At 46.4% G+C, this 72089-nt stretch overlaps 1 protein-coding gene across 1 annotated transcript; it reads left to right on the plus strand.

The window, feature by feature from the left end:
- Positions 1 to 30070: 30070 nt before the first annotated feature.
- On the plus strand, positions 30071 to 59076 carry LOC137546553 (serine/arginine-rich splicing factor 6-like). The gene is made up of 6 exons (XM_068269160.1): positions 30071 to 30323; positions 38041 to 38186; positions 46480 to 46592; positions 46752 to 46954; positions 57339 to 57374; positions 57458 to 59076. The coding sequence occupies exons 1-6, from the start codon at positions 30202 to 30204 to the stop codon at positions 58266 to 58268; spliced, it is 1431 nt and encodes a 476-aa protein (XP_068125261.1). The 5' UTR covers positions 30071 to 30201; the 3' UTR covers positions 58269 to 59076.
- The last annotated feature ends 13013 nt before the right edge of the window (positions 59077 to 72089 follow it).

Consider the following 72089-nt stretch of genomic DNA (forward strand, 5'->3'; position numbering starts at 1 on the left):
TGTTACATTATAAATTAACTCATTACCTCCCACACTCCCCATTTTTTTTTATTTTTTATTTTTTTGTAAAAAAAAGAAAAAAAAATTACAATAAAAAAAAATGCATAAATAGTTACCTTAGGGACTGAACTCTTTAAGTATTTATGTCAAGAGGGTATAACACTGTTACTTTATAAACTATGGGCTTGTAATTAGGGATGGACGCAAAACCGGAAAAAAATGCACCTTTATTTCCAAATAAAATATTGGCTCCAAACATTGTGATAAGGACATAATTTAAACGGTTTAACCACTTGCCGACCGCACGCTTATACCGTGCGTCGGCAAAGTGGCAGCTGCAGGACCAGCGACGCAGTACTGCGTCGCCAGCTGCAGGCTGATTAATCAGGAAGCAGCCGCTCGTGCGAGCGGCTGCTTCCTGTCAAATCACGGCGGGGGGCTCCGTGAATAGCCTGCGGGCCGCCGATGGCGGCTCGCAAGCTAAATGTAAACACAAGCGGAAATAATCCGCTTTGTTTACATTTGTACGGCGCTGCTGCGCAGCAGCGCCGTAAGGCAGATCGGCGATCCCCGGCCAATCAGCGGCCGGGGATCGCCGCCATGTGACAGAAGACAGCCTGTCACTGGCTGCACAGGACGGATAGCGTCCTGTGCAGCCCAGATCTCCCGGGGGAGCAGGTAGGAGAGGGAGGGGGGAGAATGTCGCCGCGGGGGGGGGCTTTGAGGTGCCCCCCCCGCAAAATGCCTGCAAGTAGGAGCGATCAGACCCCCCCTGCACATCATCCCCATAGGGGGGAAAAAAGGGGGGCGATCTGATCGCTCTGTGTGGCCGCGGATCTGTGCTGGGGGCTGCAGAGCCCACCCAGCACAGATCCAAACAAACAGCGCTGGTCCTTAAGGGGGGGTAAAGGGTGGGTCCTCAAGTGGTTAATAAGAGGGATAAATGGGCAAATAAATTTCATGGATTTTAACCACTTAAGACCACAGTCTTTTCGCCCCTTAAGGACCAGAGCCTTTTTCTCCATTCAGACCACTGCACCTTTCACGGTTTATTGCTCGGTCATACAACCTACCACCTAAAGGAATTTTACCTCCTTTTCTTGTCACTAATACAGCTTTCTTTTGCTGCTATTTGATTGCTGCTGCGAGTTTTAGTTTTTATTATATTCATCAAAAAAGACATGAATTTTGGCAAAAAAATGACTTTTTTAACTTGCTGTGCTGACATTTTTCAAATAAAGTAAAATTTCCTATACATTTGAGCGCGAAAGTTATTCTGCTACATGTCTTTGATAAAAAAAAAAAACATTCAGTGTATATTTATTGGATTGGGTAAAAGTTATAGCGTTTACAAACTATGGTGCCAAAAGTGAATTTTCCCATTTTCAAGCATCTCTGACTTTTCTGCGCACCTGTCAGGTTTTATGAGGGGCTAGAATTCCAGGATAGTACAAATACCCCCCAAATGACCCCATTTTGGAAAGAAGACATCCCAAAGTATTCAGTGAGAGGCATGGTGAGTTCATAGAAGATTTTATTTTTTGTCACAAGTTAGCGGAAAATGACACTTTCTGACAAAAAAAAGAAAAAAAAAAAGTTTCCATTTCTTCTAACTTGCGACAAAAAAAAAATGAAATCTGCCACGGACTCACTATGCTCCTCTCTGAATACCTTGAAGTGTCTACTTTCCAAAATGGGGTCATTTGTGGGGTGTGTTCACTGTCCTGGCATTTTGGGGGGTGCCTAATTGTAAGCACCCCTGCAAAAAAGTGCCACACATATGGTATTGCCGTACTCAGGAGAAGTAGTATAATGTGTTTTGGGGTGTTTTTTACACATACCCATGCTGGGTGGCAGAAATATCTCCGTAAATGACAATTGTTTTATTTTTTTTACACACAATTGTCTATTTATAGAGATATTTCTCCCACTCAGCATGGGTATGTGGAAAAATACACCCCAAAACACATTATACTACTTCTCCTGAGTACGGCGATACCACATGTGTGGCACGTTTTTGCACCCTAACTGCGCTAAGGGGCCCAAAGTTCAATGAGTACGTTTAGGATTTCACAGGTCATTTTGAGAAATTTCGTTTCAAGACTACTCCTCACGGTTTAGGGCCCCTAAAATGCCAGGACAGTATAGGAACCCCACAAATTACCCCATTTTAGAAAGAATACACCCCAAGGTATTCCGTTAGGAGGATGGTGAGTTCATAGAAGATTTTTTTTTTTTTGTCACAAGTTAGCGGAAATTGATTTTAATTGTTGTTTTTCACAAAGTGTCATTTTCCGCTAACTTGTGACAAAAAATAAAATCTTCTATGAACTCACCATACTCTTAACGGAATACCTTGGGGTGTCTTCTTTCTAAAATGGGGTCATTTGTGGGGTTCCTATACTGCCCTGGCATTTTAGGGGCCCTAAACCGTGAGGAGTAGTCTTGAAACCAAATGTCGCAAAATGACCTGTGAAATCCTAAAGGTACTCATTGGACTTTGGGCCTCTTAGCGCACTTAGGGTGCAAAAAAGTGCCACACATGTGGTACCGCCGTACTCAGGAGAAGTAGTATAATGTGTTTTGGGGTGTATTTTTACACATACCCATGCTGGGTGGGAGAAATATCTCTGTAAATGACAATTGTTTGATTTTTTTTATACACAATTGTCCATTTACAGAGAGATTTCTCCCACCCAGCATGGGTATGTGTAAAAATACACCCCAAAACACAATATACTACTTCTTCTGAGTACGGCGATACCACATGTGTGACACTTTTTTGCAACCTAGGTGCGCTAAGGGGCCTAACGTCCTATTCACAGGTCATTTTGAGGCATTTGGATTCTAGACTACTGCTCACGGTTTAGGGCCCCTAAAATGCCAGGGCAGTATAGGAACCCCACAAGTGACCCCATTTTAGAAAGAAGACACCCCAAGGTATTCTGTTAGGAGTATGGTGAGTTCATAGAAGATTTTTTTTTTGTCACAAGTTAGCGGAAAATGACACTTTGTGAAAAAAAAACCAATACATATCAATTTCCGCTAACTTGTGACAAAAAATAAAATCTTCTATGAACTCATCATACACCTAACAGAATACCTTGGGGTGTCTTCTTTCTAAAATGGGGTCACTTGTGGGGTTCCTATACTGCCCTGGCATTTTAGGGGCCCTAAACCGTGAGGAGTAGTCTTGAACCCAAATGTCTCAAAATGACCTGTGAAATCCTAAAGGTACTCATTGGACTTTGGGCCCCTTAGCACAGTTAGGCTGCAAAAAAGTGCCACACATGTGGTACCGCCATACTCAGGAGAAGTATTATAATGTGTTTTGTGGTGTATTTTTACATATAACCATGCTGGGTGGGAGAAATCTCTCTGTAAATGGACAATTGTGTGTAAAAAAAACACACAATTGTCCATTTACAGAGAGATTTCTCCCACCCAGCATGGGTATGTGTAAAAATACACCACAAAACACATTATACTACTTCTCCTGAGTATGGCGATACCACATGTGTGACACTTTTTTGCAGCCTAGGTGTGCTAAGGGGCCCAACGTCCTATTCACAGGTCATTTTGAGGCATTTGTTTTCTAGACTACTCCTCACGGTTTAGGGCCCCTAAAATGCCAGGGCAGTATAGGAACCCCACAAGTGACCCCATTTTAGAAAGAAGACACCCCAAGGTATTCCGTTAGGGGTATGGTGAGTTCATAGAAGATTTTATTTTTTGTCACGAGTTAGTGAAAAATTACACTTTGTGAAAAAAACAATAAAAATCCAATTTCCGCTAACTTTTGACAAAAAATAAAATCTTCTATGAACTCATCATACACCTAACAGAATACCTTGGGGTGTCTTCTTTCTAAAATGGGGTCACTTGTGGGGTTCCTATACTGCCCTGGCATTTTACGGGCCCAAAACTGTGAGTAGTCTGGAAACCAAATTTCTCAAAATGACTGTTCAGGGGTATAAGCATCTGCAAATTTTGATGACAGGTGGTCTATGAGGGGGCAAATTTTGTGGAACCGGTCATAAGCAGGGTGGCCTCTTAGATGACAGGATGTTTTGGGCCTGATCTGATGGATAGGAGTGCTAGGGGGGTGACAGGAGGTGATTGATGGGTGTCTCAGGGGGCGGTTAGAGGGGAAAATAGATGCAATCAATGCACTGGGGAGGTGATCGGAAGGGGGTCTGAGGGGGATCTGAGGGTTTGGCCGAGTGATCAGGAGCCCACACAGGGCAAATTAGGGCCTGATCTGATGGGTAGGTGTGCTAGGGGGTGACAGGAGGTGATTGATGGGTGTCTCAAGGTGTGATTAGAGGGGGGAAATAGATGCAAGCAATGCACTAGTGAGGTGATCAGGGCTGGGGTCTGAGGACGTTCTGAGGTGTGGGCGGGTGATTGGGTGCCCGCAAGGGGCAGATTAGGGTCTAATCTGATGGGTAACCGTGACAGGTGGTGATAGGGGGTGATTGATGGGTAATTAGTGGGTGTTTAGAGGAGAGAAGAGATGTAAACAGTGCACTTGGGAGGTGATCTGATGTCAGATCTGCGGGCGATCTATTGATGTGGGTGGGTGATCAGATTGCCCGCAAGGGGCAGGTTAGGGGCTGATTGATGGGTGGCAGTGACAGGGGGTGATTGATGGGTGGCAGTGACAGGGGGTGATTGATAGGTGATTGACAGGTGATCAGTGGGTTATTACAGGGAATAACAGATGTAAATATTGCACTGGCGAATTGATAAGGGGGGGTCTGAGGGCAATCTGAGCGTGTGGGCGGGTGATTGGGTGCCCGCAAGGGGCAGATTAGGGTCTAATCTGATGGGTAACAGTGACAGGTGGTGATAGGGGGTGATTGATGGGTAATTAGTGGGTGTTTAGAGGAGAGAAGAGATGTAAACACTGCACTTGGGAGGTGATCTGATGTCGGATCTGCGGGCGATCTATTGGTGTGGGTGGGTGATCAGATTGCCCGCAAGGGGCAGGTTAGGGGCTGATTGATGGGTGGCAGTGACAGGGGGTGATTGATGGGTGGCAGTGACAGGGGGTGATTGATAGGTGATTGACAGGTGATCAGTGGGTTATTACAGGGAATAACAGATGTAAATATTGCACTGGCGAATTGATAAGGGGGGGTCTGAGGGCAATCTGAGCGTGTGGGCGGGTGATTGGGTGCCCGCAAGGGGCAGATTAGGGTCTAATCTGATGGGTAACAGTGACAGGTGGTGATAGGGGGTGATTGATGGGTAATTAGTGGGTGTTTAGAGGAGAGAAGAGATGTATACACTGCACTTGGGAGGTGATCTGATGTCGGATCTGCGGGCGATCTATTGGTGTGGGTGGGTGATCAGATTGCCCGCAAGGGGCAGGTTAGGGGCTAATTGATGGGTGGCAGTGACAGGGGGTGATTGATGGGTGGCAGTGACAGGGGGTGATTGATAGGTGATTGACAGGTGATCAGTGGGTTATTACAGGGAATAACAGATGTAAATATTGCACTGGCGAATTGATAAGGGGGGGGTCTGAGGGCAATCTGAGCGTGTGGGCGGGTGATTGGGTGCCCGCAAGGGGTAGATTAGGGTCTAATCTGATGGGTAACAGTGACAGGTGGTGATAGGGGGTGATTGATGGGTGATTGATGGGTAATTAGTGGGTGTTTAGAGGAGAGAAGAGATGTAAACACTGCACTTGGGAGGTGATCTGATGTTAGATCTGCAGGCGATCTATTGGTGTGGGTGGGTGATCAGATTGCCCGCAAGGGGCAGGTTAGGGGCTGATTGATGAGTAGCAGTGACAGGGGGTGATTGACGGGTGATTGACGGGTGATTGACAGGTGATTGACAGGTGAGCAGGGGGGATAGATGCATACAGTACACGGGAGGGGGGGGGGTCGGGGGGGGGGTCTGGGGAGAATCTGAGGGGTGGGGGGGTGATCAGGAGGGGGCAGTGGGCAGGGGGGGGATAAAAAAAAATAGCGTTGACAGATAGTGACAGGGAGTGATTGATGGGTGATTAGGGGGGTGACTGGGTGCAAACAGTGGTCTGGGGGGTGGGCAGGGGGGGGGTCTGAGGGGTGCTGTGGGCGATCAGGGGGAAGGGGGGGAAATCAGTGTGCTTGGGTGCAGACTAGGGTGGCTGCAGCCTGCCCTGGTGGTCCCTCGGACACTGGGACCACCAGGGCAGGAGGCAGCCAGTATAATAGGCTTTGTATACATTACAAAGCCTATTATACATATGTGCAGCGGCGATCTGGGTGCTAGTAACCCGCCGGCGCTTCCGAACGGCCGGCGGGTTACTACGAGCGGTGGGCGGAGCGAGTCCCCGGCGGCTGATCGCGTCACGAATGACGTGATCGCCGCATAGCCACTCCCGCAGCCGCCCCCGCCGATGGGCGTATTGCGGTCGTTTGGGCCCGGACTTTGCCGCCACCCATCGGCTGGGGGCGGTCCTCAAGTGGTTAATTACAGTAGCATGCATTATTTAAAAACTACAATGGCCGAAAACTAAAAAATAATGATTTTTTTCCCCACATTTTTTCCTATTTTCCCATTAAAACACATTTAGAAAAAAATAATTCTTGGCATAATGTCCCACCTAAAGAAAGCCTAATTGGTGGCGAAAAAAACAAGATATAGTTCATTTCATTGCGATAAGTAATGGTAAAGTTATAGATGAATGAATGGAAGGAGCGCTGAAAGGTGAAAATTGCTCTGGTGCTCAAGGGGTAAAACCCCTCAGTGGTGAAGTGGTTAAAGCGCAAACGCCCAGAAATTGGAAAGAAAGCTCATCGCGCATGTGAGAACACTCACATTGGATTACATTACACATGCACTTTTAAAGGGAAGGTTCAGGGTGAGGGGAAAAAAAATCAAAATCAAAATCCACTTTCCTGGGGCTTCCTCCAGCCCGTGGCAGGCAGGATGTGCCCTCGACGCCGCTCCTCAGGCTCCCGGTGGTCTCCGGTGGCCGACCCAACCTGGCCAGGCCGGCGGCCAGGTCAGGCTTCTGCGCTCCAATCTGCCTTTCACGCGGGCGCGATGACGTCATCGGACGTCCTCCGGGCTGTACTGCGCAGGCTCAGTAGTTCTTGAAACGCAGATTGGAGCGCAGAAGAAGCCTGAACTGGCCGTCGGCCTGGCCAGGTCAGGTCGGCCATCGAAGATCACCGGGAGCCTGCGGAGCGGCGCCGAGGGCACATCCTGCCTGCCACGGGCTGGAGGAAGCCCCAGGTAAGTGGATTTTGATTTTGATTTTTTCTTTCCTCACCCTATAACTTCCCTTTAAAGCGCTTATTAAAACAGCGCTTTTTAAAAAGCTCAAAGAGCTCATAGTGTGAACAACCCCTCAAACTTATGATAGGTGTGATTTACAAAGGTTCACTGTTTACACTACCTTTACCAAGGTCTGTATGCTGGAAACCCAACATTTCTGTATAGGATTACAAAAAGTACCCACGTTCAACCTAAATTATTGCAAATACTTTCTGTTTTCCTTCGAAGTGCTTGACACTTCTCTTCAGCTAGTGAATTATCTCTTGCCACTAGATGGCACCAGTGTCCTTGTTTATTTTCACATCGTGGTAATAATTTGGGCCTGTGCACTTGCAGTTTTCATATGCAATTTTATATTTGTTTCACACGCTTTGCAATACATTTGAGACATGTTTTATGTGTGTTTTTTCCATGTTTTGTATACATGTTACTAGCGGAAAGTTCTTCCCATTTTTTAATGTTACAAAACGAATACAGCGAAGCAGGCAAAATAGGCACGAGGCATGCCTGGTAGTCTGGTTGCCGCTATATACTGTGTAATTAGCAGATAGCAGTGCCCAGCGAGTAATTTTGGCACCACAGTCTGTCTATAGTATAAGCAAATTTCAAATGAGCGGAGTCGGAGGGAAAATAGGTGCTCAGCTACTATAGTGTGTCTGTGTGTGTAATTTAAGAGCTGAGGGATTGTAATTACCATCAAATCGCTCAGCTAAAATATGCCAAGCAGGTAATTTAGGCACTGGTAATAGGATATTGGTATTTGTTATGGTAACTAGAATCAGGGCTGTTTCTTGGGCAGGGTGGCTGCCCTGGGTGCAGACAGGCAAGTAGAAGAAGGGGGGCGTAGGCAGAAAGACATAACCGGTAGGGAGCTGGTGATGCATGGTGCAGCCAAAAGAAAGCAGAAAATTGCATACTTACCTAATAGTAATTTTCCTTTCCTGATGCATCCATGTCAGCACATTGGGTAGTGGCCCCGCCCCCCTACCCCACAGGACCAGTAGATATTTAAGTAGAATTGAAGGAGGTGCTCGCTGTCTTTTGTATGTATTAACCTCTTGAGGACTGCTGTGTTAAACCCCCTAAAGACCAGGCACATTTTCATTAAATTGGCCACTGCAGCTTTAAGGCCAAGCTGCAGGACCGCAAAACACAGCACACAAGCGATTCCTCCCCCCTTTTCTCCCCACTAACAGAGCTCTTCCTGTTGGTGGGGTCTGATGCCCCCCCCCCCCCCCCCCAGTGTTTGTTTGTTTGTTTATTTGTGTTTGTTTATTTTATTTTATTTAAATAAAAAGTGTGTTTTTTTCCCCCCTGTTGTATACCCCCCTCCCTCCCTCCCCCCGCCAGCCAATCCTTGTGATCGGCTGTCATAGGCTTCAGCCTATGACAGCCGATCACCTCTGTGGCTCAGGAGGGGAAAGCCGTGTCACACTGCTGTCCCCAGTACAGTGCTGCTGCTGATCGCAGCGCTGTACGGGTAATTAGATGTCAGTTACGCCGTCTAACAGTCTCCTGAGCGGCAATAGCCGCTCGGAGACTGAAGAGGGGGCGGAGCTCCGTCCTCCGAGAATGAGATGCGCGCGCAGCGTGCACGCGATCTCATTCAAAACAGAGCCCCAGGACTTTACGCCAATCGGCGTTAGGCGGTCCTGGGGCTGCCGCCGCAGCCACGCCCATCGGCGTGACGCGGTCGGCAAATGGTTAAGACTCACCGAATAATGGGTGGGATCCATGTGCTGACATGGATGCATGAGGAAAGGAAAATTACCGTAAGGTAAGTATACAATTTTCCACTTTCCTTATGCCTCCATGTCAACACATTGGGATCTAACTATTATTAATAAGGGAGGGGGTAAGCCAGTTTGCTGAAGAAAAATACATTTATTTTACATTTGAAACAGAAGAGGAGATAATAGCTCTCCCAAACTCAACAGAAGTCGTAGATGACACATCCACGTTGTAATGTGAAATAAAAGTCGAAATTCGAAATTCTGTTCAATTGAGTCTGGAATCGAGGTCCCAGATAGACTAAGTCTTGAGTAGGCTGAAGTTGACTCTTTGCTCGATTGATAATCCACCCAAATTTTGTCAAGGTTTGTAAGAGGATTGATCTGTGTTGAAGAAGACGTGATTGGTTGGAAGCAATTAGAAGATCGTCTAGGTAGTGGTATAGGCATAGTCCTTGCGATCTGAGGAGAGCTACCACCGCCACTAATACTTTCGTGAACGTTCTTACAGAAATGTGAACGTTCTTGGGGCAGTTGATATGCCGAAAGGAAGACATCGAAATTGGAAGTGATGATCACCTATAGTAAACCTTAGAAAACGTTGCATACAGTGGCTTGCAAAAGTATTCGGCCCCCTTGAAGTTTTCCACATTTTGTCATATTACTGCCACAAACATGAATCAATTTTATTGGAATTCAACGTGACAGACCAATACAAAGTGGAGTACACGTGAGAAGTGGAACGAAAATCATACATGATTCCAAACATTTTTAACAAATCAATAACTGCAAAGTGGGGTGTGCATAATTATTCAACCCCCCTGAGTCAATACTTTGTAGAACCACCTTTTGCTGCAATTACAGCTGCCAGTCTTTTAGGGTATGTCTCTACCAGCTTGGCACATCTAGAGACTGAAATCCTTGCCCATTCTTCTTTGCAAAACAGCTCCAGCTCAGTCAAATTAGATGGACAGCGTTTGTGAACAGCAGCTTTCAGATCTTGCCACAGATTCTCGATTGGGTTTAGATCTGGACTTTGACTGGGCCATTCTAAAACATGGATATGTTTTGTTTTAAACCATTCCATTGTTGCCCTGGCTTTATGTTTAGGGTCATTGTCCTGCTGGAAGGTGAACCTCCGCCCCAGTCTCAAGTCTTTTGCAGACTCCAAGAGGTTTTCTTCCAAGATTACCCTGTATTTGGCTCCATACATCTTCCCATCAACTCTGACCAGCTTCCCTGTCCCTGCTGAAGAAAAGCACTCCCAGAGCATGATGCTGCCACCACCATATTTGACAGTGGGGATGGTGTGTTCAGAGTGATGTGCAGTTAGTTTTTTGCCACACATAGCGTTTTGCATTTTGGCCAAAAATGTCCATTTTGGTCTCATCTGACCAGAGCACCTTCTTCCACGTTTGCCGTGTCCCCCACATGGCTTGTGGCAAACTGAAAACGGGACTTCTTATGCTTTTCTGTTAACAATGGCTTTCTTCTTGCCACTCTTCCATAAAGGCCAACTTTGTGCAGTGCACGACTAATAGTTGTCCTATGGACAGATTACACCACCTGCGCTGTAGATATCTGCAGCTCGTCCAGAGTCACCATTGGCCTCTTGACTGCATTTCTGATCAGCGCTCTCCTTGTTCGGCCTGTGAGTTTAGGTGGATGGCCTTGTCTTAGTAGGTTTACAGCTGTGCAATACTCCTTCCATTTCTGAATGATCGCTTGAACAGTGCTCCGTGGGATGTTCAAGGCTTTGGAAATTTTTTTGTAGCCTAAGCCTGCTTTAAATTTCTCAAAAACTTTATCCCTGACCTGTCTGGTGTGTTCTTTGGACTTCATGGTGTTGTTGCTCCCAATATTCTCTTAGACAACCTCTGAGGTCGTCACAGAGCAGCTGTATTTGTACTGACATTAGATTACACACAGGTGCACTCCATTTAGTCATTAGCACTCATCAGACAATGTCTATGGGCAACTGACTGCACTCAGACCAAAGGGGGCTGATTAATTACGCACACCCTACTTTGCAGTTATTGATTCGTAAAAAGTGTTTGAAATAATGTATAATTTTCGTTCCACTTCTCACGTGTACACCACTTTGTATTGGTCTTTCACGTGGCATTCCAATAAAATTGAATCATGTTTGTGGCAGTAATGTGACAAAATGTGGAAAACTTCAAGGTGGCCAAATACTTTTGCAAGCCACTGTATCTTCTCGAATTGGAATATGCAGATAGGCATCTTCCAGATCAACCGAAAGCATTCAGTCTCCTTTGTTGACTGCCAGAGAGATTGTCTGAAGAGATTCCATTTTGAAACTTTCCAGATGAATGTGCTGATTTAAACTTTTCAGGTCCAACACCGGATGTAGCTTGCCTGATTTTTTCTTTACTAAGAATAGAGGGGAGTAGAACCCTTGACCTTGCTGTTCTATAGGTATCGGAGATATTGCTTGTTTCATTATCAATTCTTCCATGTACAAGTACAAGACGTTCCTCTTTTCTTGTGATACCGTCTTTATGACCCAGAGTGAGTTGATCTCAGCTTCCCAGATATTGCTGAATATTTTTAATCTGGCACCTACAGGGACCCCTTAGACATTTGTACCATCAAAAAGACTTTTTCTGATTTCTTGAAGACTATGTTGACTTCTGTTTTGTACCCTTGTTGAGTGAGGATTGGGTAGTCTGCCAGTTTCTCTTCATATTTTTACCCGGTCTATATGATAAGGCATTCCTGTATCTCAGCTGATTTTGAGAAGAAGTAAACTGAACTTGTCTCAGGGATCGTTTATCCTGAGGGATAAGGCCCGACTTGCCTCCACTAACCTTCTTAATAGCAGCATCCATTTTTTCTCCGAAGAAGTTCTTCCCATCAAAGGGTATCTTACACCATGCCAGACGTGAGTTGGTGTCAGCTGACCATGACTTAAGCCAAAGGGCGCGTTTTGCAGTAACGGAGTAAAGCATTGCCCGGGATGCGTTTCTTACTATGTCAAAAGAGGCTTCTCCTATAAAATCGCCTAATATCTTCAGATCTTCTAAGGAAGAAATTATAGAATCCTTATCTGCATTTGAATTTAATGCGGTCTCGATATTGTCCGTCCAGGCTCGAATAGCCTTTCCCACTGAAACTAAAGCCACTGCTGGTTTACAAACTCCCCCAGCTGCAATGTAGACTTTTCTTAGGTCCAAATCCGCCTTACGTTGTAGAACGATTTTGATTCTAATTCATTTAGCGGATACAATTTCTGTAGTCTATTGGAGAGAGGTGGCTTCTTTTCCAATTTCTGCCACTCTTCTTTCATGACTTCCTCAATTTCAGTCATAAACGGAAAAGTTTCTCTAGATGTTGATGTTTGTAATATAGTTTATTCTGCTTTACAGCTTTATCTTGAATGGTCTGTTCATCTCCTGAATCCCATTCAATTACTTCCTTCACGGATTTAACATAGGGTTGTACCAATGAGAAGTCGAATCCGGTGATAACCTTCTCCATTGGAGAATCTTCACTTGTAGGACCCTCCGGCTAAGCAGCCAGATCTAAGCTTTTCGAAGGGAGTTTGGCAATATATCAGTTCATTGACTCCTGGACCGCTTACTTAATAAGTCCCGTTACATCCAGGGAGGATTGTTCTGATGCAGTTGCCATTTCCGAAAAGCATCTTGCACAAACCAGTTTTTCTTCCATACACTGTTCCCTGCACGCCCAACATCCCTGCTGCTGCGGTCTTTGTGGGGATCGTTCTCGTCTTGGAGATCTACTGTTTCGTCTGGAAGACTGATGTCTGTCCGAACTCCGCCGGGCTCCTGGAATGGTGCTTTCGTGAAGAGCGGTGATGAGGAGATCTCTTCCTTGAAGATCTCTTCTTCTTAGCCTTCACTCGTCTTCTTGGGCTGAAAATACTGTATATACCGTATATACTCGCATATAAGCCGACCCGCATGAAAGCCGACCCCCCAACTTTTACCTGAAAAACCAGGGGAAAATGATTGACCCCCATATAAGCCGGGGTAGGAAATGCTGGATTGGTGCAGGCCGCGTGATCCCCCCAGTGTGTCCCAGTATAGCTAGTATAGTGCCCAGTATGGGTAAGTAGTGCCTCAGTATAGCTAGTATAGTGCCCAGTTTAGCTAGTATAGTGCCCAGTATAGCTAATAAAGAAAGTGCCCAGTATAGCTAGTATAGTGCCCAGTATAGCCAGTATAGTGCCCAGTATAGCCAGTATAGTGCCCAGTATAGGTAGGTAGTGTCCAGTATAGCTAGTATAGTGCCCAGTATAGCTAGTATAGTGCCCAGTATAGCCAGTATAGTGCCCAGTATAGGTAGGTAGTGTCCAGTATAGCTAGTATAGTGCCCATTATAGCTAGTAAAGTGCCCAGTATTGGTAGGTAGTGCCGCAGTATAGCTAGTATAGTGCCCAATATAGCTAGTATAGTGCCCAGTATAGCTAGTAAAGTGCCCAGTATTGGTAGGTAGTTCCCCAGTATAGCTAGTATAGTTCCCAGTATAGCTAGTATAGTGCCCAGTATTGGTAGGTAGTGCCCCAGTATAGCTAGTATAGTTCCCAGTATAGCTAGTATAGTGCCCAGTATAGGTAGGTAGTGGCCAGTATAGTGCCCAGTATAGGTAGGTAGTGGCCAGTATAGTGCCCAGTATAGGTAGGAAGTGGCCAATGTAGCGCTCCCCCCGCGGCCCCGCTGCTATTACCTGCTTAGGCAGCGGCTTCCTAATCCGCGCCCGGCGCTGCTGCTGTGACGATGCAGGGGGGCAGGAAAGAGCGCGGCTCCCTGTAGCGGCGATGTGTATCGCCGTTACCAGCAGTGGCGGCCGCGGGGGGGGGGGGGGAGGGGCGCGGACCACCGACCACCAGGAAAGACTCGCATACAAGCCGACCCCCCAACTTTTGACCCCCTTTTTGGGGGTCAAAAATTTGGCTTGTATGCGAGTATATACGGTAGTCACATTGTGACTAACTAAAGTGGTGCACTCCCAAAGCATAATTCACTTACCTGAAACAACACCTACCTATCAACATGATGCTGATCTCTGGCGGGCAAATTAGTGTCCATAAGGGTAGCTGGCAACGTCAGCTGTACAAAAGGATCAGATGTCAGAAGTAGAAAGATAAAGAAAGTGTACATATAAATATATTATAGGAGCATCACCCAGAAGAATAGCCATATTACCTACTTGCAATCAGACTAAAGAATTAGCTTTGAGCTGGCTGGGCGCATCGGGTGCAGGAACAGCAGGACCAGAGGAGCAACCCACGATGTATAGCGGCGACAGACACCGCTCACACTGAATAAATAGTGTGTTTCCGGCCTATGCTGCCGGAGAAACTGGACCATTGTGGAATGCATCATGCCGGAGAATGCATCCAATAGGACGCATCTACGCGTCCAAGAGGACGTGCCCTGCGCTCCGCCCCTATGACGCAAGTGCCAGCCAGCAAGAAGAAAGATATTTCTCCGCCATAGAGATATCGGCAAAGGCAGCAAGCACCTCCCCTCCGACTTCCTTGCGTTCCAGGGATACAGAAAACTCCTGGAACGCACGCTAAGGCGTTGGAGGGAAAGCATAGAAGGAAGAGAAAAGGACACCAGCCCCAGCAGCCGAAAGAGGCTATAAACAAAAGGTGGGGTAGCCATCCAGCCAAATCTGTGATATTTACTCACAATATGTAATGTAGGCAAATACCCCAATGACCCCCAAGATCAGCAGAACGGGGGACCTCCCGCATAAGCCCAATTTATGAACATAACAGGGGACCTTCACACATGGGAGGCAAAATGTGTGGAGACTGCAGGAGACAGTCAGATAGGTGTAAAATAAAATATAACTGCAGCAAACGTAGCCCAGGTCCATATGAGGACAGAGAAAAAACAGCGAGCACCTCCTTCAATTCTACTTAAATATCTACTGGTCCTGTGGGGTAGGGGGGCGGGGCCACTACCCAATGTGCTGACATGGAGGCATAAGGAAAGAAGATTACCAGCGCGATCACCTTCCTTGACTCCTCCTGGGCTGCCTGCCTCAGCACCGCATGCCATCTGATGTCCTATAGTGGTACTGCAGGCTGTCAGTGCGCAGCACCCATGGAGGAATCAGCTTTCCAGGCTCTCTTTACGGACCAATGCACACCAAAAACCTCTAGCAGATCTGCAAAACGCTAGAGGTTTTTGAAGCAGATTTCAGAGCGATTCTAGCGTTTTTGGGAGCGTTTTTGTGTAGCACATTTCAAATATTGTTACAGGAAAGCTGTTACTGAACAGCTTCTGTAACAAAATGCCTGGAAAACCGCTCTGATCTAGCGGTTTTCAGAGCGGTTTTCCACTTTCTTATACTTTAACATTGAGGCAGAAACGCCTCAGAAATCTAAAAAATGTTGCAGCCCCCGACTTTGCGTTTGTAGACAAAAACACCCGCTCTGGTGTGCTCCATCCCATTCACTTTCATCAGCCAAGCGGTTTTCCCCCTGCAAACCTTTTAAAAAAAAACGCTCTAGAATTGCTCTGGTGTGCACCAGCCCTATCTGTGTGTTCCCTTTGCCCTGCTTCCTCCTGGATGAGCGGCTGGTCAGTAGTAACTAGGCAGATCTACTTACGACCCAAGGCTGTGTGACTGTCCCTAAAGAGGAAGGGTTTGCGAGTCCACAGGGGTGGAGGGGGTGCAATTTTTACACCCTCGCCCTGGGTGCAATTTAGCCTTGAAACTACCCTGACTAGAATACAGCTGAGCGCCCGTGGTATCATATTAGCCACTGGGTTAACATTGTAGGTGAGGGAGGTCAGTGTTAGGCATATACAGGGGGAAGGTTAGTGTTAGGAGTAGGCAGGGCCGGCCCGCCCATGAGGCGGGGTGAAACTTTTGCCTCAGGTGGCACTTTTGGGGGGGCGGCACCCGCCCGTCCGTGGGTGTGAGGGGCCGCCCGAGCTGGAGGGGATAGTGGGCAGGAAGGGGGTATTGGGCCTAGCGGCGGGAGGGGGGCTGGACGCCCCTTCCCTCGCCTGGGTCCCCCGTCCTCCGCTCCCCTCCAGCTTTAAAAAGTTGCGTGGCTGGCTGGCTGCAGCTGTAAGAGGCAACGGGCGGGGATCACTCACCTCTTCCTCGTTCCAGCCTGCGCTCCACTGACGTCACTTCCTGCGGCGTAGCAGGAAGTGACGTCAGTGGAGCGCAGCCTGAGGCTAGGCTGGAACGAGGAAGAGGTGAGTGATCCCCGCCCGTTGCCTCTTACAGCTGCAGCCAGCCAGCCAGCCACGCAACTTTTTAAAGCTGGAGGGGAGCGGAGGACGGGGGACCCAGGCGAGGGAGGGGGGGGATCCGACCCCCCTCCCCGCCGCTAGGCCCAATACCCCCTTCCTGCCCGCTATCCCCTCCAGCTCCGGCGGCCCCTCACACCCACGGCTTGGGGGGGGGGGGGGGTTGCTTAAAGCTTGCCTCAGGCGGCAAAAAGTCTAGGGCCGGGCCTGGGAGTAGGTGAAGCATGTTGCGCATTATTGGCCAGCACATGTGCATACAGTCTATGGACTACGCATTGCATCGCACCAGTAACAGACGATGCAACTTTTCTACACGCTACATCATTGCATTGCAATCCTGTCTTTACAGCAGGGGTCTCAAACTCCATTTACCTGGGGGCTGCAGGAAGCAAAGTCAGGATGAGGCTGGGCCGCATAAGGAATTTCACAATCGCGGTGCATAGCCCCCTCTGCCCGCCCCTCTCACTCATCCTTCATAGAGAGGGGTGGGGAGAGGTGGCGAACCGTGTGGCGATTGACGTGAGGAGGGGCAGAGCTGAGGCTGAAAGCTCTGCCCCTTCCAGGAAATGCTTGCCGGATTGCCCCCCGGGCGATTTGGGGGCTCTGCAGCCCTCGTTTAGCGGCGGGGATGCGGCGGATTACTTGGGAGCACTGAAGCGAACTATAAGGAAGCTTTTGCTGGCGAGGGCCACAAAATATTGTATCGAGGGCCGCAAATGGCCCGCGGGCCGCGATTTTGAGACCCCTGCTTTACAGGATGTTCAGAAGATCCACTGAGAGGTATACAGTATATATCAAATTATATATATATATCTCGTACATATTATATAATTTTATATTCATATATATATATATATATATATATATATATATATATATATATATATATATATATATATATATATATATATATATATATATATATATATATATATATAAATAAACAGGGGCATAACAGTAGACCCTGCAAGGGATGCAGCTGCAGGGGGGCTCAGAAGCCCCAGGGGGTGAGAAGTTTATTTTCCCTGTCCTGAGAGACTGACAACTAAGGGCACAGAAAGGGAAAAACTTTTTGTTCTCTGCACAATTGTTCTAATGACTGCATCAGCCACTGATAAGGAACCATACAAAGTTTTACACACAAAGATTTGTAGACAGTCCCTATTCAGTGTGCAGCAGGCTCAGGGCAGTTTCTAGGCTAAATTGCACCCAGGGCGAGGGTGTAAAAATTGCGCCCCCTTCCCCCCACCCCCGTGGACTCAGGAACCCTTACTCTTTAGGCAGGGCCGTTTCTTGCCCCGTTCAGCCGGTTCTGCTGAACGGGGCGCCGATGAGTGACAGATTGGGGGGCGCCAGGCCGTCCCTGTGGCCGCCGCCACTGCTCCCCCTCCCTCCCTCCTGGCGCCTCACTCAGACCTCGATCAGGCGGCGACCAATCGTGCGGGCGCTAGGACCCAGCGCCCGCACTATGCGGAAGTGACATCACTTCCGCATATAGAGCGGTTGCGTCCGGCGCCCGCCGGTACTGGTCGGGTCGCCGCTGATCCTGAGGTCTGCAAGGTAAGGGGGGAGCGGGAGCGGCGGCTGGGGGCTCCCTGTCACTTACTGCTCAAACGGGCTCCCTGTCACTCACTTCCTAAAGGTACTCCCTGTCACTCACTTCCTAAAGGGGCTCCCTGTCACTCACTTCCTAAAGGTACTCCCTGTCACTCACTTCCTAAAGGTACTCCCTGTCACTCACTTCCTAAAGGGGCTCCCTGTCACTCACTTCCTAAAGGTACTCCCTGTCACTCACTTCCTAAAGGTACTCCCTGTCACTCACTTCCTAAAGGGGCTCCCTGTCACTCACTTCCTAAAGGGGCTCCCTGTCACTCACTTCCTAAAGGTACTCCCTGTCACTCACTTCCTAAAGGGGCTCCCTGTCACTCACTTCCTAAAGGTACTCCCTGTCACTCACTTCCTAAAGGGGCTCCCTGTCACTCACTTCCTAAAGGGGCTCCCTGTCACTCACTTCCTAAAGGTACTCCCTGTCACTCACTTCCTAAAGGGGCTCCCTGTCACTCACTTCCTAAAGGTACTCCCTGTCACTCACTTCCTAAAGGGGCTCCCTGTCACTCACTTCCTAAAGGGGCTCCCTGTCACTCACTTCCTAAAGGTACTCCCTGTCACTCACTTCCTAAAGGGGCTCCCTGTCACTCACTTCCTAAAGGGGCTCCCTGTCACTCACTCACTTCCTAAAGGGGCTCCCTGTCACTCACTCACTTCCTAAAGGGGCTCCCTGTCACTCACTCACTTCCTAAAGGGGCTCCCTGTCACTCACTCACTTCCTAAAGGGGCTCCCTGTCACTCACTCACTTCCTAAAGGGGCTCCCTGTCACTCACTCACTTCCTAAAGGGGCTCCCTGTCACTCACTCACTTCCTAAAGGGGCTCCCTGTCACTCACTTCCTAAAGGGGCTCCCTGTCACTCACTTCCTAAAGGGGCTCCCTGTCACTCACTTCCTAAAGGGGCTCCCTGTCACTCACTGCCTAAAGGGGCTCCCTGTCACTCACTGCCTAAAGGGGCTCCCTGTCACTCACTGCCTAAAGGGGCTCCCTGTCACTCACTGCCTAAAGGGGCTCCCTGTCACTCACTGCCTAAAGGGGCTCCCTGTCACTCACTGCCTAAAGGGGCTCCCTGTCACTCACTGCCTAATGGGGGTCCAGGCTGGCTACATGTACTGGGGAAACTGGCTGTTTGTCATTATGTGCATTTACTGGTGAAAAGCTGTCTCTTATTATGTGCATTTACTAGTGAAAAGCAGTCTCTTATTATGTGCATTTACTGGTAAAAAGCAGTCTCTTATTATGTGCATTTACTGGTGAAACGCTGTCTCTTATGTGCATTTAGTGGGGAAATTTTGTCAGTAAAAATAATCTTTTGTCAGTAAATTTTTAGGTATTTGTCAGTAAAAAATAACGTGAAAGGTTGGCAACACTGGCAGGCTGCGCGGCGCAACGGGAAAGATACAGGCAGCCCACCTCACGCTTGGGCTTGGCGGGGGGAGGAGCCGACGACAGCGAGCGAGAGTACGGTGGACGCAGGCAGCCATAAATACGCAGTGTGTGACTGCGTCGCACTCGCAGAGCCTCTCAACCTGAGTCAGTCCAGAGACTAGCAGACTGCCAGGCAGTCAAAGCCAGCCAGGAGCAAGCCCATGGAAGAGGGGTAGGAATGGGGTACCACATGCATGCGTAAAGAGGTGGAAGGTGTGGGTGTGATTAGGCAGGACATGGGTGTGGTTATGTGGTTGGGCGCGGTTAATTTAACCACTCCCATAGGCGCCAGAGAAAATCTTGCTGCCAGGTGCCAGGCACCCCAGGCTCACCCCTGTGTGCAGCAGCAGTGTGCGGCGGAGCCCAGCCCCAGAAGGTGGAGTCTTTTTGGCCAGTTGGACTCGGGCTCCTCGCTGCCACTGCTGCTAGTGGGTGCCTTGGCCCTTGCTGCCGCTGCCCGCTAGCACCTCCATGGTCCCCTGCCCGGACCCCCACCGTTCCTGGCCCGGCGCCTTCTTCCAGTTCCACCTGCCATGAGATGGACCTCATGGTAAGTAGGCAGTAAGGCAGGCAGTCTATGTACAGCACTGCCTCTCTCTTTCTGATGTGGCTGCTGGGGGAGGGGGGCGCTCTTTTTGCCCTGGGCTGGTGGTCAGAACCCACCATGGTGATGGTCTAACAGTGTGACTCCCTGGCTGGGGGTAGGGGGGCACTCTTTTTGCCCTGGGCTGGTGGTCAGAGTCTGACCACCAACCAGCCCAGGGCAAAAAGAGTACCCCCCTTCCCCAGCCAGGGAGTCACAGTCAGACCATGGTGGGCTCTGACCACCAGCCCAGGGCAAAAAGAGCACCCCCCCTACCACCCACAGCCAGGGAGTCAAAGTCAGACCATGGTGGTCTGACGGTCAAACCACCATGGTCTGACTGTGACTCCCTGGCTAGGGGGGGAGAGGGTCACACTTTTTTTCCCTGGACAGGTGGTCAGACCACCATACTGTGACTCCCTGGCTAGGGGGCGGAGGGGGTCACTCTTTTTTTCCCTGGGCAGGTGGTCAGACGCAGAGTAAAAAAATTAAAAATAAAATAAAAATGGTGAGTTGGTTTCAAGAAGCCTTTTGACATGATTTCACTTAGCAGCTTTGATTGGGGGGGGGGGGGGGGGGGGGGGCAATTTTTTGACTCTCGAACTGGGTGAAATTTAGCCTAGAAACTGCCCTGTCTTTAGGAACAGAAACACAGCCACAGGTCACAAGTAGATCTGTCTACTTTCTAGTGACCAGCCGCTCATCCAGGAGGAAGCAGGAAAACACCCACCCCAAGTGCTATGTACTGCAGTGATGCTGGAGAAGTCTGCAGAGCCAGTTCTGCTCCATCACAGATGGACAGAGTGAGTGTAATAAGCTGAGGCTGGGAGCACACTCATCTGTCGGGTTCCTCTATTAATTTTCTGCACACCATATGTGTCTGTATCATGCACGTTTTATGACAGAAGCCAATGTAATTGACAGAGAAAATGTGTGCTGTGCTTCACGGTTGTCTGTTTTTATCTGCATGGGGGAAAACACATTCACGTGTGCACTAGCCAATTGAATAGCATTGTTTTCAGTTTACCTGTGCAGAAATTGGGGTTGGGGGTGGGTTAGGGGGCCCCGTCCAAATTTTTGCAGAGGGGCCCAGTGATTTTTAGTTATGCCCCTGTATATATAACCTTTTTCTGTCTGCTGTACATATTTTAAAGTAAACCTGACATGAGAAGAGTCAAAGGGGTTTTAACTTACCTGGGGCTTCCTCCAGCCCCCTTTAGTCTGTCAGCTCAGCTCCCTCACCGTCCTCCCGGTCAAATCCAATGAGCTGCTGCGGCCCAATTAAAGTCAGCGATCCCACAGGCTACTGCTCATGGGATGTTCTGGGAGCTCGCCTCCTCGCACACGCTTCCATGGACAGGAGCGCTCTGCGCCTGTGCAGTTAGTTAAGACTTGTAACTGTGCAGGCACCGGTAGCGGACTTTTTTCCAGAGCAGAGCAAAGGAGACCGAGGGAGCTGGCAAACTACAGGAGGCATGCGTTGCGTTACCATGTTTTTCCGCAGGATAGCGTAATGGCAATGGGGCCTAGCACACTTACCACGTCACGTTGCGCCTGATCCGCTGCCGAACCACCGCAAAGTCAACAGCGTGTAATATAAGTCAATGGCCAATACATACCTTTTAAAAAGGTTGGCGCCGGCATTGCGGCATGCATGTGCGGAACAACGGGAACACGATGAAGATCCTCAGAAAATCACAGTAATGTACTTCCTGTCCAGCAGGGGGCACATCAATGGGCGAAGGGAGGCGCTATGCATATGACCCTGCTGGCGCATTCTCTTGCAGAGTCATTGGTGATTTTGTGCGTTGTGGTGCGATGCGGCAGGGCATGGCACCACAAACGCACACCTCAAGTGTAAAACCGGCCTAAAGATTTGTCAGGAATCTCATCTACCTGACATGACTTTAAAACATAAACATATTTTAATAGTCCATATAAATATCTTTTAATACTACCAAAAATATGCCCCAGATGTCAGACGGAAAGTTGAAGGCAGATAAAACACACACATTCAGGAACCAGTTTTATAAATGCATTTAATAGGAAATTATTTTATCTTTACAGTTAAAATAATATGAAAGAAAGACTTTTTGCAAAAAGGAAAATAAGTATTGCAGCCCTGTCACTTCCACAGCCAGTTTTCATTACAATTTGCATTTGAAGTCATATGGGGTGTTGTGGAGTTCTATTAAAACAATTTCTGCTGTGAACTTATGGCTTGAATTTATATTTAATAGTCTGTTCTAATGGCAGATGCCTATCTGGGCTGTAATTTGATTTAAAAAGTTTGATTTTGTTAAAAGTGTACTTGAACTGATATCTGACATGATTAATTTAAACATTAGTATATATAGTACAAAGCCGCCTTGCTTGTGTTCACTTTCTCTTTTCCTGTGCAAGTGTTGATAAACCCAGTGCTTTATGTATGGAATGCAGGGCAGTTCTCCTGAAAAGTAAATAGAATCCAAAACGCTTTTATCAGGCTGAACAAACAATGCTGATTAGAAGAGAGTGCTTGAAAGCTCAAATGCTCTTTTTTTTCTCTTTGCTTGTAGCCAAACCTGATTTTATGTTGCACTGACATGGATACTGTGGAACCTTTAGGCCACGTTTACAGTGGTGCATTGTAACGGCCACTTTGCAATGTGTCTTACCACGCTGCAATGCAGCACCTATGCGACGTTCACAGTGCAGTGGGTGTGTTGCGGTACAACAGCTTGCAGTATGGTGATGCGCGTGTTAAAAGTAGCCGTAAAGCATACTTTTCATCAACTGCAAGCAGGGGTGTAACTAAGACCCACCAGGCCCCACTGCAGAAATTTTAAGCAGGCCCTCAGCATGAGGGGAAAGCTATAGCCACACTCGGCGGGGAGGGGGGGTGGTCCCCCTCCCTCACCTCGGGCTCTCCTCTCTGTGCTCCCCTCCAGCTTCAATAACCATATGTGTGCAGCAGCGGGCAGCGGCAGCTACATACCTTCCGTGCGCTCCAGGGTGGATGCTTCTCTCTCTAGCCTCTGACGCGACTTCCTGTATAAACAGGAAGTCACGTCAGACACTAGAGAGAGAAGCGTCCGCACTTACTTTTTTCTTTTTAATTTTGCTTCAGTTTTACTTTAAAGTGCTAAAAATGATTGCCAGTAGTGATCGTAATGTTCCATGTAATACTGTCATTCATTAATTATGAATACCTCTGGCATATACTAGTTAATAAAGCTATGTATGTTTAGCTTTCTACACATTTAGTTTGTGTGACTTTAAGTTCACTCATCTTGTTTAATAAGAATATAAACAGTTGATCAAACATGAACTGATCGCAGTAGCACAGACAGTAGATGAGTAGTATTTAATTTGGGCACCCAGACTTAAGCCTCATACACATGTATGGCTAAAGTCCACGGAGGCAGTCAATAACGACTGCCTCAGCAAGTAGTCAGGCTTGTGTACAGTGGCCCCGACCGTCGTCCTGCAAGCAATCCACCCAGTGGATCAACTTGGCCGAGGTACGGCCAAGTACCCTGTGCGTGATTTTGTGTATGCGCTGGACCATTGTCCCTCTGCCTCTCCCACACAGCAACAGAACAGGTTGTCAACTACACAGCTGACGCCATGTCTGTACAAGGCCCATATCCAGGGGGCCGCAACGATGTTGCCCAGGGGATTGGGTTCCGTCAAAGGTGTGTACGCACCTTTAAATGAGCTGATAATGCTAAATACAGTAAGAATTAACCTGTCTGAAAAACTTTTTCAGGTAGTGATAAGGGGACCAGGTGGAATGAGGATCGGCACAGATAGCACACAAAGGTATATGGAACCAGCATGAATATAACTCTCTGCTTACTTCAGGTAGTTTTGCCTCTGGTTAGTGCTTTAAATATTAATTGTATTGGCATCGGGGATTGGCCACCTGCCAACAGTGCACCACTGCCAGACACCCCTGACACTGCCACACCTCTGCCAGGCACCCACCAAAACTGCAGGGACATTAATATAGCAGAACAAGTAAATGAGTGCATTAGTCCTAAAATTAACTTCTTCCAAGGGATTAATATACATTACCATCACATGATGAAGAAATAGAGGAGCAACATCCAAGGATCAAATTGCCAGCAGTATTTTAATTCCATCACTAGAATAAATACATAATAAAAGCTTTGGGTGAATAAGCAAACAACTCACAAAAGAAAGGCAACATGGGTGAACAGTTCAGAAAGGTCATTTCTCCCACCAGTACTGTGCTGCAATACAATAAAGGGAGACCCAGTAAAAGCATATTTAAATCTCCCACTGGGGCTCCCCATTGGTCCACAACTTGGACCAATGAGAATACTCCCTGAAGAGGATTCCCGTTGGTCAGTTAAAATCAAATGGGGATAAATCTATTTTCTATTGTCATTACACTGGCCATAGGGATTCCTACCTTTCAAGAGGTCCAATCCCAACCCCATGCTAGCCTGCATGGGGAACAAGGAGTCATAAATGGGGGGGCTGAGGTGCTGGAGGGCTTTATTGTTGTTTGTATTTTTTATTTAAAAAAAACTGAGGCAAATAGTATTGCATGGTGCTGAAGACAGACAGCTCTATGAGCAGCATCTCATTCAATGATCAACTAGCATTTCCACAGTACCGCATGTGTTACTTTAACATGTGTGTGCGGGACTACGGTAACCTTGCACAGACATGGGGATCAAGGTGCTGGTAACTCGTGTTTGATGCCCAGGGCATAAAAAAATGTGCATTGCATTCATCTTTATCTCCTGTGATTGTATAGGGCCCACTAACTCTTATTCTACATTGTTTACTTTGTACAGCGCCACAGAATATGTTGGCGCTTTATAAATCAATAATAATAATAATTTTACATGGCTAACTGCCCTCAACTTTTCAGAGTGCTTGAAGTGACACTGAAGCGAAAAAAAAAAACTTGTTATAATGAATTGTATGTGTAGTATGGATAATTAATAGAACATTAGTAGCAAAGAAAAGAGTCTCGTATTTTTATTTTCAGTTTTATAGCTTCTTTTTTATAATATTGCATCAATCTTTAATCTTTGCATTTTACAAATTACACTCTGTATTTTAAATGATGAAACAGAGCAGAGTTAACGACCCTTTGAACTTCCTGGCAGTAAAACCTAAATGAACAAGAAACAGTGAGAGACAGGTCAGAGGCGCAGGCTATGTACCCGACTGCATTGGAAATCCAGGAATGTCACTTTCAGTGGGACGTGGAGGGAGGAGCTGCACACTATAAAGGAAGTAAGGCTGCTGGACAGCATCATTCCAAATATCTTGAGGAAGACATCCGTGGATGTCGAAACATGTCGGTGTATTGATTGAGTGGGGCGCCCCATAGATCAATTGGAATCTTGCTACACAACCTGTATGTATTAATCTGTGGCATAATGGTGCGCGGAGTACTATACGCATCAGAACACAGCGCAGCCAGCTGGAGCGCAGAGGCACAGAAAGTGAAGGCAGCCGGAACGCACGGAAGTGACATCAATGCCCAAGCAGCTAGCCGACGGAGTTCGGTAACACCGCCGCAGGCATCAGCGAGCGGCGTGTGTAAGTGAGGAGACGTTACTGCAGTGTGTGAGCTCTTTCCATGGAAAGCCTAGACTGTGTGGATATACACCCGGAGGTCAAGTGAGTAATCCTGGAATTGATTTTGAGCAGATCCACTGCACGCTATCTACACAACTCAGGAGTTCTTTTGCCATGAATTAGGCTTTAGCTCTGTGAAGGACTGTTTTGTTAATTGCAGCATGTCACTATTGTGCATACGGAGCACTTGAATTGTGGTACCATAGAAGAAAGGACTGTATTCTCCATATCTGCAGTATTCCTCTGTGTACCTTTTTTAAAGGAATTTTTCCTTTCCCCATATATGTATACAACTTTTCTTTTTAAAGGGTCACCAGCAGGCTTGTAGTGAGCATGTGTGTGGGCATCTGAGTGTATGGTTGATTGATATATGCACAAAGCGTTTTCTATTTTAGCTCTATGAGAGCATATACTTTTTTATAATAAAAGAGGAACTTTTTAACATTATATTCTGCGCTCCTTATTGTTTGTTTAAATTAGGTTGAGATACGTGCTTCAGAAAACAGCACTGCTCTCTGACTAAATTTATCGGAGAGCTCAGAGAAGCTCTTTAGTATAGATCACAAGTAAACTCTATTGAAAAAAAGGGCCCGTGGGGAGTACTTACCTCGGGAGGGGGAAGGCTTCCCCCGTGCTTCTCTGTCCCGCGGTGGTCTCGCTGGACCCCTCTGAAGCCACAGCCGACAATCTGTCAGGCTGTGGTGCAAGTTCAGCAGCGCCTGCAATATTTACCTTCCCCGACTCCAGCACAGGTGCAGTAGCAGCTCTCGGATCAGGCAGCAATAGCTGATCCCAGTTATGTCCAGTCTACTGCGCAGGAGACTTGCGCCTGTGCAGTAGAGCGGATCCAACTGGGATCGGCTATTTTCGCCTGATCTCAAGCCAAAAGTCGCTACTGCGTCTGCGCTGGAGCCGGGAAGGTAAATATTTAAATGGCTGCCGTTCAGACTGGCCCAGCGAGACCACCATGGGACAGAGGAGGACAGGAAAGGCCTCAATCGGATCCAGAGGCTTCCCCCTCCCGAAGTAAGTACCCACAGGGGCCCTTTGTTTCGATACAGGTTTTATTTAACTCTTCCTGTACTGGAAACAATATGAGACTCATATCTGTGCTACCAATGTTCTATTTCTTAGCTGTACTGCACATACAAATCATTATATCATAAGTTTATTTTCACTTCAAACTCCCTTTAAGTTGGCAGGTTGCCTGCTAGAAGATGTAATTGAGAATAGTTCTAAGGTTCTAAGCAGGTGGCACACAAGAAGTCAATCTGCTCTACACGAGTGGATCCCCCGATGATGCAAGACTGCAAAACCGGTCGGGAAGGAGACAGGCGGCACCTTTTACTGTCGTACTGGTTGTGGACCAGCATCCATGTGCAAATCTTTGTCGGTAGTTGCCAGGTCTAGGGCCCCAAATGTAAGTTTTATTGGTTTTTATTTCCCCATTTTTTATGGCTTATGCTACGTTTTACAAATAAACGGTTTACACTTAGATTTGCCGTTTGCTTGTTTGTTTTATCTACACTGGATTCCCGGATGCTATACCTGGGCTAAGATAAGGAGTGCTGGACATCTGGAACCCTTGATGATCGTTTCTTGACTCCCTTTACCACTGAATGCAAGACACACAACCTTATAATATGGGTTGTTAGCAGCTGGTAAGCTCCTTGTTGTCCTTTGGGTGATGGTCTACCACATGAATATATGAATTGGAAGATCACTGTGGTGAAGTATAGCTGATTGTGAATTGTAGGACTCAGGGCCGGGCTGAGGCATAGGCTGGAGAGTACCCAGCCTCTGTGTACTGACCCATTAGGGTGCATTCCTCACCTGCCCCTCCCCATCACTCTCTCTCAACTCTCGAGATTTCCTAGCTGCATCTCCAAGCTTCCTCTTCCCAGCACCGTTTAGATCTGTCTGTGGCTACAGCCAGCATCGTCATTGGGTCACATGATGAGAGACACCAGCTGCAGCCATAAAAACCAGACGCTAGGCGGCTCTGAAGAGAAGAAGCTGGAGATGGAATCTGGAGAGATGAATGACACTGCTCAACTCACAGCTGGGGGGGAGGGGGGGGGACATCAGACTGCCTATACAGAGGGGAAATCAGACTACCTATGTGTGAATCTAGCTATCTATACTGGGGGCATATGGCTATCTAAACTGGGCGGCGCACACTTTGAAATCTCAGCCTCTGGTCCAGTAAGACCTTGTCCCGGCCCTGATAGGACTCACCTTATGATCTGCGCTGTTTTCTTATACTATTTCTGTGCGGACTTTTGGACATTGTCTATTCTCAGCAGCAATCAAACGTTTAGTCCCCTTGGCGCTGACATATTATTTGTATTGTAAATACAAAACCTACATTACACATAGTTAAAGAAGATTTGGTTCTAAAAGAATTTAACTATTCACGTCTACTCATGAGGAAGGGTCCACACTTGTAAAAAGAAAAAAAAAAAAAAAAAAAAACTGTGCGCGATTTTAAGCAATCTGAAATTGCACGCAGTTCAGCAAGAGCCAGTTCACACTTGAGCGGATGCAGAATGCAGAAACGGCAAGTGCATCTGAGAGACAGATGCGTTCCGTCCATTTTGCATTCGCATGCAACATTCTCACCCGTCCACTCCTGTGGCAATCACGTCCGCATTGCCACTTACCTGTCCTGCCGCCGGTGTTCACTCCATCTATTCAGCACGAAGGCCAGCAGAAGCATGGGGCTCTCCGTAGGCTGCAGCAGGCTAATTCTCTCTAGCAACAGGGAGAATTTTCATTGGTCCATCATGAACCAATTAGATTTCTCCCTGTTGCTGAGGATTCCCATTGATCTTTTGCAGCCTAATGGAGATCCCTATGTTAATAACGGCCACCGTGCTGTTCAGAAGGGACCGAGCAACGAGACACGTGAGTATTACGTCACAGCAGCAATTGAAACGGGGGACATGGATGCGGCAACTAACCTAGTGAGAAGGGACAGTGTCTGTTCTCATAGGCTTTCATTGGACACATTTTCCCATCCGGTCCAGGAAAGTGTGCCAAGTTGGGACTATGTGTTCTGTCTTGCATTCCATAGCGAACGGATCCGTGTTTTTTAACAACTGGAAGCGGATCCTATTTTTAACATAGGATCAGCATTTAAGCGGACCTAAAAAAAAAAATCCCGAACAGGTAGTTTTTTAAGCAAGTGTGAACTGGCCCTATGCCTGCACCTACTCAGGGAGGAGACCTTGGGAAAACTCCTTAAAGAGAACCTGTAACAAAAAAGGTCCCCTGGGGGTACTCACCTCGGGAGGGGGAAGCCTCAGCGTCCCAATGAGGCTTCCCCCTCCCCAGTAGCTGCAGGCAGTCCAGTGCTGGCTCCCCCGAAGTGTCCCAGAATCCTCCCTCGACAAGCGCTGATAAGCGCTGATTTATTTACCTTTCCTGGCTCCAGCGGGGGTGCTGTTGCGGCTCTCCTCACGGAGATAGGCGAAAATAGCCGATCTCTGTTGGGCTTCCTCTACTGCGCAGGAGACTTGCGCCTGCGCAGTATAGCGGCCCAACAGCGATCGGCTATTTCCGCATATCTCCGAGCAGAGAGCCGATACTGCACCTGCGCTGGAGCCGGGAAGGTAAATATTGACATCCCAGATGTTCGGGAGCTTTATCGCCACCGCTGTGGGACCGAGGAGTACGGGGGAAGCCTCAATAGGATCCAGAGGCTTCCCCCACCCGAGGTGAGTACCCCCCCCCCAGGGGAGGTTTTTTTCTTTACAAGTTTTCTTAACACTGCTACTGCCTATAGAGCATGCCCTAATGGCTGCAGCTCTGGCGCTTTGAGTCCACCAGGAGAAAAGTGTGATACAAATGTTCTGTGTCTTGTTTTAGATGTTCTGTATCTTTATAACTTTAGGCAATGGCCTGCTCAGAAATTGCACATCATAAGCGTTTATTCGCATTTCTGATCAGCTTTCTGCTATTTTCCACACTACGCGTGTGGGTTCGCAATTGCACATCTGTTCACCACATCTGAAAAATTGTGAAAAAACGAGGAAAAGCAAATGTGAAAAAACTCATAATGGCAGAAACATGGAAAAACGATTTTTCCAACGTGTTGCCTGTCTAATGAGTTCTTGTTTGCATTTCCTGAACATTTAAAATTTTGAGTCCCAGCACCATATTGCAAAGCATGTGCGATTCCCAATTGTTGGACATTTATGCTAGGTAAACAACCTACAATTTTCTGGCAGATTTACCTGCCAGATTGATTATTTCCAACATGTCCGATCTGAATTTTTTAATCGATTCTCATAGAAGTAAACGAAAATTGATCGGAAAATGTATCGAAATTCAGATTGGACATGTTGGAAATTATTGATCTGGCAGGTAAATATGGTGTGTACCTAGCACTATGTGTTCTTATGTATTTTGGTTAGATGTCAATGCAGCAATTGTATTGTATCTAGGCATGCAGCTGGTCTTCAGAATCATGGTGCCCATCCGCAATCTCTATCCCACAAACGCTTCCCGGAAATGCAGGACACGTAACTGTGCGTTTCAGCTAGCAGCACTTCCTTTCAGACTATCACTTCCGGTCGGGAGCCCGCGCTTTGCTGGTGGAGCGGAGGTCGGTAGCGTGCGCTGGCGCTGTGTGTGCCGGAGAGCAGACCGCAGATACAGTGTGCCGCTTACACGCTCACTGCTGACGTTCGCAGCACATGTCGCGCTCCAACATGCCGCGGGTGTATGTAGGACGGCTCAGCCATCGGGCCCGGGAGAGGGACGTGGAGCGGTTCTTTAAGGGCTTTGGAAAGATCGTGGAGGTGGATCTCAAGAACGGGTAAGTTACGGGGCGGCAGGCGAGGTGAAGGGAGCGGAGCCATCGTTGCTGCTGCACTGTGTCCTCGGCGTGCACTCGGCGTCTATAGAGAAGGTGGCCCGCATGTGCTTCATATATGTCTGCAATATGCCTGTATGAGGGGAATCCACATGTCCACAGCCCACACAGGAGGAGATCGCACTGGAGAGGGAAACACTCTGTTGCAGATTTCACCCTCCATACGCATTGCTGACCTTTTTTGAGCGATGTTAAAACCCCGATAAGGGGATGTGTGTTATGACCGTGCGCTCCTGTGTGAGCTTATGGACCCCTTTTTGTTACTGGGACGGGCAAGCAAAGAAGCTATCAAGATGTAGGCGTGGCAAACAAAGTAATACCTTGCCTCTAGAGATGCGAAGTTTGGATCTTTTTAATGATCCGGATGATTCGAATCGGATCATTTTGCTACCGAAGCATTCGGGGGTGAAATGATTAGCAGGACAGGAGAAGGGGACACACAGAGAAGGGGAGAAGGTGGACAGAGAAGGGAGGAGGGACGAGCAGAGGGCAGAAATGTTTGTTTGCACACAATACCCACATGCTGCAATCATATGCTTTACATATATTTCACCTATATGTTCATCTGTATACTCTGAATGCAAACGTAGCACAGTGAAAGAAAGCATTCCCAAAAGATAAGTGCAGCTGTTTAGAGCGAGTGCAGGAGGATCATATTACGCTGCAATCACAGTGTCTGCAAAGTTACTGAGCTGTGCTGAGCCAAAAGCTTCCAATGTGTTCACTATGCACAACTAGGAACAGACAGCCTGTAATGAGCAGCACGTTATAGCCAGTATGTGTGCTCTACACATATCTGGCAGTGGCACCCATGTCCCCTCTCTCTCATCTACCTGTGGCTGTGCAAGGCTGCCTCCCCTCCAACAGAGCTATCCATCTCTGCTCTGCTTCCAGGACCCCGCTGCCCGCTGAGAGGGGGCGTGTCGCTCGTGGCCCCGCCCCTTTTGCGATCCGAATCACTCATTTTGATGATTCGACTCACAAAAGAGATTCGGATCAAAGATCAGAATCGGTCATGATCCGGACAACACTACTTGCCTCACTGAGACCAACTGCTTATACTGCTCAATGTTTATATTGTGGTGGACAAGTCAGTTTGTCAAGTGCTTGAAAACTGGTGCTGGTTTGTTTCTTCCAGCAGGTTTACAGTGGTAGTGCAGGAAGGGGAGGTTTGTAGAATGGGATCATTTCCTACCCAACAAAACGTTGGTTAACAAGTGGTTTGTTTATGGAGACAATTGGACCATAAATCAATTTCTTAAATTAATGCATCTTAAAGTGGATCCAAGATGAACTTTTACTCATTGCATAATTGTGTTCCTTTCCTATTGTTTATAGGGCATTCCTCAAGCCAAATACTTTTTTTGTTTTAATACTCTAATTCCCTATAAACTAAACAAGTTACGCCCACAGGTTTTCAGAGAGCCAAGGCACTTTCAGACAGTAGTAAGGGCTCATGGGAGCTCAGTCTCGGCAGGAGGCGGGGGAGGTATTACTAGCCAGAGATTTCAGAGGGGAGGAGGAGGAGGGGGGAATTGGGTTTTTTGCTCAAGATGCAGATAAGCCTGCCTCTGTGTAATGTTTACAAACAACATGGCTGTTGTCATTGTATCGCAGGAAGAAATAATCAAATTCTATTAAAGCTGTTTGCAGACAGATTTGCTGTGTAAACTATCTAAACTTTAGATAAGATATATAGACAAGTTACTTGTTTTAGTTAAAAGGAGCTGTATTTCTCATGCTGAGACAATGCACTTTCTATAGTGAAGGGTGGGCAAATCAGGCAGAGAGGGCAGGAAATGACATCAGGATTGGCTTCAAAATAGCCACACTTAAAATGGGAAATGCTAAGAAGAATTTTCTTTTTTTACTGTAGAAGAACCACTAAAATCAAAATGTGGACAGTGCAATACATATGTTCTATTAGTAGAGCAAGTATTTATTTATGCATAATCGCATATGCGGTTTCCACTATGTGCTATGAAAAATGCGTATGCAATTCTGCCTAGTGTGTTCCTACCCTCCAGAATTCTGTGCATCTCACTGACCATCCCTAATTGGCATGGTCAGAGAGATGCTATATGTTCTACAGGGCCTGTACACACTGCTGCGCTTGCGCTGCGTTTTTTTAAAATGGCAAGGTCTTTTGAAAAATAATGAAAATCGTGATGACCTGTACACACTGGTGCGATGCGTTTTTAGAAAAACGCAATCGCACTGCCTCCTGTGCTTTTTTAATGCGATTCCATTGCGTTTCTCAGAAGTCGGTATCCCAGAAGACTGCAATTTCCTGATTCCTGTTGTAATGTAAACTAGAAAAAAAAACAAAGGATCATTTAGCCAATCAGCTTTTTTAAAACGACATATGCACTTGCGATTTTAAAACGACTTGCTCTTGCGATTTTGCTTGCGGTTTTCAGTGTGTACAGGCCCTTATGCTGCTTGGAAATGGACCATTCAGAATTGTTAGCTGCTGCATTTCATTGGCCCATTTCCAAGCTCAATAAATTAGTATCAGTTCAAAATTGTATGAGCATCTCATTGACCATCCCTAACGTCAAATCTATGCTTTCATGCATGTCCACTGGAAATCTTTACGCTGCATTATAACACTGCACATTTTCCTGATGGTGGGTGTCCTGACACACTTGCTCCTGGGCAGCAACAGAGGAATGCCAGAATTACATTGCACTGCAATACATCAGCAAAACACTCACGTGAACAGTCTTTGGTTGTGTCTAATGGCTGCTGCTACCATGAACTGAGGCTTTTTTTAACTTTTTATCAGAGCTGGGACACACACGTGCACACACACACGTGCACACACACACGTGCACACACACACGTGCACACACACACGTGCACACACACGTGCACACACACACGTGCACACACACGTGCACACACACACGTGCACACACACACGTGCACACACACACGTGCACACACACACGTGCACACACACACGTGCACACACACACGTGCACACACACACACGTGCACACACACACACGTGCACACACACACACACGTGCACACACACACACACGTGCACACACACACACGTGCACACACACACACACACACACGTGCACACACACACGTGCACACACACACGTGTACACACACACACGTACACACACACGTGTACACACACACACGTACACACACACACGTACACACACACACGTACACACACGTACACACACGTACGTACACACGTACGTACACACGTACGTACACACGTACGTACACACACGTACACACACACGTACACACACACACACACGTACACACACACACACACGTACACACACACACACGTACACACACACGTACACACACACGTACACACACACACACGTGTACACACACACGTACACACACACACACGTACACACACACGTACACACACACACGTACACACGTACACACACACGTACACACACACGTACACACACACACACGTACACACGTACACACACACACACGTACACACACACACACGTACACACACACACACGTACACACACACACACACGTACACACACACACACACACGTACACACACACACGTACACACACACACACGTACACACACACACGTGTACACACACACACTTCTAATTTGAATTTCCCACGTGCAGGCTCATCTGTCCACCGCCACGAATCCTGACCTCCTCTGGTGTCTGGTACCACGTGACTCAGCGTGTATAGTGGTGTCGCTACATGTGCCACGTTGCACATGTGCTCTCACTCTGTCAGTGTTCCCAACCCTGTCCTCAAGGCCCACCAACAGTGCATGTTTTGTGGAAATCCACAGAGGCAGTTAATCAGCTCTGTTGAGACACTAAAAGGTTTGTGGTTTTCTGAAAAACATGCACTGTTGCTGGGTCTGGAGGACAGGATTGGGGAACTCTGATCTAATGCTGGGTACACACGTTGAGATTTCCTGCTCGATTTGCGGGATCGATTCAATTATTTCAAACATGCTCGATCGGATTTCGATTGTTCCTGCCGACGATTTTGCATACTTAACATGCAAAATACACGGCAGGAACTATCGAAATCCAATCGAGCATGTTTGAAATAATCGAATGGATCCCGCGAATCGAGCGGGAAATCTCAACGTGTGTACCCAGCATAAGTGATGCCAAACACCAGAGGAGGCCAGGATTCACGCTAGCGTGACATGTAAACCTCTGACACTTCACACAGGGGGCACACATATACACATGGGGAGACACTGGCCGAGGGTATCAAATACCGTTACTGACGGAGCCCATCTTACTAAGATTATCCAGCATTCTCGATTGATGCTTTCGACAGATTTCGGCTAGAAGTCGATTGAAAGATCAATCAGGTGGCCATGCTACATTGGGCTCTATTCTCAAAGACTTCCCGCATGCGGTAAAGTACATGCGGGAAGTTTGTGACCAAAATACAGTCAAGTTGACATTTTCAAAATGTTCCGCATGCGGAAATAGTGCAGGAAAAATTTCCGCAAAAGTCGGTATTTTCCGCAATAAAAAATTAATTCTCAAAAATGTTTAGGCGCATCATTTCGTCGTTATTTACCGTTTTTTTTTTTATCACCTTCAAGTAGTAGGTGATATATTCCGCATCCCATTGACTTTAATGAAGTCTGGAGGCTTAAGGGCTGTGCTTGCTGGACTTTAATTTTTTTTTTTTTAAACACTTTTTCATGCAACATTTTTACCACATGATTCCCGCATGAATAATAGCTGTTTCCGCATCTTTTTTTCCGCATGCGGAAAAAATTAGTGAATGTGGAAAAAATGCGGGGTTTACCGCTGGCGGAAATATAGTGGTAACATTTTGCGGAAATTTTTGCTCTTTGAGAATAGAGCCCAATGTGAATTTTTTTCTGATTTGATAAAATTATTGTATTGTAAGGCTGATTGGCCCACAATATTGAGTAATGTATGGGCACCCTTACAAGTTGCAACCACCTCTAATGTGTAGGTAGGCCCTTAGTTGGACATGCTAACTTAAAACCAGTTGCTAAGCTTGTCTTATTGGATCAGATGTCATGCAAATATCTAAACTCATGAAATGCAAATGTAACCATGACAGCTGCTGGAGCTTCAGGTTAAGTATACTTCAAAGCTGGCATTTTATAGTGTAGTGTTGATTGTTAAAAAAGGAACTATAATGTTAAAGTACATCAGCCAACGAAGTCGGCAAGACCTTGTGCTAAAAGGCAGAACGTATTTGTGATGCACTACATCTTGTTGCAAAGGTTTGTACAATCGCTGATCTGTTGAATAGAAACCATAGCATTTCAACTTTGTGTATAGTACACAGCAAAATTCAGAGCAGTTTGCTTAGTGTGGATGGGCCTTTTCTGGTGTGATATTTCATTATTTATTTTCTGGGTAACTCCTACTGCAGAGACTGTCTTATCTCCTGCCTCAGCTCACCATTGATATGCTTTTTCTTGGCTTCAGCAGGTGAATCAACTGTGCTGTGGGCATTAAAATAAAGGAAAGGTTATCAACCTTGCGTCAGCTTTGGTGACTAATAGATAAAATTTGAAAATCGAAAGATTTTGTTTCAATGACTTAAGGTACATACCTGTGGTATTGTCCGTCCAGGATCAGGATCCAATCCTCTTGGGTGACGTCGCTGGGGAAGCCTGTACAGAGGTGTCTCGCTGTTTCTATGTGGGGGAGGGAAGATGAAGTAGCTCATGCATGATGTCATGCGGCAAAGCTATGTCCTCGAAGTTGGGTACCTATTGAGTGAGTTGGGGGCGGGGCTGCCGTACACACACTGTTGGCTGAGGCAGACGTTATCAGCCACCTCAGGTGACTTTAATGAAGCGTGTGTACAATCCTTTAAAGAGACACTGAAGCGAAAAAAAATATATGATATAATGAATTGGTTGTGTACTATGAATAATTACTAGATGATTAGCAGCAAAGAAAATATTCTCAATTTTTTTTATTTTCAGGTATATAGTGTTTTTTCTAACATTGCATCATCCTATAATATGTGCAGATTACACAACACTCCGCATTCAAAATGAGTCTTTCAGAGCAGTCTGTGAAGTAATGACCTCTCCTCTAGCAGAGGAAAAGTAAACAGTTCAATTACAGTTGAGATAATAAAAGTCAGATAACAGCCCTCTCCATGACTAAAGGTAGCCATACACTGGTCGATTTGCCATCAGATTCGACCAACAGATAGATCCCTCTCTGATCGAATCTGATCAGAGAGGGATCGTATGGCTACCTTTACTGCAAACAGATCGTGAACCGATTTCAGCCTGAAACCGTTCACAATCTGTGGTGGTGGTGGTGCTGCCGCCGCTTCCCCCCATCCCGCATACATTACCTGCTCCGCCGGCACGACTCCCGTGTCTCCGCTCTTCCTCTCCGCTCTGGTCTGCTCTGGTCTCCGGCATGCTTCCCTTCTTCCTGTCTGGGGGAAGTTTAAACAGTAGAGTGCCCTCTACTGTTTAAACTTCCTGCCGGGACAGGAAGAAGGGAAGCATGCCGGAGACCAGAGCGGAGAGGAAGAGCGGAGACACGGGAGTCGTGCCGGCGGAGCAGGTAATGTATGCGGCTCTATTGCGTCGGTCGTCGGGCACTCGAACGCCGCTAGCGATGCACTCTTTACCCGCGGGCGATCGACGGTTATTTTCCGCACGGCGCGATCGACGGGATCGGACGGAATGGATCGAAATTCGGCGTGTAGCGTGAACGATTGGCAGCAGATTCGATCCCAGTGACTGCTGTCGAAACGGCGGCGAATCGGGCCAATGTATGGCCAGCTTTTGTTAGTACTTAGTCGGAGAGCTTAATGGCTTGTTTGCATAGAGATAACAACTGGAGTTTCTCAACTCTTCCTGTACTGGAAACAATTAGACTGATGTATCTGATCTTAATGTTTTTTTTCTTAGCTGTACTACACATACAAATCATATCATTTTTTTTTTCGCTTCAGTGTCTCTTTAAGCCTCATACACACGCTTAATTTAAAGTCGGCTGTCACAACCGATAAGTGCGTGTACAGTGGGACTGTACTCCTGAAGCTAAAATTTAATCAACTCCTCCTAGGTACATATGTGGACATTTGAAAGCATTTCCAAGCATTCCCTGTGTAAAAATGTTTACTTATAAGGTATCTAGCGATGATGTGCAGATTTAACTGAGATAGATTTCTCTGATCGAAACCGATCAGAGAGAGATCTGTCGGCTGCTCATGCACAACAGTCCGATTCGCAATTAATTTCATCATGACATCTCTTGGGCATCAGCCTTGTGATGTCTCTTCTATCGCCGCCCCTCTAGTGTAAATGTGTCCCCACATGTTATCCATTGGCAGCTTGTGAGCACAAATGGAGGAAGCGGAAGACAGATGGGCACCATGGCGGGTGACAGCAGACAGCAGCTGCAGCTATTTGTTGACTAGTGCAGTGGTGTCACAAGTATTTCTGTATTATATAAATTTGGATGAGCACCTTTGACATGAATCCGGAGAAAACAGTCGAGGCAAGCAGCAGGCGGACCTTTTTAATAACACTTTTCATTGGCTTCCACAGTTAATGGCGCACAGAGAGTAGATTTCAATTTGCCTATTGCTGCATTATAAATGTGGCTGTTTGCATGACGTTAATGTTTTTGTCTTTTAGGTATGGCTTTGTGGAGTTTGAAGACATGCGAGATGCTGAAGATGCCGTCTATGAGATGAATGGGAGAGATCTTTGTGGTGAACGAGTTATTGTGGAGCATGCACGTGCCCCAAGGAGAGACTCGCAGAGTACTAGTAGTAGTAGTAGTAAGTCTTTCTGTAATAGCTGCACTTTGTTTTTTTCCAGCCATTATTTAAAATGGATTCAGTCAAATTTCTAGTTTGCTATCGGCTGAGTGAGATTTTTTTTTTTTTTTTTTTTTTATAGTAAGTTTGTATTACTTATCGCATCATGACTGATTTATGTTGTTTAGGTTTACAGATTAAAGTAAACCTGTGTTCATCTGTTAATGGAGTGAGTAAGGTCCATGTTGTAAAATTGAGCCTGCTTCTTCCTCCCGTACGAAGTTTCTCCCACTTGCCAACTGACACTTCCAGTCATGTAATATTAGTGACAGGTTTAGTTGGCAATGATATAGAGAAAGCAAATGGGTTCAGCTTAGGGTGAGATTTACAACTATGTCCTCACTTTTGCTCCATAAGAAAATGAACACCAGGTATAAGTGTGCTGTTGAATTAAGCAGTATGTGTATTCAACTGGTTTGTTTACATATGATGTAATACATATATACACTTTGGCATCTTGTTTTATTTGGGTATGTACTATGACAGTACAAGAGTGAGTGACACTTTTTCTTTAAAACGGGGTGCCAAGTTATGTTGGCACTGAAAACTAGTTGAAGGGCAACAGAAGTGAGAATAATGTGGAGGCTGCCATATTTATTTCCTGTCAAGCAATACCAGTTGCCTGGCAGCCCTGCTGATCTATAGTGTCTGAATTACACCAAAAACAACCATGCAGCTAATCTTGTCAGATTTGACAATAATGTCAAACGCCTGATTTGCTGCATGCTTGTTAAGAGTCTATGGCTAAAAGTGTTCTATCTAGTACACACGATGCAATTTGCCGTGATCGGAAAATCGTTCAGAGAAATGATCAGACCTGTCAGAGGTAATCTATTCAACCATCAATCTTATGGAAATTTGCATTGTGTTCTAGGCACTAGAAGCAGAGGATCAGCAGGATAGCCAGGCAACTGGCATTGCTTAAATGGAAATAAATATGACAGCCTCCATATCCTTCTCACTCGAGTTGTTCCTTGAGGTTCTCAAGGCAACCATGGATATCCAAGAAAAAAGGGCGGAAATGTGCTACTTAACCACACATATTCAAGCTTTGTAGTGATGGGCTCGTCTTTCCTGGTTCATCATATTGTGAAATGCACTACTGCTGAAGAATTAGTAGAACCAGAGAAGTGTCTATGCTATTCCCAGAAAGCTGAAGGTACCCATATAATAAGTTTGTTACAACCTACATCACCGATCTGTCCCAGGCTGGCCTTTCAAAGACTGCCGCTCATAGCAAACTGAGCCAAATAAGCTTTTTTGCTGCTTAGCAGGTGGCTCTTTAACCACTTAACGACCGCCTAACGCCGATAGGCGACGGCGGGTCGTTAGTGGTATAGCATGGGAGCGTCCTTTCCATGCCAGTTCGCGGAGGGTGCCTCCGTGAACAGTGTGCGAGCCGCCGATCGCGGCTCACACACGTAATGTAAACGCGGGGAAGAAATCCCCGCTGTTTACGTCATCAGCGCCGTAAGGCAGATCGGCGATCCCCGGCCTCTGATTGGCCTGGGATCGCCGGCATATGATAGGCTGAAGCCTATCCTACAATGCGCAGGATGGATATCCGTCCTACGCAGCACATGATAGGAAAGGGAGGGAGCGCAGAAAACGCTGCGGAGGGGGGCTTTGAAGAAGCCGGCGGCGATCAGACCACCCCAGCAGGACATCCCCCTAGTGGGGAAAAAGGGGGGTGGGAGTCTGATCGCTAATCCTGATCGGTGCTGCGAGCTGGAGAGCCCATGCAGCACCGATCTCAGGAAAATCCCCTGGTCCTTAAGTGGTTAAATTAAAGTACACCTAAAGTGTGAGGGATGTGGCAGCTGCCATATTTATTCCCTTTTATACAATATCGCTTGCCTGACGGTCCTGCTGATCTTCGGCTGCAGCGGGTGTCGTAGGCTCACAACAATCACAGGTGGATGAACGGCATGGAACGACAAGGAACGGATTGTTGGTTCAGGTAGTATTAATTGGTGGAACAATATGCTAGTTACATTCAAGTAATCCAGTTCAGTGAGCTTATTGTAGGCAGGATCAAGTACACCGTGCATTTCGTCAGCCTTGTTACGGAGTTCAAAATGTGCTAAATGCATTTTCTCAGTGTTTCCTGTAAAGTAAACCTGCCATGAGAGCCTGCAAATAGGGTGAGCCTTAAAGGACAACTGAAGTGAGAAGGATAAAGAGGCTGTCATATTTATTTACTTTTAAACAATGCAAATTACCTGGCTGCCCTGCTGATTCCCTGCCTCTAATACTGTTAGCCATATACCCTGAACAAGCATGCAGATCAGGTGCTCTGATGGAAGTCTGACTAGATTAGCTTCATGCTCGTTTCAGGCGTGCAGTCCACACACTACTGATCCTTAAAGTATGTCTGAAGCGAAATGTTAAAAAAAAAACATACTCTCCTTAGGAAAGCAAAGGCTCTGTGTCCCGTTCCTCTTACTGTCCCCACGTTCTACCAATGGATCGGAGACTGCTGTCTCTACCTGAGGCTTCAGCAGCCCGAGTGCTCCCGAAGAGATGGGCTGTTCCGTATTGTGAGCACAAGAATACCTGCTTGCGCATGCGCAGTATGTATGGATTGTCCCGTGTAGCACTCTGGCTTTTGTCTTCAGGAGCACTCAGGGTTTTTTTTTTTAATTCGCTTCAGACTCCCTTTAAAAAGCAGCAGAACTGCCAGGCAACTGGTATTGTCTAAAAGAAAAGGCAGTCTCAAAATGCCTCTTACTGCAGGTTTCCTTTAAAATAATTTCCTTGTTTTATGCAGATATGTTAGTTTTCAGGCTGTAGTCCCTTGACCTATTCATCTGGAACGTGTATGCATATCCAGGAGCATAAGACAAAAGATGTAACAACTGATCTGCATTCCTGTTCTAGGTAAATAGAGGGAATTCTTCCTAGATGATGATTCTTTTAAGTAATTACAGTGCGCTTACCGGTATTTATTTTTTGAAGGTCTGTAATGACAGCCTCCTTGTTTGTCATGATGGATTTATTTTTTTCCCCACTATGCCATTTGCGTATCCACTGGCAGTGACGCTCTTAGAACCATACTTTTCTGTGCAGAATCTCTGCTTTGAAATACTTGATTTATGTCTGGATTTGTTCCCTCAGTACATTTGTCACTTGTCGTAGGGGACTGGTTAGCACTTATGCCATGCTTATCATGTCAGGTGGCCTGTTATACCTATAGTGTATTCTTCTGATTTATTTTTCTCACACTAAAGACCGGGAACGTGTGGCATAAATGGAGAGAACTATTAAAAAGAGACATTAGCTAGAGCAGGGTGAGCTGTCTTTCGGCTTCGCCCTGCGCCCCTTTTAGATGAATGCAAGAATACCTGACTGGTCTTAAAAAATTACTGGAATAGTTACCGGGTAACTAATGACTTACCTTGTACTCTTCCAAGACAGGCACAAGTGATATAAGAAGGTAAATCCAAGATGAGGGCCTGATCGCCATCATTCCAAACACTTACTGTTTAGCTGATTGTTTAGTCAATAGATCAATTCCATATGGTTTTATAAATGTATGCAGGCAAATCAAAGTAGAAATTTTGCAAATCTTAGACCTCTTTCAGATGGGTAGCTGCTCTCCTGCACCAGGCAGGCACTCCTATAGTCACGTCTGAGCACGGCCGCAGCATAGCTCAGATGTGGCGTCCGGTTCTCTGCCAGCGTTTGACGCCACCACATGTCAGTTATTGACGTGGTGTTACAACTGCTGCCATCTGGCTTCATTTAAATTGCTCCTGAATGGCTTCTTATGGGTAGCAGTTGGGAGACAGAATTGCCTGACAAGCGCACAGTTCATCCTCTTGTCTGGAAGAGACCTTAAAGTGAACCTCAAGTGGGGTAACTCAACTCTCTTCAGGTTTGATACTTGCGTAAGAGGGGGAGCTCTGGATACTAAAGAGCCTTCCTGTTCCTCTGTGCTATCCTGTTAAACTTCTTCTGGATGTCTTTGGAAGTTCTTGCGTTCCCTGTGTGCTTGCAAAGAAGAGCACATCTGCACTGCACATGTGCGAATCAAGACTCATGTGCTCAGTATGGATGTGCTTCTCTTCAGAAGTAATCTGGAATGTGAGTACTTCCAAGCTCTAGAAGATTGAGAAAGTTAATGGGACGGTGCAGGAATGACAGGCAGGATGGAGGACTGGGAAGGCTCTATAATATCCAGAACCTCCCCTCTACTTAGGTAAGTATCAAACCTTTAATGAGTTTCCTCACTTCACATTTGCTTTAAGAAGCGTACATACACAAAGTAAGTGACACCCTCAGGAATTTAGACTTGACCCCGACAGTTTGGGGCAGAGTGTTGCACAGACATGTCGTTAGCGACGGATTGTGTTGCTATGGAGCCGGAAGAGGGACAAAGGTCCAGTGCACAATGGAACATATTCAGGCAGGTGGGGTGGGTAAGGGAACAAGTGGACTTGGCCTAGGGTCATCAAAGGCAAGAATAATGGCTGCAAGGTTGCATTCCTGCCCCCACATATGCAGTACACTATACTGGCCATAGGGATGCAGGAGTCTGCTGCATGTATGAATTCAGGTCGTCGGCTTTAGCTATAGAGTGCAAGAAATTTAAATCTGGATGATGCCATTTATTGGCTAATGTAAAAGAACAAGAGTGAGTAAGCTTTCGGCTGTATAGCCTTTATTGGGCTTCAATCCTGTTTGCTTACAAACTGAATGAACAGACCGCTATATAAATGCAACATCAAACACTCTATCAATCAAAACACTATATCAAAAGGGGATTACACTATAGAGTATAATCTGCTTTGCAAAAAATGGCATAATTAGCCTGGTAAGTGCACTTCGCCTTCAGTGACAAATGAATTGCAATTCCTTCTGCATCCTAGTTAAGTGGACATTCTTTTTCCAATGCTGGATGTAATAATTTCACCTTTCAGTGTACATTATTCTTTAGATACTGGAAGTTTCTGTATGGTGCGGACACTGCCAGGGTGGTTATTGGTTTAGTGGGTACAGAAATATTTATATGTAATGGAATATGTATGTATGTAACGTTTGTTATATTTGTGACTTATTGTTAAACTGATTAAGTACCCCTGTGCTTTTTAAAATGGCTATAATTTTGAGAAAGATTTTACTGGCCATTTTATTAAGTTACTAGGGGCTACTTATGCAGAGGCTAGTGTGAGGCTGACAGCGTGCTTTGCTTGAAGTGATTTCATTATGCAGCCTCTCCCTTCCTCCTCCTTTCTCTTCTTCTTGTGAGATCCGAGGAGGAGCCGCGGGGGGGCACGTACGTGGGGGAGCGCGTTGGGTTTACGAGTGAGCGGGGGGCCCATGGCAGCCGTCTGACGCAGGGCGTTCAGAGGGAGCGTGGGTGGCTGAGGGCACTCCATTGCTTCAAGGTAAGTGACTTGTGGGGCATGGGGTTAGTTGTAGATAGCTTTGTGTAGGAATAACAATGTATTGTAGATTGATTTTATTGTAGCGTAAGTGGACTAGTGGGAGTCAGTCATTTTTGATGGGTGGATATCTGGGTATTGTGATTGGGGTAGTTTTGTTGTTGTTGTTGCCTCATTTTAACCCCTTCATGTCTAGAATTTATGGATTAACCATGATCTGGAATGTACCCTGTGCTTGGTCAGATGAATGCAGTGCCTGCACAATGTTTACATTGTTAGATGGTCTTGTAGACTGCCAAGACTAGGGTGCTCTAATAGGCAAATCTATGCCTGTTGCAGCAGAGGTTGCTCAGGCAGGGTAGATAGTAATGTGATGGTAGGAAGTTGCAGCAGTTGACACTTAAAATGGTAGCTCAGTGCATGTGTGACATCTATTTGGAATTGCTGAAATTCAAGCAGACATCTTTTTGTTGCTGAGGTGTTGCAAATGTACATTGAACTGCCATTGGATGGACAATTAAGGTTAACAAGAGTATTATTCCTATGAGCACCTTTACATTATGGGACGTAGTCCATGCCGGTCAATGAATTGCAAATAATTCCAGGGTATTGCATTATTCAGATTCTGTATGCAAATTCATGTAGCTTTGCAGGATTTTATTGGCTCATTTTTCAAGCTGCATACATTTGCAAAATACTTTAAATTGGTTATTTGCATCTTATTGAACAATTTAAGAAATTCACTATGGGCCTATCGTTCCAACACCACAAAAGTTAAGAATGTTTTCTAGACACGATTTGTCATCCAGTGCAGCAAGTAGTGTTCTAAAAGCAGATAAAAAAAGACTAAGGCTACGGTCACAGTAGGGAGTTGCATGACGTTTCCTGTAAAAACAGGAATGCAATAGAGGAGTAAAGTCGCATCATGCATTGTGCATGCATTACAATTCAATACGATACAAGTATGCTTTACTGCCACTGTTAATGCTCGTGTCATGTGGTAATACCACTACATGGGCGTTGTTGTGCCCAACGTATCAGTTGCTGCTATTCTGCCAATGTGAACATACCATTACACTGTATTTGCATCATGTTTGAAAATTTATTTTCCTGTGCAAAGCATTGCATCACAGAGAATGTAGCCTAAGGCTATGTTGCATTTCCTGTAAAATCAAGACTGCAACGGAATGAAAGTTGCACAATATGCAACTTTTTTGCAGCCAGTCAGTATAAAGTATGCTTCGCTGCCACCGTTAACCACCTGGGCGTTACGGACGAGCTCAGCTCAGCTTTGAATTTTTTTTTTAAACACGCAGCTAGCACTTCGCTAGCTGCGTGTTTTTCCACTCGCTGCCCATCCGCCAATCACCGCCAGGCTGCACCATGGGGTGGATGTGGACTCCCTGTGATGTCGATGACGTCATTCTGTTCGTCACCATGGCGACGGGGAAGCCCTGCAGGAACGGGATTTCCTGATGGGAATGATTGCCAGAGGCGATCGGAAGAGGTAGGGGGATGCCGCAGGGAGGGGGGAATCATGTAGCTAGCGCTAGGCTAGCTACATAAAAAAAAACCCCTCCCGCAGCCGTGCGCCACATATAATCAGAACGCTAGGGAGGTGGCACACGTTATGCGGTAATGCACTATTAGGATACTGGCCATTGGAACGCATTGCACTGCATGTGGTCTGAACGTACTTATTGCAGTGGGACTTTCTGCTTTGATGCTTCTATAAAGTCGCACAGCAGATGCCTCCCTAGCGTTCTGATTCTAGTGAAACAAGACTATCTCTGAATCTGTATATATTTTTTTTTTAAAGGGTGAGGGCATTTTTGTTAGGTCCCGATTCATTTTAAAAGATTTAGTTTTGACTTTAGATATTTTTATTTAGTTCTATTCTGTGATAATTCTTTTCTGTTTACTTGGCTATCCACAATGGCTGAAAGAAAATGTCCACTGAAAGTGCAAAGAGAAGGGACCTAGTATTTCAAAGCTCTTTTATTAAGACATTAACAGAGATGCAGCAAATGGGGCAAGCAAGGACGACGTTTCGAGAGGAGCCACCTCTCTTTATCAAGTCAACATGCCTTTTGAGTATATACAATCAAAGCAGCCTTAACTAGTGGTTGCTCCACAAGGGAGCCAATCAGAATAACCAGGACGCTCTGTTGCCAACCACTCCCGCTGCAGTCTGCCTCCAGAACACCCCCCCTGCAAGATGACCTGATGGGGGGGGGGGGGGCTTTCACCAGCTAAAACGCTCCAAACCCTATGCAGTGGCTGCTGGAGCGCCGACCAATAGACAGGTGGGGCTGCCCAAAGTTCACAACGTCAGACGCATGATGTATGCGCAAATATGCTAAAAAATACGCCTGCATCAAAACAAAGACTGCATCAGGATTGGTCTGCAACAGGGTGTCCTGGTTATTCTGATTGGACCCTTGTGGAGCAACCACTACCACTAATTCAGGCTGCTTTGATTGTATTTACTCAGAGGGCATGTTGAAATGATAGAGGCGGCTCCTCTCAAAACGTCCTTGCTTGCCCTATTTGCTGTATCTCTGCTGATGCCTTAATAAAAGAGCTTTGAAATACTGAAGACGGCACTGGGTTCCTTCTTTTCGTTCTTCTGCTGCTGTTCCTTGAGACAGGGACAACAACCATAGCATGTCGCACTTGCATGGTTTTGTGCTGCATAATACTTCTTTCTCCGATGTCCACTGAAAGGACAGAATTGTCTGGACAAATAGGCATGAATTCCTCCTGGACATGAAGGGGTTAAATAACAGCTTTAGAATGTATGATTGTTTATTACTTATTAATTGCTTTAAAATCTCCTCTGAAAAATTCTCTGTTCTTGTGTCCAGGTGGCTACGGCTACCGCAAAAGTGGGAATGAGAAGTATGGCCCTCCAGTTCGAACGATGTACCGACTGCGGGTGGAGAACCTTTCCTCTAGATGCAGCTGGCAGGACCTCAAGGTAGGAGACTTTTGTCTGTTAGCAGTTACTATACACCTAATGTCATTCTTTGATCCCCTTGTTACCATCAAAAAATAAATCTATGCCTTGAACGGCCGACTCCTCCACCCTCTTCTCCCGTCATCCTTTGCCTTATCTGCATATGTGTCTGTTTTATAGGATTTTATGCGCCAAGCTGGAGAAGTCACTTATGCAGATGCTCATCAGCGGCGTCCTAATGAGGGTATTATAGAATTCCGCAGTTATTCCGACATGAGACGAGCACTGGATAAACTGGATGGCTGTCAGGTTAATGGGAGGAAAATCCGTCTGGTGGAAGATAGGGCTGAATCCAAATACTCTTCTTCACGCAGTCGATCCAGGTAATGATTTGGGTGCTTTGTATACAGGGTTAGGATGCCCAATAGTAATACAATCTTGATTGTCCAAGCTTAACAAATCTATGTAGTAAAAAGATAAACTAAGTTGGCATAGTTTGAATGTGTACTTTATGTAGTCCCTCATATTACATAGAAAGTGTCAAGATTGCATCATCAATGGACACCTTTAGAATTAAAGTATGTGTTACGGCTTCTGTGCATCTGCAATTCAAAACTTTAAAGCATAAGTTCACATGTAAAAATCTGTTTATCCATTGTAAATACCCACCCCACTGGCCATAGACAAACATAACTCTATTGGCTTTCCTTGCTTTGCAGTGTGCCTCTCTGTGGATAGGATGGCAGCACAGTGTGAACGGAGGTGTGGTCACTGTATGGTAGACACAACTATTGCGTACAGTAATGCATGTGTACCATGCAGCATCTAAACATATGTTCTTTCATTGCATTTGCTGCACTGGGACTAGGGTTTCTTAGGGCCCTTACCGGTAAGCGTTTTGTGGATCATTTTTCATTTTCGGGGGGGGGGGGGGGGGGTTCAGGAAGAGTTGGGCCAACACACGGAGCCACCAGTGGGACCCGGAACAGAGCCTGGAGGCCGCTGGGGGACCTTGCAGCCTATGGTGGGCTGGAGGAAGCCCCAGGTAAGTACCAATGAGCAAGTTTTGGTTACCTGGAGTCGGTGGTTTCATAAACTGAGATTTTTGTACAGACTACACAGCCCTGCTTCCGGGGGATCCCGACAACGTCCGCTATTTTTCCTCTTCTCCAAGGCTCTGCATCCCACTGATGAGATCGCAGTCTGTCATCATGACAGCCGGCAATCTAACTATAGGGTTACAGCACCACCCAGAGGACCAAGGCAAAACTGCAGCACTGGATCCCAGGGAGGTGACTGAGTGCTGGGCTGCTGCAGAACTCCCTAGCAGCATGATTTTTTTTTTTTTTATCCAGGTTTTAGGATCTAAAAGCATGCAAAAAAAATTGCACTGCTTTTAGACCCTGAAATCCAGAAAGAATAACGCCAAGGGGGCTAAGAGCCCATTCTTCTGTGCAGCTATTTACTGGTGGTAAAACTTTCTCTATGGTATGCTAGCAATTGTGTACCTCAGTGTTGTTAAAGGACATCAGTCATAAAAAAAGTTGAAACCTAAATTTAGTATTATGTTTTAAAACACTTCCTAGTTTTCAAATCTCTAAAAACAGTTAGTTTGATGGATTCTGGGTCATAGTAAGTCAAAAGGGAATATAGATATCACATGGCTTTGTGCAATTATCTTAGAATAATAGTCCTTCACATTTGGTTTAACCCTAGCCTTGTTCTTTTTTTGTGCCCTGGCTGTTGGTAATCCTGCTATGGTAGATGATTACAGGGAAAATCCTCACAAACAGGACCTCCGTGACTTGCACCAACTCTTAGAAAGCATGCAGAAGACAGCCGCACATCCACGTATCACTAGGTGTGTGCCATGGCAACATGTTTCTGGCTGTATTAGCATTCTATTAAGCAGCTGTCCTCTGCTTGCATTTCTAAAACAAGCAGCGGCACAGACTGGGGTTAAACCGTAACACAATGTAAGTTTACATTCTATAGGTCCCTCGCCGTCATTCCATGCAGCAACAGCCGTATGGAAGCTGTCCGACTTAGCCAGTCGCAGGCCACTGACAGCGAGCCTCCTTGATTGTGCTTCTGTTGCTGTGAATATTCTGCACATGTGCTGTTCCAATTTTTATGAACTGCACAATCACAGAATGCTCCCGGCCACAGGAGCGCATTAGGAGACGGACGGCCTGGGGCCGCGCATACAGCTGTCAGGCCACTTAAAAAGAACCAGAGACGAAGCACCCTCATGTATTTTTACCATATATATCAGTGGGGACATTAGAGAAAATGCCTACCCTGCTCTTTGCTTCCTCCTTCACTGCTCAGCCCTCTTATCAGCCCTGATAAAATCACTGACTGTGCATTCAGTTTGGCTTTGCCCAGGAATCATAGCGGAGTCTGTCTTCTCTGATGTATTTTCAAGCCCAAGCCTGCCCTCTTCTGGCTCTGCTATAATGACTCAGCTATAATGATTCCTGAGCAAAGCCAGACTGAATGCTAAGTCGGGGATTTTATTAGGGCTGATAACAAGCAGGCTGAGCAGTGAAGGATGAAGCAGAGAGCAGGGTAGGTGTTTTTTCCAATGTTCCCATTGATATATATGGTAAAATACACGAGGGTGCTTTATAATATAAACATTTCTGCTTAAAGGGAACCTTAACCACTTCCCGACCGCCCACTACACAGGGGCGGCGGGGAAGTGGAGCCCTGCAGGACGGCCTCACCCACAGAGGCGGCAGTCCATTTAAGGGCATGGGCGGAGCGATCGCGTCATCCGTGACGCGATCCTCCGCCCGGGATCGAAGCACGGGCATTTTGTCTCCGCTCGCCGGCCACTTAGCAGAGCCGGCGAGCGGAGGAATCCGCAGGATCCACCAATCAGGGAGTATAAGGCACTTTGTTAGGTAAACAAAGTGCCTTATACGTGCTTCCTCCTCGCCTCGTGGTCTCATTGTTGCAGAGACCACCAGCGAGGAGGAACCACTTGTAAGTGACATAGCTACACTGTGTTTTTTGCCCTCAGCCTCCCTGATCACCCACCCCAGCCTTCCTACCCCCCCTGATCACCCCAGCAGACCCCTGCCCATCACCCTTGCACCCCTGTAAAACCCCCACCCCCCCCACCTGCCACTAACTAGCGACGCTGCCCCTTAGTTTAGGTCCCTAACTGCCTCCTAGTCACCCCTGATCCCCCCCCCCCTACCTTTAGATCATCCCCACACCCCATCCCAGACTACCCCCCTGTATACTGTATACATCTGTATACAGCTACATTACCCTCTGATCCCCCTCTGATCACCTGTCTATCACCTGTCCATCAGCCCTCAGCACCCCCACCCATCAGAGCAGACCCTAACTGCCCCGCGGGGGTAACCGATCACCTGCCCAGGCCCTCGATTGCCCTCGTACCCCCCTTCTGATTACATCCCCTGCTGTTTGTTTACATCTGTCCTCCCCAGCAATCACTAACTGATCTTTGATCAGTAACCCCCTGTGTCTGCCTCTCATCAGATCAGGACTCAGTCTGCCCCGTGCAGGCTCCTGATCAACCCCCCACCCCCTCAAATCGCCCTCAGACCCCCCCCCTAATCACCGTCCAAGTGCATTGTATTTGACTGTGCTGCGCTTGTATTCGATTGTGCTGCGCTTGTATTCAATTGTGGTGTAATTGTATTTGATTGTCCCGTGATCGGCTTCGATTGCCCCGTGATTGTTTGATTGCCTGAGACCCCACTTCCCGCCACACCCAACCCCCCCCTCCCCCCCACCACACCCAACCCCCCCCCCCCCCCACCACCACCACCACCACCACCTCCAACCACCACCTTCCGAGTGCATCAGATTTGCTTGTGCTGTGATTGGAGTCGATTGTGCTGTAATTGTATTTGATTGTCCCGTGATCGACTTCGATTGCCCCGTGATTGTTTGATTGCCTGAGACCCCACTTCCCGCCACACCCAATCCCACCCTCCCCCATCACCTTCCGAGTGCATCAGATTTGATTGGGCTGTGATTGGAGTCGATTGTGCTGTAATTGTATTTGATTGTCCCGTGATCGGCTTCGATTGCCCCGTGATTGTTTGATTGCCTGAGACCCCACTTCCCGCCACACCCAATCCCACCCTCCCCCCATCACCTTCCGAGTGCATCAGATCTGCTTGTGCTGTGATTGGAGTCGATTGTGCTGTAATTGGATTTGATTGTCCCGTGATTGTTTGATTGCCTCTGAGACCCCACTTCCCACCAACCCCAATACCTCTCAAATACTCCCTTTTTGCTAGGTAGGTGCTCTTTTTTTCTGGGTAGTCTCGGAGGAAAACCCCATAAATTTAGCAATCCAAAATGGCAAGAAGGGGGCTTTCCGATGACGAGGTATACAGGTACATGGACCAGTCGGATGAGTTCTTTTGGGAAGAATCATCCGTCGAATCTTCCGGGTCCGATTTTGAACCTGTAGAAAGCAGTGGTTCCCTGACCGATACTGATGACGAGGCTATGGTCCCGGCTAGAGCCAGGCGTACCAGACCCCAAGTCGTTAGACCGCAGGTGGCGCAGGATCCGCCTCAAGGGCAGCAGGGTGGTGCTAGCGCTGTTGATAGTTTTCTTGGTGAGGCAGGCACCAGCAGCGCAGCATCTCCTGGACTTAGTGCCAGTGCTTCCGTAGACCCTGACGAAGTGGTGAGCGTCAGCATGGAAGTTGAAACTGGTACGGTGGCAAGTGCAGTAGTACCCCCGTCGCAGCCACCAAGAAGAAGACGGGCCCGTAGTACCCATAGACTCCCAGAGGTGCTGGCACAACCAGATTGGCAATCCCCTGATTCCGCCGCACCCGTAGTGCCCCCTTTCACCGCCCAGTCTGGAGTCTAGGTGGCGACAGCTCATCTAGGAACGGCCCTAGACTTTTTGCAGCTGTTCATCACCCAGGTTCTCTTGGACTTAATTGTGGTTGAGACCAACCGTAAAGCCACACAATTCATCACCGAGCACCCGGAGAGCATGTATGCCCAGCCTTTCGGGTGGAAACCAGTCCAAGTTTCCGACATTAAAATCTTTTTGGCCCTTATCCTTCACTTGGGACTAATGAAACAGAATGTACTGCGGTCGTATTGGTCTACGAACCCAGTAAATCATGTTCCCTTGTACCCTGCTGCCATGTCCAGGACACGATTTGAGTCCATCCTGCGCTTCCTGCACTTCAACGACGACAAAACCTGTCATGAAAAGGGCCACCCTGCTTATGACCGGCTCCACAAAATTCGGCCCCTCATAGACCACCTGTCATCAACATTTGCAGATGCTTATATCCCTGAACAGAACATCTGCGTAGACGAGTCCCTCTTACGCTTTACCGGGCGCCTTGGCATCAAACAGTACATCCCAAGCAAGCGCGCCCGGTATGGGGTGAAACTGTATAAGCTCTGTGAAAGGGCCACAGGCTATACATGTCGTTTTAGGGTCTATGAGGGAAAAGACTCAAAATTGGAGCCGGTCGGATGCCCTGACTACCTGGGGAGCAGTGGAAAGGTTGTGTGGGACTTGGTGTCACCCTTGTTCCAGAAGGGGTACCATCTTTTTGTGGACAATTATTACACAAGTGTGGCCCTCTTTCAGCACTTAAAGTTAGAAGGAATCCGATGCTGTGGCACTGCGCGGCCTAGTCGCCAGGGCTTCCCCCAACGGCTCGTTACCACCAGACTTTTACGGGGGCAGAGGGTCGCCTTGCGTACTGAAGACCTGCTCGCGGTGAAATGGAGGGACAAGAGGGACGTTTACTTTCTGTCCACCATTCACACAGACACGACAGTCCAAATTCAACGGGCAACTAAGGTCATTGAAAGGCCCCTTGTCGTCCACGAATATAATGTCAACATGGGAGGGGTGGACTTCAATGACCAGAGGTTAGCGCCCTATTTAGTTACCCGGAAAACAAGACGCTGGTATAAGAAAGTGTCTTTTTATCTGATTCAATTGGCAGTTTACAACAGCTTTGTTCTCTACAGTAAGGCTGGGAGAACTGGATCTTTCCTCCAATTTCAGGAAGAGATCATTATGGACATCCTGTATCCAGGAGGTGCCAGGCCCCCCCCCCCCCCCCCCCCCCAGATGCAACTAGCCGACTGCATGGAAGGCATTACGCCTATCAGCTTCCGTGTGCCCCAGGTTAACGCATCCGAAGAAAACGTTGCCGTGTCTGCAGCAGGGCTGGAACAAGGAGTGACACCGTTTATTATTGTCCCCGCTGTCCTGACCAGCCTGGTCTATGCGTAGGGCCGTGTTTTGAGAGGTACCACGAGCAGGTACACTATTAGAACCTAGGGAACTCCAGACACAGGAGTAGGCACACACTCAGTGGTCTTTCGCACATTGTCGCAGGGAGAGGAGAGGTAAGCTTGAAGACCAAACGGGTAAGCATAAAAATGGGAAGAAGGATCGGTTTCCATGCTTGATATTGCTGATCTGTCCTGGGTTGGCGATATAAGACGGCATGTTTGAATTTCCCTTGAGTGTGGACACCCCCGGTTTATATGTGATTTGGGCCTATGATGATGCTTTAATGCCACACAGAGTCATCTCTATTGGCAGGCATATTGCTGTATCCTACAGGCATAATGCTGTATACTAAAGTTCTGAGGCCCAGTCACATAAGTTGGTGGCTCACCCTGAGTGCAGGGTGGCACGGGGTGTCTCTCTCCTGAGGTTATCACTGCCATTGATGTGGAGGAAGATCTGCCATTGATGTGGAGCAAGGTATGTTTGCCGTTCATTTTTCCTTTCAGCCCAGAGTGCATTACTTGTATACCCAATATAAGGAGTATAGCAGAAACTCCTAATACTGGCCATACATGTAATGATTGCAGAGACCCTAAAATGCCAGGACAGACTCCACAAATGACCCCATTTTGGAAAGAGGACACCCTAAAGTATTATGTGAGGTGCACGGTGAGTTCATAAAAGATTTTAGTTTTTGTCACAAGTTAGCAGAATTTTTTTTTTTATTTTTTTTTAACAAAGTGTCATTTTCCGTTAACTTGTGACAAAAAATAAAATTTTCAATGACCTCACCATTCCCCTCATGGAATACCTTGTTGTGTATTCTTTCCAAAATGGAGTCATTTGTGGGGTTTGTTAACTGTCCTGGCAAGTGGGCGGGGTGCTAAATTTTGAGCACCCCTGTAAAGCCTAAAGGTACTCATTGGACTCTGGACCCCTTAGCGCAGTTAGGGTGCAAAAAGGTGCCACACATGTGGTATCGCCGTACTCGGGAGAAGTAGTACAATGTGTTTTGGGGTGTATTTTTACATATACCCATGCTGGGTGGGAGAAATACCTCTGTAAATGACAATCTTTTGATTTTGTTACACACAATTGTCCATTTACAGAGTTATTTCTCCCACCCAGCATGGGTATGTGTAAAAATACACCCCAAAACACATTGTACTACTTCTCCCGAGTACGGCGATACCACATGTGTGGCACTTTTTTGCACCCTAACTGCGCTAAAGGGCCCAAAGTCCAATGAGTACCTTTAGGATTTCACAGGTCATTTTGCGGAATTTGATTTCCAGACTCCTCCTCACGGTTTAGGGCCCCTAAAATGCCAGGGCAGTATAGGAACCCCACAAATGACCCCATTTTAGAAAGAAGACACCCCAAGGTATTCCGTTAGGAGTATGGTGAGTTCATAGAAGATTTTATTTTTTGTCAAAAGTTAGCGGAAAATTGATTTGTATTGTTTTTTTCACAAAGTGTCATTTTCCGCTAACTTGTGACAAAAAATAAAATCTTCTATGAACTCACCATACTCCTAACGGAATACCTTGGGGTGTCTTCTTTCTAAAATGGGGTCATTTGTGGGGTTCCTATACTGCCCTGGCATTTTAGGGGCCCTAAACCGTGAGGAGTAGTCTGGAAATCAAATTCCGCAAAATGACCTGTGAAAGCCTAAAGGTGCTCATTGGACTTTGGGCCCTTTAGCGCAGTTAGGGTGCAAAAAAGTGCCACACATGTGGTATTGCCGTACTCGGGAGAAGTAGTACAATGTGTTTTGGGGTGTATTTTTACACATACCCATGCTGGGTGGGAGAAATACCTCTGCAAATGACAATCTTTTGATTTTTTTACACACAATTGTCCATTTACAGAGATGTTTCTCCCACCCAGCATGGGTATGTGTAAAAATTCACCCCAAAACACATTGTACTACTTCTCCCGAGTACGGTGATACCACATGTGTGGCACTTTTTTGCACCCTAACTGCGCTAAAGGGCCCAAAGTCCAATGAGCACCTTTAGGCTTTCACAGGTCATTTTGCGGAATTTGATTTCCAGACTACTCCTCACGGTTTAGGGCCCCTAAAATGCCAGGGCAGTATAGGAACCCCACAAATGACCCCATTTTAGAAAGAAGACACCCCAAGGTATTCCGTTAGTATGGTGAGTTCATAGAAGATTTTATTTTTTGTCACAAGTTAGCGGAAAATGACACTTTGTGAAAAAAACAATAAAAATCAATTTTCCGCTAACTTTTGACAAAAAATAAAATCTTCTATGAACTCGCTATGCTACTAACGGAATACATTGGGGTGTCTTCTTTCTAAAATGGGGTCATTTGTGGGGTTCCTATACTGCCCTGGCATTTTAGGGGCCCTAAACCGTGAGGAGTAGTCTGGAAATCAAATTCCGCAAAATGACCTGTGAAATCCTAAAGGTACTCATTGGACTTTGGGCCCTTTAGCGCAGTTAGGGTGCAAAAAAGTGCCACACATGTGGTATCGCCGTACTCAGGAGAAGTAGTACAATGTGTTTTGGGGTGTATTTTTACACATACCCATGCTGGGTGGGAGAAATAACTCTGTAAATGGACAATTGTGTGTAAAAAAAATTAACAAATTGTCATTTACAGAGATATTTCTCCCACCCAGCATGGGTATGTGTAAAAATACACCCCAAAACACATTATACTACTTCTCCTGAGTACGGCAATACCACATGTGTGGCACTTTTTTGCAGCCTAACTGCGCTAAGGGGTCCAAAGTCCAATGAGCACCTTTAGGCTTTACAGGGGTGCTTACAATTTAGCACCCCCCAAAATGTCAGGACAGTAAACACACCCCACAAATGACCCCATTTTGGAAAGTAGACCCTTCAAGGTATTCAGAGAGGGGCATGGTGAGTCCGTGGCAGATTTCATTTTTTTTTGGTGCAAGTTAGAAGAAATGGAAACTTTTTTTTTTTTTTTTTTCGTGTCACAAAGTGTCATTTTCCGCTTACTTGTGACAAAAATTAATATCTTCTATGAACTCACTATGCCTCTCAGTGAATACTTTGGGATGTCTTCTTTCCAAAATGGGGTCATTTGGGGGGTATTTATACTATCCTGGAATTCTAGCCCCTCATGAAACATGACAGGGGTTCAGAAAAGTCAGAGATGCTTGAAAATGGGAAAATTCACTTTTTGCACCATAGTTTGTAAACGCTATAACTTTTACCCAAACCAATAAATATACGCTGAATGGGGTTTTTTTTATCAAAAACATGTTTGTCCACATTTTTCGCGCTGCATGTATACAGAAATTTTACTTTATTTGAAAACTGTCAGCACAGAAAGTTAAAAAAATCATTTTTTTGCCAAAATTCATGTCTTTTTTGCTGAATATAATAAAAAGTAAAAATCGCAGGATCAATTAAATAGCACTAAAAGAAAGCTTTATTAGTGACAAGAAAAGGAGCCAAAATTCATTTAGGTGGTAGGTTGTATGAGCGAGCAATAAACCGTGAAAGCTGCAGTGGTCTGAATGGAAAAAAAGTGGCCGGTCCTTAAGGGGTAGAAAGCCCTAGGTCCTCAAGTGGTTAAGTGGCCCAAATGTGGTTGGTTTAACTTTCCTGGAGCTACTTCCAGCCCCCTGTAGTCCTTCTGGTCCCTCATCCTTCCGGTCCACTACATTCCACTGCTGTGCCCCTCTGAAAGCTGTCTGCCTGACACGGGCTACAGCAGTTGCAGGTTTTTATGAACATATGCGGATTGCGGCTACCCGTGTGAGTGCGATCAGGGCTGCACATGCGCAGTAGCCCCCAACAATGCTCAGACTGCTTTCAGCGGGGCGCAGCAGTGGAACACAGCAGACCAGGACAACATTGAGGGATCTAACGGACTGCAGAGTGCTGGGAGGCGTACAAGATATTGCTGGAAGCCGAATTAGTGTTTTAACTGTAACTTCAGCTCCGTCTTCTGACGGCGCCGAAGTTACTCTGTGCGCTGCTATAGCCGTAATTCCTATTACGGCCTATGGTGGTGCAGGCTGTGCCCAAACCTCCTGCGCTGGATACTTAGCGTTTGGCTGGGAGAAGCCCCAAGTAAGTTAAACTGACCCTGTTTGGGTCACTTAGGCCGCGTTCACATTACAAACGCGTAGGGCACGCATGGGGAACGCAACGCGTACGAACGCACGCCATCCGCGTTTGTATGCGTTGCGTGGCTGATTCCCAACACTGAAAAGTGAATGGGACAGCCACGCGTTTTGGCAAAAAATGCGTGCAGCATGCGTTCCCGGACCGCACAGGTCCGGAACGCATGCAGTGTGAACATCAGACAGTGCACTCTATGCACTGTCTGATGTCGTCCGTGTCGGCCACCTGAACGCGTTTCCAAAACGCGTCTAGAAACGCGTGCAGTGTGAACGGGGCCTCAAGGATCCCTTTCAGTGAATCTTTGTGAAGTTCAAATCATTTCCTGAATTTTTTTTTTCCCTCTATATTATTTCAGGTCTCGCTCACGCAGGAGCAGTCCTTCTCGATCAAGGTTGGTGTTTTTCTTGACCAGTCTTTGAATGAACAATCTTATAATGTGTAGTGTCTTCATGCATTTCTACGCTTACTTTTCAGGTCTCGTTCTCGAAGCAGGAGCAGAAAGCGTGATAGACAAAGCAGGAGTTACAGCAAAGGAAGCAGAGACAGCAGAAGTAAAGAAAAAGCTGGAAGTAAACAGAGGGACAATAGCCGTAGTAAAGAAAGAAGTCCAGACAGAGACCGCAGTGCCAGAGACAGGAGTCGGAGCAAAGACAGGGACAGAAGCAAAAGCAAAGAAAGGAGGGACAATGATGGAAGTCAGGGAAGGAATAGGGAAAGGAGCAGAAGCAAGGATAGAAGCAGAAGCAGGGATAGGAAAGATAGAAATAGCAGACGAAGCAGAGATCGGAGAGATAGAGACAGGAGCGGCAGTCGAAGTGACAGAGAGCGCCAACGGAGGAAGCAATCTGGCAGCTCAGATAGGAGCCGCAGCAATGAAAGTAGAAAGAATGGTAGGAGATCAAGCCGTAGTGTTAGCAGAGAGAGAAGTCGAAAGCGTAGCCGAGAGAGAAGTGCCAGCATAGAGCAGTCCAAGAAAAGTAAGAAAGAGGATCCAGTGGCATTTACCACAGAGTCTGACCAGGAACATGAAATAGAAGAAGGTGAGATTGATTACCCTCGATTTGCAACTTCTAGTGCCCCCGCTCCTCGAACACCCCCTCAATCACCACCTCAGTCTTCACCACCCCCTCAATCTTCGTCTCCTCAATCTTCACCTCCTCCATCCTCCCCACCTGCTGAAGCTGTTGCCAGTGAGGAAAGGGAAGAGGAAAAAGAGGAAGAAGCCCCAGTAAGCAGCTCCCCCACTAAACCACCGTCTCCACCATCCTCTCCCAAGGAAGCCTGACATTTTTCCCCCATTTCTTTTTCTAGCTGAGCACTACTCTGCTCCTTTTTGTGTTGAATATTTTTTATATTTATTTCATTTTTTTAATTAACATATCTTCTGTCCTGTTAGTCCCCTATTCAGTATGTACTATATTTCAAATTGTAAAAGTGCAGCATACTGAAATCGACAATGTACAATTAATGCAGCATCTCAGAAGAAATGTCTTAAATGAAAGCAAGAAATGAAATGCAATAAAGTTGCACTGTATATTAGATGGATCCGTGCTGAGTAATACTGAATAAAAAGTGTACCTCCACTACTCTGGACCAGTGTTTGTGCCCATGTGAAAGGGGCTGGAATGGTCTGTTTGTCATGACCTGCTGCATCAGTCTGTGCAGAGGTGGAGTTGTTTAATACACTGTTTGTCTGCAGGTACAAGGAGTTTCCTAATACTTGCTTCTGTTAATGCCTGCTCTGATGGTACATCCAAATGGCAGGGCAATGATGGCTGAACAGTGAGAGAGTTCAGTTAATGACCTGTGCATATTTTTTTCTAACCACCCCCCAAATATCGAAGTTCCCCCAATGTGTTCTGCTACACTCCCTTGTAATCTCTTATGTATTTAGAAGTGTTTAACAGTGAATTGACCAGAGAGTGCTCAGGGGAAATTAATGGTGTAAAATGGTTAATAATCTTTAGGATTTCCCAGATTTATTCCTGACTTTTTTTTAAATTTTTAATTTGTATTGTTTATTTTTACTGATAGTGACAGCCCTCTTGTTTTTCATCGGTCTCTTTGAATAAAGAATATTTTTGCTTCAACAAGTATTATTTAGTAATGTGTTGGGACACTATTATGTCCATTTCAGAGAATAAACTCTTGTGTTGGCATTTTGTAATGCAATTTCTAATGCTTCACTCATTTAGTAGCAATAACTAAAGGATTAGTGTACTTCTAAATGTGTAATATTCCAAAATTGTACCCTGATTAATAGCATACTGCTGATGGTGCTGCCTTTCTGGCTATTTAAAAAAAAAACAACACTTTTCCATGACCATGTACAATATACTTTCTACACTTTTTACACCAGCTCTAAAATGTATGTAAACGCTGCCAGCTTTCCGCTGCTCTCCATGTAAACCTCCAGCACTGCCCATTTCCATATACAATCTTTGGGTTGCTTTCACACTCTGGCCCATATGCAATTAACTTTCCCTTCTGAGTATTCTCCTAGGTCATTTTTCCACATTTTATCAACAAATGCCTTTTAAACCACCAGCAAGGTAGAAAATAAACAATCATTTTAGTAGGAGTTTTTCACCCACTTTTTGGCATTTTTCAATTACAAAGTATTAAAGGAAACCTGTGATGAGGGTTAAAGTGTAATATTTATACTTGAGGTACCTGAGGCTTACTCTAGCCCCATGTTGTCCGTGGGCTCACTCCCCAGTCGCGCTCTTCTGCGCATGCTCTGCTGCCCATGTGCCCCTCTTTCCCATCGCAATAGTACTGTGCAAGCGGGGGACCAGGGGTTGTGTGGCCAGTCTGCACATGCGCAGAATAGCATGACTAGACAAACTACTGGAGGTGACAATGGAGTCCACAGGCCACATGGTGCTGGAGGAAGCCCCATGTTAGTACAAATACTGCACTTTACCCCGTCTCGAGCGCACTTTTAGGCCTTGTTCACATTGCGATCGGCTCGCGTGTCTGTCTGCAATGGGCTTTTTTTCTGCTTTTTTCAGCAATTTTTTGCGTGTGCGCTAATATTTGTGGGCGTTTTTTGCCTGCGTTTAAAATTTTACAAAAACGCCTATGTGAACAAGGCCTCGGTAGTTATTTTAAAGAGAAGGTAATAAAATATATCCTAGGAGAAAAAGTTGAATAATGGCCTCTAAGGCCTCATTCACACCTAAAAACACAAATGCCAGCAGTTTGCATTTTTTGTGCGCCTCCCACCCCAAACCAGCCCCCCCCCCCCTTCTTTCCTGGTGCTCCCCTGTATGCTTCGCTTTTCTAAGTGCTTTTCCAGAGCGGTTTTGTAATTCACTTCCTGAAGCAAGTCAGGAAGTGAACTCTTTGACCCGGGAAAGAATAAATACAATGTATTTATTCTTAAAAATGCCAACGCAATGGCTGCACAAAGCGATTTTGTGAGCGTTTGTGTTCTTCCTATACCTTCCATTGAGGCAAAATCGCCCCCAAAATGGTATGGGCACTGCTTTGCTGAATGCACAGCGCACGAACTGCGCTGATATGAACCTTCTCAGAAATTCATTGCAAAATCGCCTGTGCTCGAAAAAAGGCAAAAAAAAAACCTGGTGTGAACGATCCCTTACTGTTACATTGCAGAATAATTCTGTCACTGTGCATACAAGTCTATGGGCCCTCTTCACATCTCTGCTTTGTAATGGATTATTCTAACTTGCTGCCCCGCAGGCTTTGAATTAACATGTATGTTATGTGAGCCATTTCTATTGCAGATAACAAACTTGATTGCAACATAAACAATCTATTCATGCGGATATAAAAAGATTAGTTACGTATGTTGGCTTGTTTTATTTTAATTCACTGTGCCAGGTGTATCAGGTGTGTAACAGTAGTCCCCACAACTGTGATTGAGGGTGCTCCTACTCCCTATCCTCTTGTAGAGCGCAGCGGAGCTGTGTAAATAATTTACCTGCTTGTGTCTGGTCTCTATCCTATTCAAGTGAAAGAATCACACACCTATAGTAGTGTAGTGCTGGAACCCGTAGCAGCGATAAGTCAGAGGGATCCCCGCAGTCTTCAAGGAACAATGTGCTTTTATTGGTCCAATGCACACATATAATACACACCAAATTGTCTCAGCCGACAATTGTTTCAGGGCCAATCAGGTCCCCTTTATCAAGGCATAAGCAGACATGTACATGTCTGCACGAAGAGGAGATGAGTAGATACAGCTATTTACACAGCTCTGCAAGGGTGAAGGGAGGAAGTGTGGACCACCATAGCTCGGAGGGTGGGTCTGTTTGCTGCAGGGGGGCCTGTGATGGTTGCTACTATGGGGCCCAGAGTAATATAGTTACACCCCGTAGGCTATTCTCATTTAGTATTTATATTGTGTGACCTGTCGTGCGTTGCTTTTATTCAATATATAGCCATGTCACTATCTGTACCTTTTGAGGGGGCTTGCAATATAATCCCTACCATGGTCATATGTCTATAGTCTAGGGCCAATTTAGGGGGAAAGGCTATTAACTTGAATATTGAGTAAACAATGAAAGGGTTATGATTGAAGACAATATCACACCAGTACAAGCAACAAAACAATAAAGGCTAGTTCACACTGGCCACTTTGGTAGTGTGTTGCTGATTGCTGGCAATCAGCAAAAATCCGTGGTTTTTTTTCACTGTACAAGAAAGCTATTTAGGAGTGTTTTGTGATTCTATAACCTTGAAATGCAAATGCTTCAAAATCACTCCAAAAATGCTGCATGCACCATCAGCAAATCGCTAATCACTGGCGATTGTTAGTGTGAACACCACCATTGACTTTCATAAGCAGCAGCATTTTGCTGTTAGCCAGTGATCAGCTGAAAAATCGCCCAATGTGAACTAGCCCTCAGGCCTGGGACCCACTAGGAGCTCTTTTCTGAGCGCTTGTGATTTAAAAATCTCTTGCTAATGTAATGCTAAGGGGTATGATCACACTTCAGGGATGTGATTTTCTAAACAATCTATCACAACATTGCCCTAGCAAAAGCTTTAAGAGCTGCTGGTGGCCCCAGCCCTAACACCTGAATGGATAACAGCAGTAAGTTGAGAGGGGAAAAACAGCAAGAAAACCAAATAGAAAAATACATTCCAGATTTCCTGCAGCTGCAAGAAACTGATACAGGGAAGGAAACTACGGTTCAATTGAAAAGACTTATGGAGGGTTGCTCAGAGAAAGTAAACCCTTGTTTAAGGTCCTCAGCCTATAAATCCACTTGGCTTCAAAGTGCAGCAGTACCTTATCCAGCTCACTGCCTCTTGGTCCAAGATGACATTTTGTATGTTCTCTCTATCAATTACTTCAATGCAGCATTTTGCACGAGGAGTATTCTTTGTTTGTTATGAATATATCACATGTGGTCTAATAACCCTGTCTTTCATGCGTGTGGTTTTTCCTACATCCATCAAAGGTCAAATCACAGCATGCTCCATACACCACTCCAGTGGCTGAGTAGTTTATAAATGAGTGCATCTCAAAGTTGTGATTCATAGATTTTTAAAGGTTTTGCACTGCACAATATGGTGGCACCCTGCTTTACAGTGGACACATTGAAAGAACAATTCGGAGGTTTAGGCAGCCAGTTGCTTGCTGCTGTTTTGTTTTCTTTGGACTGCATAGACTTAATGTCTTTGAAGGACAAAAGTAGCAAGAGGACTATGAAGGCTGCCAAATTTATATCATTTTAACCTGCCTGTCATTCGTAACGTTTTTTGCAAAAAAAATTTCATGTAGCTAGCCTAGCGTTAGCTACAGGATTCTCCCCTCCCTGTGGCATCCCTCCCTGCCTTCCGATCGCCGCCAGCGCAATGACCCGTCCTGAAATCCCATTCTGAACGGGATTTCCTTGAGGGCTTCCCCCGTCGCCATGGTGACGAACAGCGTGATGTGACAGAGAGACCCGATCCACCCCTCAGCGATGCCTGGCACGGGGTCTCGGATGGGGGGGCCCTGTATCGCGGCGGCAATCGGGTAAGACACGCAGCAAGCAAAGTGCTTGCTGTGTGTTTAAAAAAAAAAAATTCAAATCGGGCCAGCGGGGCCTGAGCGGTGACCTCTGACGTCTCTGGACGAGCGCTAGGGAGGTTAAGCAATACCTGCTGCCTGGCTATCCTGCTGATCCTCTGCCTCTAATACATTTAGACATAGACCCTAAATGAGCATATGCAGGTCAGGTATTTCTGACTTTGGCCTCGATTCATCATTGTCTTTGAGATTACTTTTTACAGTTCGTTAAATTACCAAATTCGAAGTTTATCGATTTCTAGTTGTATTCATCAAGGTTTTTACGCATTCGGTAACATGTCCATAATAATGCGGTAACCATTCGGTAACATGACGATATTTCCATTTTACTGTGGTAATTTAACACAAGGCCATAAGATTCCAGTGGAATTGTGGGTAAAAAGGCAGTTCTTTGAACACCACCTAGCAAAATTCCAAATAGTGCTTAAAACCTGGACCAGGATTTTGGAAGTGGCTTGGGACAATCCCACAATCTTGATAGGAGCCTTTTCTGAAAAAAATGTAGTTCAGCTAGCAATTTAGTTAACCCTGGCACGGCCTGTGTTCTCTTACAAGATAATTCAAGAGAAATGCAGAAGTCCTGGTATAGCAAATAAATCCATTCTCTTGCAAATTGATGTAGTTCTAGACCTTATTCTTGCCCTTCTGTGCCTTTGAATCACTCTCAGCTGATACATAACCACTTCAAATGGCTCCATATTCTCTGTCAGCAATGATCTGACAGGAATAACGACAGAGCAGTGAAGGAGATAACTAATCCTAAATTTAATGCTAAACCACGCCCACTTTCAGTTTCATGAATTGCACATTCCTCCGTTTTATCGCACCATTACCGAATTTTCGATAACAGCTGTAGATAACGTTGCTGAATCCTGTAATCAACTTATCGAGTTTGGTATTTTACTGAGCTGTCTGTAATTGATTCGATAAGTCTTGATGAATCGAGGCCTATATAGACTGCCCTGGGTTTACTGATGTCCCCTTACCTGCATGCAGGCTAGTGGAAAGTAGCAGCTTACTTTTTTCCTTCTCTTCCTCAGGGACCTCTCTTCTGGCACTCCACTTATATAGATGCTGTCACCCTCCTCCCGATGCAAAGGTGTGGTGTAGTCTGCAGAGCTTGCTTCCTCCAGGGACTGATCCGGGCTCATTTCCAGCCTTTTTGTCACCCCAAGGCAAGAAGTAGCCAGGCAGCAGCAAGCAGTTATGAGAGTTTGAGAGGCATTTCACTGCCTATCAACTGTCCGTGGAAAAGAGGCCTAAGTGTACCAGAGATGAGTTACATTAAGTTTTATACATACCTGGGGCTTCTTCCAGCCTCATCCACAAGGATTGCTCCCACTCCGCCATCCTCAGTCTTCCCTGGGTCCCGTGACTTTGGCCAGCCGCAGCCAGTCTGAGCAAGTGCAGTGCGCTCTTTTCCGGCAGAGAATAGTACTGTGCAGGCCGGAGACCAAAGTGCCCAGAAGAAACCCCCACAGACATGGGGAGAACATACAAACTCCTTGTGGATGTTGAACTGGCTGGGATTTCAACTGGGGACCCAGCGCTGCAAGGCGAGATCGCTAACCACTACGCCACCATGTTACCCAATACAAATAATTTTGAGTTTATGCAGTGTTAAAAGGACGTAAAATCTGATTGGTCCATTTTCAAACTATATTTGCATAGAAAATTTGCATAATCCTGTTTCAACTGAAAATTATTTGCATCTCATTGACTATCCCTACTATGCCTCGATTCATCATTGTCTTTGAGATAACTTTTTCCAGTTCGTTAAATTACCAAATTTGAAGTTTATCGATTTTCTAGTTGTATTCATCAAGGTTTTTCCGCATTCTGTAACTTGTCGATTTCCATTTTATAGCGGTAATTTAATACAAGGCCATAAGATTCCTGTAGAATTGTGGGTAAAAAAGCAGTCCTTTGAACACCACGTAGCAACATTCTGAATAGGGCTTGACACCTGGACCAGGATTCTGGAAGGGGCTTGGGACAATCCCACAATTTCAACAGCTACGGCTTGCTAGGAGCCTTTTCTGAAAAAATATAGTGCAGCTAGCAATGTAGTTAACCCTGGCACTGCCTGTGTTCTCTTACAAGGTGATTCAAGAGAAATGCAGATGTCCTGGTATAGCGAATAAATCCATTCTCTTGCAAATTGATATGGTTCTAGACCTTATTCTTGCCCTTCTGTGCCTTTGAATCACTCTCAGCTGATACATAACCACTTCAAATGGCTCCATCTTCTCTGTCAGCAATGATCTGATAGGAATAACTACAGAGCAGTGAAGGAGATAACTAATCCTAAATGTAACGCTAAACCACGCCCACTTTCATTTTCATGAATTGCACTTTCTTCCGTTTTATCGCATCATTACTGAATGCCCATCGAATGCTCGCTAACAGCTGTAGATAACTGATGAATCCTGAAATCAACTTATTGAGTTCGGTATTTTACCGAGCTGTCGGTAATTGATTCGATAAGTCTTGATGAATCGAGGCCTATATAGACTGCCCTGGATCTACTGATGTCCCTTTACCTGCATGCAGCCTAGTGGAAAGGAGCAGCTTACTTTTTTCTTTCTCTTCCTCAGGGACCTCTCTTCTGGCACTCCACTTACATAGATGCTGTCTCCCTCCTCCCGATGCAAAGGTGTGGTGTAGTCTGCAGAGGTTTCTTCCTCCAGGGACTGATCCGGGCCCATTTCTAGCCTTTTTGTCACCCCAAGGCAAGAAGTATCTCCCCCCCCCCCCCCAAAAAAAAAAATTAACGTACCTGCACATTGGAGAATATAAACCTATGTGCCGTATAGGCACTCACCTATCCCAGTCTGTATATGCAGTGTAGTGCAGCAGAAGACTCTTACCTCTCTGCTAGAATCCATTACTGTGCTTCCGTCTGTCCACTCACAACTCGCCCTAGTGCCCAACATCTACTACATGTAGCTTGATTACACGTGACATGAGGAAAGTGAGGTGCAACTTCTAGAGGGAGCAGGAGACCAGCAGGATGGTCACGCAGGCACACTGCTGAACTGGCAAAGAGGTGATAGCATGGCTTCTGCTGCACTATACTGTGCCTTTACAGAATGGGCTGGGGGTGCACATGAGGGGGAAAGGGACATATAGGGGGACAGAAGGAGGCACAGTTGGACAGAGAGATGCATTGGGGGGCAGATGTAGCACTGGTCAAAAGGATAAAGGGGGGGGGGGGGGAGACATCAAGAGCCCAATAGTGTGATATTGTATAGATGAAAATTAATAATGAGTAATATAACAATTTAATACTCACAAACCAGGGTTACCATTAGGCAACCACTGTGAAGGCAGGTGGGGAGATTAACCTGACCCCACTCAGGATTAAAAGTCGTTTTCTGTAGATGGGAAAAAGATGGGTACAACCCTCCACCAAGGGTGGACTTAGCAATATGTAGAAGCTTTCCAGAGGCGCCAATAGGCTCTGTGAGGCGCTCAGTGTGGTTTTGATGCTGATAAGCTGTATGCTCCTTTTTGATCGGCCTGATGAAGCGGGATTGAGCCTGTGAATCACGTTGCCTATTTTTACTGGAGTATAAATAAATTGCTGTTTGACTGTTGATGCCACAGTCCTTCCTTTGTTTGCTTTGTCCGCATGGATGGGATAGGTCCACCACTGCCCCATCGGTTTTAAGCTCATTTAAGTGACTTTTATTCTATTGGCGCCTCTGGAAAGCTTCTACATACGGGTCAAAAGGAGGCACAGAGGGATGCAGAGGTGGTAGGAGGCACAAAGAGGGACAGAAGGAGGGGCACTGGGACAGAGGGTCACACGGGGGCACAGGTGGCATAGGGGACTGAAGGAGGAACAAGCACCCATAGGGTGTGGCTTCATTCAGGAGGTGTGGTTTCATTCAGGGGCGTGGTGCTATCCAGATGAGGTAATAGCGCAGGAGATTTGGGTGTAGCTGGCGCCACCATAGACCGTAATAGCAATTACGGCTATAGCGGCACACTGTGAGTAACTTTGGCACCGTCAGAAGACTGAGTTGAAGTTACTTTTAAAACACCATAATTCGGCCTCCAGCAATAGCTGGAAGCCGAATTGCATCATTCCCCACTATCCACGTGGACCTAGAGGGGGAATAGTAATTAACGCTGCCAGGACTTGTGCAGCAGCAGGGTAAGCCATCTATCAGCTGTATCCTGCGCCCAAGTCTCCCAGCGGCAATTTCATACGTATGCCTTCCCAGGATCAATAGCACTCCAGGCAGTGGCCTGGAATTCCTTTGCTTAAAAAAACGGCCCTGGACTGATCCAATCTGTTCTCTACTGCAGCTGTTCACTCTTCCCAGTCCTAGGCTGGATTCACACTGTACGTATTGCATAACGCAATGCGTTATGAGTGTGAACGGCAATGAACATTTAAAGGACACCTGAACTGAGAGAGATATAGAGGCTTATCAAACACAAAAGGAATGCTCACTCCTAGACAGCACTCTGCTAGAGGGTGATTTCCTGGTGGTGGCAGGTCCAGGGCTCGCCTGCGCTCCCCCATTGTGTTGCATGCGGGTTTGGAGGTCCTGAGTGGTGGCAATGCTGGGGGCCCCGACCTGTCATGTGCACTAGTGTTTGCAGAGATATAGAGGCTGCCATATTTATTTCCTTTTAAACAATACCAGTCACCTGGCTGCCTTGCTGATCCTCTGTCTCTAATACTTTTAGCTTTAGACCCTGAACAAGCATGCTTACGTGGTGCTCTGACTGGATTAGGCACATGCTTGTTTCAGGTGTGTTATCCAGATACTACTGCAGCCAGAGACCAGACAAATGGTATTGTTTAAGAGGAAATACTTACCTCCATATCCCTCTCAGTTGGGCAGTGAGTTGACATGCAGAATTTATTCTGCAACACAATCGACATAGTGTGAATGTAGACCTAGTCTTCTGCATGTTTTGTAATGACTCGGGATGAGGATGGATGTGAGACACTGTCCAGCTGCTGCAGAGGAGGTAAAGCTGTGTACACACTTGAAAGATTAATGAAAGATCACAGACCAATTTTACCCCCTTCCATGTAGTATGAGAGCCATACCTACACAGCCTATTCTATTGAGCTGAACTCCCTATCAGATAAAAATATTTGCAAGATGCTGTGGACAAAGATGCTGTATACATTCAAAAGTATCAGTATCTGCAAAAAATCAGTTCCTGCAAAAGATCAGTTCCTGCAAAATACATTCATAGTCTATGATATCTGCAGATCATCATACACACCTTGTTTAACAGACATTCACCTGCAGATCAGATCCACCAGGATGGATATTCAGATCTGCAGATGATTGTCAGATCTGTAGATGAATGTCTGTTAAACAAGGTGTGTATTGAGATCTGGAGATATCATTGACCAGTGTTCCCTAACTCTGTCCTCAAGGCCCACCAACAGTGCATGTTTTGTAGAAATCCACAGAGGTAGGTAATCGGCTCTGCTGAGACACTAATTACCTCACCTGTGCATGCTTGTGGTTTTCTGCAAAACATGTACTGTTGGTGGGCCTTGAGGATAGTGTTGGGGAACTCAGTCATAGACTATGAATGCATTTTGCAGGAACTGATCTTTTGCAGGAACAGATTTTTCCTTCTCCAGAATAGACTACTTATTCATGGATAACTCCTTATGCTCTAGGCTAGAGTCAAACGACATTTTGGATCTTGTCATATCTGACCACTCCCTTATATCCATCTCATTGCTAGATCATATACCCAGAGGATCAGACTACCTATGGTGCTTCCCTTCTCACTTATATAGCGATGAAGAGTTTCACTCTCAATCCTGGTGGTTTGAGTTTAAAGTGGACAACTTACAACATCAAAATGATCCCCATCTATTCTGGGATACTGCCAAGGAGGTACTCAGGGGACGTATCCTAGCCCATACCAGCTCCAAAAAGCATCTAACGCTTCAAAAATACAATCAACAAATTCAGCTCACAAGACAGGCCTACTTACAATACAAACAGTCTCCCTCCCCTCAACTTTGAACCCAATGGCTGAAAGCTAATTCCTTGACAGATAAATGTATGAAGATGAGGGAAACTTTCACTAAGCCATATAAAGCCCTACAATACTTCAAATTTGGCAACAAAGCCGGAAAACTTCTTGCAACCTTAGCTAAGGGTAGATTTGACCCCTCTCCATCTCCATGTTACAGAACAAGCTGGGAGAACTTAAACACCTTCTTAAAGACGTGAATATCTTTGAAAACATTTTTGGCAATCTATACTTTTCCTCCTTGTCCTATGCTGAAAACCGTAGCTTGTCTTGGTTAGACAATATCCCTCTAAAAACCCTTAGTCAAGATGACCTTGCTGATCTAAATGCCCCGGTCACAGACCCACAGATTACCTCTATAATTAAAGATTTAGCTAATAACAAAGCGCCAGGCCCAGACGGGCTATCCTCTGAGTTTTATAAAATCCTTCAAAAGGATATATCTCCTACCCTAGTGAAAGTATATGACAAGATCCTGAAGGAAGGCCAATTTCTGCCCTCGGCTAATGAAACATATATTAAATTGATCCATAAGAAGAAAAAGGACCTGTCACGATCGGTGTAGCAGAGAGAGGGTCTGATTACCGGTGAACTGCAGTATCACCGAGAATGCAGAATATACCCGATTATCGATGATCTGCAGTATCACCGATAATCCGATATAACGCTAACCTCTGAACACCTGAGTAGTGTAAGTGCTTGGTGCAACAGTAATACCTCGAGGACTAAGCCTCAGAAACAAGTGCCGTACAATATGAAGTACTGCAGCAATACAGATTCCTTCCGAAGGCCTGGACTCTCCCGAGGGAGGAGTCAGGCGGAGCGTAGGAAGGACAGAACGTTAGTGACACCTAGGAGAGAGTGTCACTAACAGATCTGGGAACTGCCTCTAGCAGTAAGGTCAGTTCTCGAAGTCAGGCAAGCCAGGTCGTAACACACGGACAAATACAGTACAGATTCAGAACGCAGAGGCGAAGACTAATAAACAAGCAGGGTTCGGCAACAGGGTATCAGAAATATCGGGGTACAGAATCAGGAGTCAGATGCAGAGTCTAAGAGCGAGCCGAGGTTCGGCAACAGGGTATCAGAAATATCGGGGTACAGAATCAGGAGTCAGATGCAGAGTCTAAGAGCGAGCCGAGGTTCAGCAACAGGGTATCAGAATGACAAGGTACAAGATCAGAATACAGAAGAATAGTAACAAGCTTGAGGAACCTGAGGAGCAGGTTCCCAATGAATACAGGATGGGCCCTGGGGCAGTAAATGCAGAGCTGGCCCTGAGGAGCAGGTGCCCAGCAAATACAGCGCTGGCCCTGAGGAGCAGGTGCCCAGCAAATACAGCGCTGGCCCTGGGGAGCAGGTGCCCAGCAAATACAGAGCTGGCCCTGAGGAGCAGGTGCCCAGCAAATACAGAGCTGGCCCTGTGGAGCAGGTGCCCAGCACATACAGTGCTGGCCCTGGGGAGCAGGTGCCCAGCAAATACAGCGCTGGCCCTGAGGAGCAGGTGCCCAGCAAATACAGCGCTGGCCCTGAGGAGCAGGTACCCAGTAAATACAGAGCTGGCCCTGTGGAGCAGGTGCCCAGCACATACAGTGCTGGCCCTGAGGAGCAGGTGCCCAGCACATACAGTGCTGGCCCTGGGGAGCAGGTGCCCAGCAAATACAGAGCTGGCCCTATGGAGCAGGTACCCAGTAAATACAGAGCTGGCCCTGTGGAGCAGGTGCCCAGCACATACAGTGCTGGCCCTGAGGAGCAGGTGCCCAGCAAATACAGCGCTGGCCCTGAGGAGCAGGTGCCCAGCAAATACAGAGCTGGCCCTGTGAGCAGGTGCCCAGCAGATACAGAGCTGGCCCTGTGAAGCAGGTGCCCAGCACATACAGGCATGAACTATCTCCTAGCGATAGAGATAGTTCTCAGGGTCGGGAAGGCCAAGTCGGCAACTCACAGACAAACAAAGTACAGGATCAGAAGACAGAGGCAGTGTAGTCAGACAGGCAGAAAGTCATAACAGATAATCACAATCAAACTAGTACTTTAGACTATCAACAGAATCTAGCTAAGTGTAGGATTACAGCTCCAGCTGGTCCCGACACACTTTCGGATCTGACTAAGGGTCTGCGTGCTACCACTAAGTGATTGCAACGACAGGCAACCAGCAACTGACTAAGCAGCAGAATATATAGTTGCTGGACTCTGCTGCCCTGCCCGAACCATTCAGCCAATCATGAGTCCTGCAGGAATCAGCTGACCTTCCTGATCAGCTGACACTTCCTCTGCAGGTATAAAGGTCCTGAATTCAGGCCCGCACGAGCATAGCTCTCCATCTGCCTAGATGCACTAACAGACCCAGCCACACCAAGCACATGCTGCTGCATGCAAACAGCCGCTTTGCTGTCAGGACATGCGGCGGCTTTTCCGCGTTCCACCACACAACCAGACGCAAGCAAACCGCCGCGTAGGACGCGGAGTCAGCCGCCTGCCTCTTGGCACACGCGGCGGCTTTTCCGCGTTTCCTCACAGGACCCTACTAAAGCAGAATCCTACTGTCCAATCTCGCTTATAAAGCAGGACCTCAAGATATTAACAAAACTAATAGCCAATAGATTAGCCCCTTATATGCCGAAATTACTTCATCCCAACCAAGTTGGGTTTGTAAAAGGGAGCTCAGCCATCTCCAATATTAGAAAACTCTTAACCATTCTAGAACAAGTCATAGCCTACCGTTACACACCAGAAAAGTGCGGTCCTTCTTTTGGATGCACATAAAGCTTTCAATAAGGTAAATTGGAAATGGCTGGACCTTGTTCTGCTCAAGATGGGCTTCTCGGGCAGCTCTTTTAATCTTTTCAGGTCAATGTATAATTCCTCTAAAGCACACATATACTCCCCAGGTTCCCCCCATTTCACTTCTATCCCTACTTCTATTCAACATCGCCCTTGAACCCCTGGCTAGACTACTAGATAAATCAGTTATGGGTATTTCAATTGGAGAGATGCGGACCGCCAGGCTCTTTTTGCAGACAATAT

Source organism: Hyperolius riggenbachi, chromosome 2, assembly GCF_040937935.1.
Source record: "Hyperolius riggenbachi isolate aHypRig1 chromosome 2, aHypRig1.pri, whole genome shotgun sequence".
In the NCBI taxonomy this organism is placed as follows: domain Eukaryota; kingdom Metazoa; phylum Chordata; class Amphibia; order Anura; family Hyperoliidae; genus Hyperolius; species Hyperolius riggenbachi.

What these genes read in the sequence shown, in the direction of transcription:
- LOC137546553 (XM_068269160.1), top strand. Translation starts at nt 30,202, where the DNA reads ATGTCGCGCTCCAACATGCCGCGGGTGTATGTAGGACGGCTCAGCCAT. An exon ending in GAGTACTAGTAGTAGTAGTA is followed by an intron (nt 38,187 to 46,479) that starts GTAAGTCTTTCT and finishes TCTTGTGTCCAG; the next exon opens with GTGGCTACGGCTACCGCAAA. An exon ending in GCAGCTGGCAGGACCTCAAG is followed by an intron (nt 46,593 to 46,751) that starts GTAGGAGACTTT and finishes TCTGTTTTATAG; the next exon opens with GATTTTATGCGCCAAGCTGG.